At 41.4% G+C, this 72,089-nt stretch overlaps 1 protein-coding gene and 3 pseudogenes across 1 annotated transcript; 2 read left to right on the forward strand and 2 right to left on the reverse strand.

Annotated features, from left to right (window-relative positions):
• The first annotated feature begins 15,280 nt into the window (after positions 1-15,280).
• Positions 15,281-21,137, forward strand: Gm5592 (predicted gene 5592). The gene is made up of 3 exons (NM_001033782.3): positions 15,281-15,432; positions 17,037-17,798; positions 19,019-21,137. The coding sequence occupies exons 1-3, from the start codon at positions 15,426-15,428 to the stop codon at positions 20,821-20,823; spliced, it is 2,574 nt and encodes an 857-aa protein (NP_001028954.1). The 5' UTR covers positions 15,281-15,425; the 3' UTR covers positions 20,824-21,137.
• A 3,222-nt stretch (positions 21,138-24,359) lies between these two features.
• Positions 24,360-51,472, reverse strand: Topbp1-ps1 (annotated as a pseudogene).
• Gm17791 (predicted gene, 17791) lies at positions 56,345-59,384 on the reverse strand (annotated as a pseudogene).
• On the forward strand, positions 66,395-69,773 carry Gm9246 (predicted gene 9246; annotated as a pseudogene).

Raw genomic sequence — 72,089 nt, forward strand, 5'->3', positions numbered from 1 at the left:
CTATTAAAACAGGGTTATCATGAAATTTGTAGGCATACAGATGGAATTAGAAAAAAAAAACCCAGGTAACGTAACTAAACACCAGAAATTCACACATGGTATGTACTCACTTATAAGTGAGTATTAGCCACAAGATACAGTATAGCTACTATCCACTACTCAAAGAAGCTACGTAACAAGGAGGGCCCAAGGGAGGATTTTGAATCTTTCTCAGAATAGGAAATAAAATAGATATTGGATAGTATATTGAAGGTTATATCTTTCTCCTCATACTGGTCCCACACTCCTAATACCAGTCCACCAAATAGTAGGAAGTATCCAGTACAAACTCTCACCACTATTGATTATCCACACTTTGCTCACTCTTGGAGACTAAACCAAATAAGCTTTTCCTCCTTAATGATTATGTTTACTTTGTCCACAGCAGTTTGGAACTAACTAGTAGAAATTATCTTTTACCCTATAGATGTATGAGAGAATCTTTCCCTTACTCCCACCCATTCTCTTTTCCTGCTCCCCTTATTCCTCACATTTCTCAAAGAAAAAGCTGATAATTAGCCCAGACAGTTATCAGGAGAAATCAACAAGTTGAATTTGAGGACATATGACCTCATCCCCAATTCAATTTTAATACTACACTGTATTCCAAATATTCTATAAATTGCAGAAATACCACTTTGTTACTGTATGCAAGAATGTGCATCAAACTGTGAAAGTTTGTATATGCTCAACCCAAGAAGTGGCACTATTAGAATGTGTGGCTCTGTTGTAGTGTGTTACTGTGGGTGTGGGCTTTAAGAACCTCACCCTAGCTGCCTGGCAGCCAGTATTCTGCTAGTCATCTTCATATGAAGATGTAGAACTCTCAGCTCCTCCTGCACCATGCATGCCTGGATGTTGCTATGCTCATGCCTTGATCTTACTGGACTGAATCTCTAAACCTATAAGCAAGCCCCAATTTTATGTTGTCCTTATAAGAGTTGCCTTGGTCATGGTATCTGTTCACATCCATAATACCCTAACTAAAACAGAAATTAGTACCAGTGACTAGCGAATTGCTGTGACAGGTCAGACCACTTTTTATTTGGAAGAATATGGATTTGAGAACTTTAGATTTAGAAAGCCATGGAATATTTTAGGTGGGGATTAATGAACTATCCTACTAGGAATATGGAAGACTTTGTTGCTGTGAGTGATTGGAACTATGCAGACCTGGCCTAAGAGGTTTCAGTGGAAAAGAACTTCAGTATGTGGCCTAGAGACAGTTTTTGTGGTATTTTGGTGAAGATTGTGGCTTCATTTTGCCCTTGTTTGAAGAGTCTGAGGCTAAAGTGAAGAGACTCAGATTAACTGCATTGACAAAGGAAGTTTCAGAACCACCCATCATAAACTTTGTTCTCTGGTTAAATTTCATGAAGAACATTTTAAACAAGTATAGCAAACTGAGAAAAGAAAAATGTAAAATATATGGTTTGAGTATTAAAGGGGCATCTGGAAGTGAATCGGAAAGTAACTGTGAGAGTCAATGTGAAGCCATGGTGAAGGTGCAGCCTCAGTTGCAGTTGATGGCCCAGGACTGAAGGGGTCATACAAAGGAGTTGAAGCTTGGCCCCATAAAGTGAGCATATGAGAGACTACTGGTGAATCCTAGTTGCAGTAGAAGAATCCAGTATATTGGAGGTGCCAGTACCATTGGGTAGATTACTAAGAACAGCAGTGGCAGTGGAGTAGATCAACCTGGGCTTAGACAGCTACAGAGGGAAGAGCTGGAGAAATGACCCCAACCCTTTGGCAGAGCCCAGAACATCATGTATGGATCACAGACATTGAAACAGCAAGCTGTAACATTGAAGTTGCCTTGGAGACCCCAAGATGTTCAAGATTCCAGAGCCATCGAGCCATTGACTTTCTGCTGAGGAAATCTGCTAATAGGGAGTGGAACTAGCCCAGGAGGAAGAAGTTTGTTGCAGTCAACAAAGATGAAAAAGGAGTTGGAGATCTGAAGACTGCTTTGACATCAGCCATGGAGATGTAGAGTCTGGAGTGTGCCCAGATGGCTTCCTGTCTTGCTTTGGGGATTACAGATATGTGACTGTATGAATCTCAGAAAAGACTTTGAGCTTTTAACATTGTTCAGACTATTATAGACTCTGGGGACTTTAGAAGTTGAAGTAAATGTATTTTGCATTGTGCTATGTTTAGGTATGGCCCTTATAGACTTATATGTTTGGATAAGTCTATGGGGGTTCAGGAAGTGGAATTTGATGGTTTCTATATGCTCAGTCAATGGATTGGCATTATTAGAAGGTGTAGCCCTGTTGTAGGAAGTCACTGTTAGTATGGGCTTTAAGACCCTCACCCTAGCTGCCTTGAAGCCAGTGTTCTCCTATCAGCCTTCAGATGAAGATGTAGAACTTTCAGCTCCTCCTGCACCATGCCTGCCTGGATGTTGCTATGCTACCACCTTGATGATAATGGATTGAATCTCTGAACCTACAAGCCAGTCCCACTGAAACATTGTCCTTATAAGACTTGCCTTGGTCATGGTATCTTTTCACAGCAGTAAAACCGTAACTAAGACACAAACATTTCATTATTTTGGGATATATTGATAGAAGCAATGATCAACAGAAATCAACTCCAAAAATAACTATCTCTCTACAAGTAATATGTTCAGTAGTTTATTTTGACCACCTAGAACCCTTCTTATAAAGATTCTAAAACCTTCCAAAAGAGTGTCCTTATCTAGAAAAAGCATAGGTAAAGCATAAGCATGGAGAGATAATTTCATATAAAAAAATAGGACCTGAGGTCCCACACATTGGGCACACACTCAATGACATAAATATCTCAGACTAACTTCTTCACCTCTTATTCTAAGACCCATTAGTAGCACCATGTTCTCATGATCAATTTTCAAGTACAAGAACTTCTGGCAGATACTTAGTTAATTCATACCATTTTTTATGTAACCAGCAATGTAGCATGTTTATCTCATGATATAAAATGTTTTTATTCTAATCCCAAACACCTCCAAAATCATGATTATTTTACATGACCCCAAGATTCAATTATGAAATCTCCAATACTGAATGCCCTGGACATGTTTGCCATGAACATATTAAAATGAATCTATACTTGATGTTGGTAATGGAGAGTGTCACAGACCCTTTCCTCTTCTGGCCTCATAGAGTGGCTTAGCCATTTCATCAAATCTGCGGATCCAGAGCATTCAGAAACTATCTGATGCCAAGAATTCTCACACTAGGCATTGAGTCTTTGTCAGGATGCCTAGGATGGTAACCTTACAGACTTGGGACAGGGTTCTTTGCCCCCAACCCTTGAATTGAACCCTAAGTAGATTACTTCAGTTATACAAATCTGTGTCCTTTCAATTGAGACTCTATACCCCAATCATTGTGTAATTTTTAACAGGAGTTTAGCTGCCTTCATGTGAGAGTCTGAATCAGTGGCAGCCAGAAATAAATCATTTACATATTGAAGTAAATATGTGGCATGGCCTGTCAATACTCACATAAGTCCTGAAAGAGAGCCTTGTCAAATATGGTGGGCAAGTTCTTAAATCATTGCAGAAGTCTTGTTCAGCTTAACTGTACACTGAACCTGTTTTCCAGATCTTCTACTTGAAGGTGAAAAGTGGCTGGCTGTTTTATCTAGGGGAATATTAAAGAAGGTGCCATTTAAGCCCAAGTCTTTGTAAATTTGCCTATTGGGTGGTAAGGAACTCAGAAGTGTATATGGATTCAGGACTGTTGGGTGAATGTCTCCTACCATCTTATTCACCTACCTCAGGTCTTGCTTGATCAACAGTCTTTCCCTCCATGCTTTTAAACTAGTAACAAGGGTATATTCTAGCAAGACTGACATGGAATGAGGATTCTATACTCTTGAAGTCAATTAATATGGAGCTAGAAACCCTGAAGGGCTTCTCCTGACCAAAGGTACTGGCTTATTTTTACAGAGTTATCAGTAACATTCGGATATACCACAACTGGGGATAGGTGAGAAGCTAGGTTAGAGGGTTATTTTCAGCCCATACTGGGGTATCAGGGCAATACATTCTTGTAGGGTGGGGTGGTAAAGGGCTCCATTTCTTTTTCTTTGGCCGCTGGAGGTATTCATTCTTCAAAGAAAAGACACAGAACAGAGGTGGGTTTTCCTGGACCACATTCTTGCCTCCAGGATAAAAGTGAATTTGAGCTCCCATTTTAGTCAGGAGGTTTCTCACTAATAGGGGATAAGTGCATTCCAGAATCACCAGGAAAAGTGAATAATAGTCTTTTTTCCCAAGTCTACACACTGTTTGGTAGTGTAGGCACCCATAGAGCCTTGATTGAGGATAGTTTGGTCATATTGGGTCACAGGTCTCTAGAAGACTGGATATTGAGCCTCAGTACCCAACAGAAAGTTCACTGGACAATGTCATCTTTCTAAGTTTACCCTGGGCTCTGGAGGGTATTTCAACTCCCAATTCTTTCAATCAGAGGGTACCAGAATAGGCTTTAACTCCTAGAATTTCATAGGATTCTGGTGGCATTGATCCTTCCGGTGCCCTATTTCCTTGCAGTATACACATTGGTCTCTAAGGAGCCTTGAATGGGGTGAATAACCAGGCTTACTTGAGCTGACCTTGGGTCAGTGGAAGCCTTTCCCCATCCTCCCTGTTGTTCCTTGACTGCCACCAACATCCATGACAATTTCTTAGCTTATTTGTCCACTGGACATCCTGAATTGTTAACGTCTTTTGAACAATTTCCATGATTTCAGACAAATTCTTACCTTCAAAGCTTTAAATCTTCTGAATTTTCTTGTGGATATCTGGAACCAAGTGACCTACAAAGTCCACATTGATGGCCTATTGATTATATGTCACATCTGGGTCAATCAGTGTGTAAGTTCTGTAGGCATCCAGGAGTCACTCCAGGAAAGTGACTGAGGGCTCTGTACTATTTCACCCACCGTCGATAAATTTGTAGGGTGCCTGGCTGTCACCTGGAGAACTCTCATAAGAATCTGGTGAAAACTTTTAAGTGCTTCCTTGCCTTCAGCTGAATTGGTGTCCCAGTCAGGAATGGTCTTAGAGAAGGCAGCATCAACATCCTACTGGATTCTTGGAACATCTGCTGTACTTTTCTGGGCTCAACTTGTGGTTCCCACCCAATATGATCTTGTTCCTCTGTAGTAAACAGCATCTGAAGGAATTGTTAGATGCCCTCCCAACATGGATGGTGAGTGAGAAATATAGTCTCAAGAAGAGAAATGGAACCTGAGGTTTCTCAGAAAAAGTGGGATTATCAGCCTTCCAGTTATAAATATCACAGGTGGAGAAGGACTGGTAGACCATAAAATGTGTCTCATGTGAAGCACAGGGAAGTGCTATGATGTGCAGGGAATGTGCTTCTGCTGAGGAATGGAAGGAAGTGCCTGACCTAGTATGGAAGGAGACAGTCAAGTGAGGAAGGGAAGGGAGAGCTGAGGGAAGAGGAGTGGCCTGGCAGAGGTGTGAAGCTTCTTAGAGTACTCAGTAAGGAGGAGGCAGGGGATCTTTGTCACCCAATAGGGTTAGGATTGGAGAACCTCATTTGATGCAGTCCTGGACAGACGCCTTAATGGCTTAGATCATCGCCATTGTCTGTTCAATCTGGTCCTGAAAATTCCCAGAAAGTGCAGATGTCTTCTCCTCTGTGGGTCACAGAGAAGAAAATGCCAGGCCATGACATAGTCGACCTGATCAGGGTCTCACGGGGTGGTGGAGAAGTAGAGCTTGTATGGGAAGAAGAAGAGCAGAGTCAAATCAGCCCTCTGGGGTACAACCAGTACAAGAAATGGCCATTTAAACTCATAGAGAGTATGGAGCCTCCCAGGAAAAACTTGGGCATCTAAAACAGCAGTGGCCTTTTGGAAATTTTTGAAATGGCCCAGAAATGTTTAACCAGAGGTGTCAGGAGCTGAGGAAGACTGGCTCATAATGAGGAGTGAAGAAGAAGAGCAGGATGAAGAATGGGATGAAAAACGAAGTAGAGAAAAACAGAACCAAGAAATAATGGGAAAGCAAGGCAGAAGCTGTGGCAGAAATGGGAGTTAAGAAAAGGTATCTGGTTGGGTTTCCCTCCCAAGTGCAAAGATGGAGATCTGTGACCTTCTGCCTAATGGCGAATTAAGGCATTCCAAGTCTGATGACTTGAAGAGCAATATTGCTTCCATTTTCTATTCTTTGATCCACCAAAGGGTCTAAATCACTAGAACAAAACTAATTCCCTCCTGCCAAAAAAAAAAAATCACTTACCTACATTCAGAAGGGACAACTGGCTTGTCAGTGCTCATTGATACTGAGTGCAGGGTAATAGATGGTCTGACACTTTTCTGGACAACACACCACCAAATGCTGAATGAGTTTCAGCATTAGTTCCACAAATCACTCAGGCAATGATCTCAGTCAGATATGTTTCATTTATTGAACACATATTCAAGACAGATTAATCAATGACACAGCCAGGAATAGGGAGCCAAGATGCAACCATTGGCAGTTAGTTTTCAGGGCCAGTTTTTACATAGGAAAATTATAAACAGGTACATTTGAAACATTTAAGCTATCTAAACAAAATAGTGTTATCCGCTATTAGAGGTGATTGGGTGAGTAAAGGCGGTGAGGATAAGCAATTTTCAAAGTCCACCAGGCTCTGTGATAAAGCACAACAATAAAACTTTATGGTCAGGGCAAGAAACATTAGGACAGGTTAATATCATAAGCTTCAAAATGAAGGTTGAGGCAACATGTCAGAATTATTGTCAGTTATTAAGATTTTACACTAACATACATTTACAGAACATTTCTTCCAAACACATAATTATATGCCCTCATCTCTGTAACACGGTTTTTTCTCTAAACTTGACCATACTCTTGACTCAAAGCAAGAACCAACAGACACAAGAACATTGAAATAACCACATGCATCCCACTGGATCACCATAGATTAAATCTAGATTTAAAAAACAGAAACAGCAGAGAGCTTAAAAACTCATGGAAACTCAACACATCTTTATTGAATGAAAAATAAATATGTCCAGACAGGAAGAAAGAAATGAAAGAATTACTAGAATTCAAGAAGAAATTATAAATATACTCACAAACTTGTGGGACACAAAGCAGTGCTAAGAGGGAAGTTCATAGTAATGAGTGACTACATTAAGAAAATGGTGGGGGGGGGACTATCACTTCTATGCTAAGAACAAACATGAAAGCTGTAGGCTTAGAGTTTGCAAAGTCTACTTTAAAGCATGTTTCTTTAACACTTCAATCTGCCTTCTAGCTCACCACCTAAAAGAGGTAGCTAAAAAGAATGAACGGTTAATAGGAAACTGGTTATGAGGCTGCTTAGAAATATTTTGGGGAGTCAATTCCAGTCTTCACTGTCAGCACTCCAGTCCATTTGGCAAGCACCAAAAAAAAAAAAAAAACAAAAAAACAAAAAAACAAAAAAAAAAAACAAAAAAACAAAAAAAAAAACAAAACAAAACAAAAAACAAACAAACAAACAAAAAAACCCCAAATAAATGGCAAGATCTTGATCCAGAAAAAACTCCAAGGCTCAGACAATCAGCAAGAGTCCACACACACAGCAAGCAGCAGCAAAAATACCACCAGAAGTTCCTTTGGTGCATTTCTCTCTACCAAGTCACAGTAAGTGAAGATCAGCAAAGAAAGCAAGGAGAACCAATGCAAGAGTGTCAGGGGAAAACAGCATTATAAAAGAGGAATGATAACCAGCAACAAGATCAAGATGAACCAATGAAAGATCTTAACACAGTGTCTGTTGGGTTATACTTACACTCTTTCCAAGCATCATGCACCCCTCAGGTGTCCACTCCAGCAAAACAAACATTCCCTTTCACCAGACAACATCCAGAAAAATACCATGTGTCTGTTCGTATCAAAACAAGGTTGTTGCTAAGAAAAAGGGGTGCTCTCTATAACCAGAGATGGCCCCATAGCTGAAGAGAAAAATTACACACTCACTGATTTTTGAGATGTTGGGTGGATGGCAACAAGAAGCCTTCACCAATACATTGTACAGCCTTTGCAATATAAAGAAACTCCTGATGCATAGGACACTGAAAGAGAAACCTAGAGACAAAACAACAACAAAACCCTTAACTTAAAACTTGTCGTCCATACAAAATGTTCTAGGGCAATGGGAGCAATGAACTTGTGTGAGTGGGCAATAAACTTCTGATCTGTACAGGAAAATGAATAGAACTAGAAAAAAATAATTCTTAATGAGGTAATGAAAACGCATAAAGACACCTGTGGAAGGTATGTACTACAATCACTAGATCCTGAGAAGCTGGGTAAAGAAGAGGGGTCTAGATGAAGGAACACATGTGTCTCTTGGGTATAGAGGAAAAGAGTGGAATGTAAAGATAGAAAGGGGAGGATGGAAATGAAAATGATGGATGAGACTGCAAGAGATAAGGGGTGGATGAAGAGAATGTAGGAAGTGAAAACACGTATAGGGAAGCGATTACGGGTGTGATATGTGAACACACTGAGGGGAAACATCCTCAAATCTATGAAGGGTATCCAAATAAGGCATTCTATTAATGGGGGTATTAAGTCTTATCCCATTTCTTGTTCTGGTAAGACTTCCAGTGGAAAAATTACTAAAATTCTGTTGAGGTTTTGGCCATATGTCCCATGTAGATTAACAAAACCAGGCTGTTGCTAAGACAAAGGGGTGCTCTCTATCACCAGACAAAGCCCCATTGCTGAAGATAACATCAACACACTCACTGAACATCGAGAAGTTGGGTGGGTGGCAACATGGAGCCTTCACCAATACATTCTAGTGCCCTTGCAATGCTAAGTGACTCCTGATGCATAGGACACTGAAAGAGAAACCTAGAAACCAGCACAACAAGAAAAACTTTGACCTAAAACCTGTCATCCGTACATAATATTCTAGGGCAATGGGAACAATGAACTTGTGGAAGTAGGCAATGAATTTCTGATTTTACTTAAAACTCACTCCACAACAAGAAATCTAAACTCAGCATTGCTTAGTTAACCTAGAAACTGAAAGGAAATAGCCTATACACATAAGGTAAAACAAAAAACCTGGTCATTTCAATTAAATATCTCTTGATGATATTCTGTTATACTTATTAGTTGAGTGCCTTAACCTGCCACCATCAGAGGCTTTCCCTGAAAGCAGTTGAACTATGGCCAGACACTATGGGAGAGGAGGTCTAAAGGATAAGTCTCCATCAAATGCCTTTCCTTAGAGCTCAGTGAAGCACATGGTTGTGGAGGTGAGATGAATGCAAGAGCCAGACATTGTTGTAGACAAGTAAACAAGGTCCTCTGAATCAAATAAAGATGTTCCAACAATATGAACTAACCATTACCCCCAAAGCTTACTTCTCTAGCTGCATTTATAGCAGAAGATGGCATAATCAACCATCATTGTGAAGAGAGGCCCCTTGGTCTTGCAAACTTTATATGTCCCAGTACAGGGGAAACAACAGATCCAAGAAATAGGAGGGGTGAGTAGGGAAGCAAGAGGAGGAGGGTATAGGGGATGTTCTATTTTTTTATTAGGTATTTTCCTCATTTACATTTCCAATGCTATCCCAAAAGTCCCCCATACCCTCTCCCCCACTCCCCTACCCACCCACTGCCACTTTTTGGCTCTGACGTTCCCTTGTACTGGGGCATATAAAGTTTGCAAGTCCAATGGGCCTCTCTTTCCAGTGATGGCCGACTAGGCCATCTTTTGATACTTAAGCAGCTAGAGTCAAGAGCTCCAGGGTACTGGTTAGTTCATAATGTTGTTCCACCTATAGGGTTGGAGATCGCTTTAGCTCCTTCGGTACTTTCTCTAGCTTCTTCATTGGGGGCCCTGGGATCCATCCAATAGCTGACTGTGAGCATCCACTTCTGTGTTTGCTAGGCCCCGGCATTGTCTCACAAGAGACAGCTATATCAGGGTCCTTTCAGCAAAATTTTGCTAGTGTATGCAATGATGTCAGCATTTGGAGGCTGATTATGGGATGGATTCCTGGATATGGCACTCTCTAGATGGTCCATCCTTTTGTCTCAGCTCCAAACTTTGTCTCTGTATCTCCTTCCATGGGTGTTTTGTTCCCAGTTCTAAGAAGGGGCAAAGTGTCCACACTTTGGTCTTCGTTCTTCTTCAGTTTCATGTGTTTTGCAAATTATAATTTATATCTTTGGTATTCTAAGTTTCTAGGCTAATATCCACTTATCAGTGAGTGCATATCATTTGAGTTCTTTTGTGATTGGGTTACCTTACTCAGGATAATGCCCTTCAGGTCCAACCATTTGCCTATGAATTTCATAAATTCATTCTTTTTAATAGCTGAGTAGTACTCCATTGTGTAAATGTACCACATTTTTTGTATCCATTCCTCTGTTGAAGGGCATCTGGGTCCCTTCCAGCTTCTGGCTATTATAAATAAGGCTGCTATGAACATAGTGGAGCATGTGTCTTTCTTACTAGTTGGAACATCTTCTGGATATATGCCCATATAGGGGATATCCTTGATAGCATTTGAAATATAAATGAAGTAAATACCCAGTAAAAATTGGAGAAAAAAAAGTAAAGGGAGGAAATGAAAAGTAGACTATATTCATATCTTCTATATACCTATATATGAAATATATTTACATATGTATATATACATATGAACATTGATGAACATATAGATATATGGATATATATAATATATTATTTATATGTATATATATTCCAATAATCCAACATTGATGTTTTCAGCAAAAGCTTCCTTGTATTTTTATTATTGTCTATTTGAACAAATATCTTTAAAAAAATGAAACTCCACTCCTGAAGAAAGAAAGAAAGAAAGAAAGAAAGAAAGAAAGGAAGGAAGGAAGGAAGGAAGGAAGAAAGAAAGAAAAGAAAGAAAGAAAGAAAGAAAGAAAGAAAGAAAGAAAGAAAGAAAGAAAGAGAGAGAGAGAGAGAGAGAGAGAAAAAAAAAAAGAAGTTCCACAGAAAAGGTTCTGAAATGAAGGGGACCTGTCAACTGGACAAAGCTAAACCCGACCGAATGAAAAAAGTGTTTTTCTCTCTCCATATATATGGATTTCAAATGATCAAAATATCCAATTTCAAAATTGCATACATATCTGAACAAAATGCTCAGTAGAGGAAATTCAAAGGGTGAGAAACACTTGTAGAAATGTTGCATATCCTTAGTCATCAGGGAAATGCAAATCGAATCCACTTTAGATATCGTCTTCAGCATGTTAGAATGCCTAAGGTCAGTAACACAGCAAATCATGCTGGCGAGGATGTGGAGCAGAGGGAACACTCCCTTTTTAGTGAGTATGAAAACTTGTACAGCCACTATTGAAATTAAAAAGGCAGTTCCACAGTAAGTTGAAGTTGATCTACCTGCAGATCTAGGCATACCACTCTTGGGCATATACCCAATGGATGATCCTTACAACAACATGGACAGTCATGCTAACACAATGGAGTCATACTCTGCTATTACAAAAATAAATATTATGCAATATGCAGGAAAATGAATGGAACTAGAAAAAAATCATCCTGAGTGAGATAACAAAAACCTATAAATTCACCTGTGGATTGCATGTACTAAAATCAGTAGATCCTGAGAACCTGGGTAAAGAAGAGGGATCCAGATGGAGGAACACATGTGTCTCTTGGTTATACAATAACAGAGTACATTCTAAAGGTATAAAAGGGTGGATGGGAATGAAAATGATGATTGAGATGGTATGGGATATGGGGTGGATGAAGAGAGTGTAGGCAGTGAACACAGGTACAGAAAGGCTATTATGGGTGTGATATGGGAACTCACTCAAGGGAAACTTCCTCAAATCTATGAAGGGCATCCCAATAAGGCCTTCTAGTAATGGGGGTATAAAGTCTTATTGCATTTCTTCTCCTGGTAAGACTTCCAGTGGCAAAATTCATAAAATTCTGCTGAGGTTTTGGCCGTATGTCCCATGTAGATCAACAAAACCAGGCTGTTGCTTAGAAAAAAGAGTGCTGTATATCAGCAGAGAAGGCCCTATGGCTGAAGATAACATCCACATACTCACTGAATATCGAGTAGTTGGGTCGATGGCAACATGGAGCCTTCACAAATACATTCTAGTGCCCTTGCAATGCTATGGGACTCCTGATGCATAGGAAACTAAAAGAGAAACATGGAAACCAGCAACCAAAAAACCCTTGGCCTACAACCTGTTGTCCCTACATAATGTGCTAGCGCAATGGAAACAATGAACATGTGGGAGTATGCAATGAACTTCTGATTTGACTTAAGACTTACTCCACAAGAAAGGATCTATATTCAACAATGCTTGGGTAACCAAGAACCAGAAACTAGATAAACTATAGACATAGAGTAAAACAAAATACCTGGTCAGTTAACAAAAACATATACCAATGAAATGACTCCTGATAATGTTCTCCTATACTTCTTATTTGAAAGATTTAACCTGCCACCATCAGATACTTTCTCTGAAGGCAATTGAGCTAACAGCCAGACATTATGGGAGAGGAAGTCTAAAGGATAGGTCTCCATCAATTGCCTTCCCTCTTATCTCAGTGAAGCACACAGTTGCAGAGGTGAAATGAATATATGAGCCAGGTGGTGTGGAAGACAAGTAAACAAGGTCCTCTGAATTAAGAAAGAAAGAAAGAAAGAAAGAAAGAAAGAAAGAAAGAAAGAAAGAAAGAAAGAAAGAAAGAAAGAAAGAAAGAAAGAAAGAGAGAGAGAGAATAAGCTCTTCCCAGCTCAGAGACCCTAAAGTGGTAAGCACAGTCCCTACATATGTCTGGAACAGGTCCTTTGCATATAAATCATCTCAATATTAGCTTACTATTTTTATGGGAATAGTAGCTATGAGGACAAGTAGGTCTCTTATTTTGATGACTGCACTTGGGCTTCTTTTACTCCAATCATTTGGCCACATTAAACTTTGAAATGATAGACTTCCTCCTTCCCAGTATATTATTTATTTGGTTCTGTTTGTATGTTGTCCTCGTTAAGCCTGTTCTTTCCTAATGAAAGATGCAAACTGAATGGAAACTCAGGAGTGAGGGGTTTGGAATAAGCAAGAATGTAGAGGTAAATGAATCTAAAATCAGGATACATTCTAAAAGAGAAAGTTAAATAAATCAATGTACAAAATTTTAAATGATAAAACAGAAACTATGAGATTTAAAAAGTACAAGTTACATTCTCTCTCTTTGTATCTACCCCTCTTTTCTCTCTGTGTGCATGTGTTTCTTGTGTTTCTCTTTCTGTTTCCTTCTTCCTCTCCATCCTTTTCTCCATCTATCTCTTCTCTCAATCTGCTTAATTTCAGAGTCCTGGCAATACTCATCTTGGGTCTACACTGCTACAGAAGGACAATGTTTTTTCCCTGTGCCATCTACAACCAGGAGCATACTTTCAAGCATGATCTTGGCAAATGTGTCAAATTATTTAACAGCTGACAGAAGAGGAGTAAATCTCATTTCTGATGTCATGTGGAAAATGACATTTTTACTGCAGAAATTTGTCCCGAACTAAACAACTTTCCACTGTCTGCATGGAGGGACATTTGTACAGAACTAGACATGCAGCTACATGAAACAGCACTAGCTCAGAGTAAAAGCCCCTGAATAAACATTCTAGAACCTCATGTGACTGCTGGAGGACAGTTAAAATGGCTCTAATATCATTTTTAATAAAAACCAATCAACACTGTTGTATTAGTTAATGCTTTGTGAGGTAGATAGAATAAAAATGTGTATAAATTCATATCAGACATATGTCAAATAACAGTCTATGAACTTACCAGGGAGTGACAAAAATGGGAGGTGCAACATAGGTTAAAATGAAGAAAGGTAGAGAATTCTCTGTGTATCAACAAAATACCAGGTGCATTCCTGTGCATGAAGGTACCTGAGATGGTGAGAAGGTTGGTTCTTTATTGAAAAATAAACCAAAATACCTACATTACTTTCTTTTTCCATTTAGTCCAACACCCTGTACAAGCTAAGCCTTCTTTTGTTCTCTACCTGTTCCACTGTCTCTGCCTTAGGCGGATCTCAGATCCAAGAAGGGCAGACAATGCTAGAAGCCCAAGATTCTACAGAGTTTGTTGCAAGGAGGAAGAAGCTAAAGTAACTGCCACTCTCCTTTTAAGACTCCCAGACTTGGTAGCTCACAATCATGATTCTACAGAGAGAAAGCCATGGACATAAGGAATGTCCATGAGTCTGAGGCTGGAGGGAGATACACAGTCAGATCCAAAACAACATGAGTTAATGAGAAAAACCTGCTCTGGAAAATGAAAGAAGAGTAGAGAAAATATCCAGAGGAAGCAGAATGTGGGCAGGAGAACAGCAACAAATGCTGAAAGAGGGAACACATGCAGTGAGCCTCATCATCAGTCCTTCTGTTGTTTGCTGATAAGTGCAGAACCCATGTTACATGCATCTGCCAGACATAATCAAGACAACTGTGTCGGGAAATTTACTGTGCTATCACCCTCTAGTGTAAGGATGCAGGAGCAAGCTGGTCCAAGCATCAAAGGCTACAAAGCAGGGATGAAAAGGAGAGAAACGGGATCTGAGTCCAACCTAGGCCAGAATAGCCAAATAAAAAATTTTAAAATAGATTCCTGGACAAGAAACCAGAAAAGAGCCACAGTCTTTCAAGGTGCTACAAGGTGCTTTCAATGCACTCAGCCCTGCCCTTCAACATAGTCACAAAGGAGCCCTTTGATCTCTTCATTTGTTCATGGACAGATGCAGACAGCTCACAACTCAAAAACAGTTGCTCAACCTAGTTGCTTCAACCTAGGTGACCCTCTCCTTCCTGCCCAAGGCTACTGTCCCTGTGTTTAATGTGTGTTGATGGATACAGTTTGTTGGAATGTGACAGATCATATGCACATTATTAATACCAGTCCATGAATCTGGTAAGAAACACTGATATGATTTCCTAAGCTAAAAGGCAAGGCAAAAGGAACAGCCACATGAAGATTACCTCTTTCACTAGCACCTATCTCAGCATTCAGGGCTACTATTTCTCTATTATCTTGCCCACTCAATCCTGTCTTGCAGCTCAGAATCTGTCCTTCCCATTGGCTGCTGACTGATTTATGACATCATTCTCCCTCTTAGCCTACCAGCACCTAGTAGAATCCTGGGGTTTCCATGGTACTGCCTGTAAACAAATTTGGATCATTACAGGTACCCTGTGACCAGTGAGCTCTCTTTGATACTGGACACACTCGCTGATTTGGTCAGCATATCAGACAAAGACTACCATTTATCCGGCTCAATTGTAGGGTGGAGTACTGTTACTCCCCATACAGAGCCCCCCCCCCAAACATGTCAGGTAAAGAAAGCAACTTTCAAATATTTTTGATCACACGTCTCCTAATTTTTAGAATATGTTTAAATCTTTAGAATACTAGGGATGACATGGATATAGATATCTCACATTGAAAGTTTTATTAACTTTCGTTCTTACTAAGAATTGACTTTAGACACATAGTTTACTCTCAACAGATTCTTTATCCACCTCAGAGAGATTACAGTGTTACTATGGTCTGTGCTCGGTGCTGTTGAATCTTAAAAGAGAAGGAATGTGGGAGAGACTAAGAGGGGGCTAGACTCTGCGAAGGTAGTTCTTCTAGTGAAAGAAATGTTGAAGCTGTTACATAAAAGACAGATTCACAAGAACTGGGGGACAAAAAAAAATCCAAAGTTTAAAGATGAAGGGCTAGAAAACAGAGAAATAGAAGGAGTCAAACCTGCAGAGATGATCTTAAAAGAACACAAAGATAGTTTGGGACAGAATGTTGCAGAGAATCACACATTTCAAATCAAAAGGCTCAAGGCACTTTCATTTCCCAAGCCTTGTTTATGCAACCATATTGTTAAGATTCGTCTCGGCACAAATTCACTGTCATATATAGAGAATATTATCCCACTCTGGTTCCTGGCTTTTACAATCTACCTTATCTTGTGCAGAGTTTTCTGATTCTTGTTTGCACTGGTTGTGTTGGATACTATCAGTTGAGGCTGAGAACTCTATAGTCAGTTGTTCTCTGTACAACACTAACTGACATAGGTGGGAAATCCTCACAAGGCTTCCCCTCTCCAAAAGTTACAGGCAATTAACAGGAACAGAGGAAGAGTAAATCTTGTTCAGGGATCAACCTTCTAATAGGTTACCAAATCCCAAAGGGTCAGCCCTAAACACATGTACACAATATGAAATGTGACCAGTAGGTTGTATACATAAAGTCATAAACAGACAGGTGTTTAAGAGTTATACTTATATAAGATGTCATCAGTTACAGGAGTGGGAGGGACAAAGGAGGAGGTAGCAAAGTAAATTAAGTAAATAGAATATTCATATATAAACTCCCTGACATGTGATTTTTAAAAAACAAAAATACCCACAGAGTATAGATAAGATTGGTGTTCCTGGCACTCAACTATAATAGCAGCATGTCAAATCCAGAGGCAGGTTGGTTTTTGTGATTTCAAGTCCAGCCTACTCTTAAGTAAAGAGTCCATGTCTCTCTACATAGATGTGCACAGGACAGGGAAAAGGCAGTAGCTTGAGAAGCTATCTAAGGCTCGCCTACCTCTAAACACTGCTACTGTAGGACAGAGATTGAAGGCAATGTCACAGCAGGTATGAGAGCAAGAGAAAGCAGGGCAAAGAAGGAATATGTCTACGTTGGAGCAAAGGTTGAACCAGATCAACCAGGAATCCCATGCCCACAGAGGAAGATCGGGTAGCTCATCAAAGGAGTGTCATTCTGGCGAGTGCCAAGAATCAATCTGAGCACTTGCAATTGGGATGCTGGAGGAAACTTCAGTCTTAGTCAATCACAGCCAGTACACACTGGATATAGCACTGCTCCCCACAGTAACCTAGAAAACATCAACCTCACCATTTTCCCACTGTCTTCTTCCTCTCTACAGAAAATTCCCAAAGTTCACCTTTCTTTGGGACAGAAAGCACTCTGCACCCTTCTCTCCCTCTGCTGAGCAACTCCATACAGCCTGCAGGAACGGTATGCAACTTTTCCAGGGTCTCCACCCCAGATGTGAGTTCAGCATGGCTTCTACCATCAGCATCCAGCACTTCTCTCCAGCCACTCATGGGTAATGCCTATCTTAACCCACATGCTGGCACAACCATGCTGACAGTGCTAACGGAGCAGGGCCAGATTTCCACCTCGACACCCTCCTATCCAGGTGCTCTCAAGTGGGATTGCACTGGAAGCACTCATGGAAGGGAAGATGCACTCCAGGAATTCAATATGAAACTCATTGACCAGGACACTACACTCTCCTCCCTGGCTGTGACAAACCAGAGTGATAAAATTTTAGATCCCAATGTCATAGTTCCTTTTCATCCAACACTGTCTTCCAGCTTTGTCCAAATCACACCATCGCAGATGCCAAATCAAGGATACAGCCTGGCACCTTCCTACCAGGAAGGCAGCCAGGTCTATTACTATGAGCACAACAACCTGGGCCCTCTGATAGCTGGAGAATTTGGGCAGTGTTTGAAGGCCCATGGCTCTGTGTCCTACCCTGGGAGTCAGACCTCTGTGCTCCAACCAGAGATGGTGATGGTGCTAAAGGAGATTCAGCCAAGGAATATCCAAATGCCACTTTTTACCTCTGCCTTCTCCTATTCCACATCTGCTCAGTCCATGCCAGACAACGGTCTTCCCGGTGAGTACAGATCCAGGAGGGAAGTAGTGGGATCAGCACTCCAAAGAAATTGACCTCTACCTTTTAGTAGTGGACAGTCCACACAGAGGGAGAATGAGTCTCCTGACAGGTTAAGTACAGCTCTGGCTTTCCACCACCACCTTCAGACTCTATCAAAAGAGAGAATGCAAGGCCACAGTGAATAGCATCCATCCTTTATTAAATGATGTCCATGGAGCACACCATAGTCACACATGTAACTAAGTACACAGAATAATCAGTCTTATCCACCAATACACTGCAATACACTCCTTCCTGACCTATTATTGATCTTGTGTCTAGAAGACACTGAGGAATTGTTTTGGTAACATGGGATTTTCCATGAGTTGAAATCCTCCAGAGCAATGTAGCTCAGAATCTGTCCTGGAGGAAGAATTCTTCCCAGATTCTCAGCACTTATTCTGGAATTTTCTGACACTTAAAATTGTAGAGAGAGTATGGCATAGTCAAGGTACCATTTCTAATTTAGCTAAGCCTGCTCAGTGTTTGTTTGTTTGTTTTGTTTTTTTTGTTTTGTTTTGTTTTTTTGCTGTAGTACTGCAGAGGTAACCCATGTCCAAGAACATAAGATCAGGTAGACATGTTCTCTACCACTGAGTCTCACACAAGGCCACCAATTTCAAATTCTGATACCATTTTCCATTCCACTTTTAAGATTGTGAAACATGGGGCTGGTAAAATCATTAGTTGTTTAAATGCTTGCCTTGCAGCCGTTCCTAAGTGTGTTTAGATACTTAAACCTACATTAAAAAACAAGATACTGGGGTCATCTGAGTAATGACATTATTCAAAGGATCAGGTAAGATTTTGGAAATTATGGACCAGACAACCTAGTTCCACGAAAATGAGAGTCGCTCTTAATAAAGACAAAGGGGAAGAAAAGTGAGGAGCACACTTCCAGGTAATTTGGTAACTGGCCTACTGAGGGTTTTCTGCCACAAACCATACAAACAGGAAGAAAAACAAAAATATCTGAGAAAGCATGACATGCAATGATCTCCAGAAACAAAGCAGTCACCATCGGTCTGCCCACAGGGGTAGCATCCAAGCTCTTCATCAAGAGCTCATAGGAATGTCCTCCCACTGCTGCAGGGGCCAAATGCTGTGGTCTATGAAATGGGTCGGGGTGGGGAGCATCTCATTTGCCCAAGGCACTGACTTCTTCCTTCACCCTTTTCCAGTGGTTCAAATGGAGACATCCCTGGGATTGCCACCTTCAGGCCAGACACACTGTCAGCTGCAGAGTCCAGAACTCTGCAACACCTGTGTCCAGGTTTCCCAAATAAGGCCACCAGCTGTCAATGGGGACAAGGCATTAACAGCCCCCATCCACAGTCCTTCAGAGTTCCTGGCCTTGCCTCCAGCTCCAAGCCTGGAACAACCAGAGAACAAAACCATGCCTGAGATAAAAGAGGGCACAAAAGAAAACCAAGACAGGCCAGTCCTGACTTTGGAGCACCCTGACTTGCAGCAGCCTCTGCACTGCACTGACACTGAGAGCCTCAGGCAGAAGCCTGATTCTGATAATGCCCATTTGGGATGCATCTGCATGGGTCCGAAAGAGCTTGTGGGGCTAGAGAATGAGAATGGATCCAGCTTCAACTTTAAAGACATCACTAGACTTGAGGCAGACATCCAACTTCCCCAACTCCTAAACACCCTCACAGACATAGACCAAGATCAGTCCTGTGAAACCTGGACAGTCACCAGTGGCCCCTCTGACCAGGTGAGGAAGAACAAACATAAATCCTTTGAGTTGCTTGAGGGGGCTCCTCAGGCCAAATTCCAGCACTGGGACCTGGTGGAGGGAGAAGGGGCTGGGGGTGTTGCTGGAGCCAGTGAGAGGGCTATTGACAACATGGCAAAGCAACCAGAGGGCAAAGCTCCCAAAGGGCCTCCCAGCAAGAACAGAAAAGCTAGAAAACAGGAGCAAGAAAGACCAAGTGGGCCACAGAACAAATCCAAGAAAACAGAGGAGCTTAAGCAGTCAAGGAACACAGCCAAAGCAGAAGAGAACCTCTCCATCCCCAAGACCAAGAGGAAGAGGAACCCACCTGAGCTCAGTCAAAACAGCTTCAAGAAGCCTCGAACCAACCTTGCAATGCACATGCTGGAGTCCGTGCAGGTCTTCCACCCACTTGGGAAGAAGACTGAGAAGAAAACTGGCATCTCCTCCTTCAGAGGTCTGCGAACCTTCACCATCAACAAAGATCCAGGCCCAGGCTCAGGCACAGTTACTACAACAGTGTTAAACATGCCATGTGAGGGCCAGTTTCCTCCCAAAAGCCCAGGGAAGGTTCAGAGAGCAGAGAGCAGTATTGACAAAGATTGTCTATCTCCATCCCAGTATGAGCTGCCCCCAGCTGGTAAGGTCAAGTTAGTTCCTCTGCCTTTTCCAACTCTGGACAAGCCTCAATCCAGACCTGCTTCTAGAAAGCCCCTTTCCCTGGCTTTACGCAGGACCACTACTGTGCAGCCTCACTCTCACTCAGCTCAACCTACCACACTCAGGCCAGCCCAACCACCTCCTGTGAGCTCATCTTTGATAGCCTCTGCCAAGCCAGCTCCTCCAATTTCCTCCAGTTCCACTGGACCTAATGTAACCAACCCCAACCAGTCTAGTGCTGTGCCCCATTTGGTCACCTCGAGGCCTGTACCCTACAGAGCATCCTCTCACACTTCATTCCAGAGAGAGCTTGTTTCTGCTGCCAGGAACAAGGTACCATCACCTCCCAAACCTCAAACCAAATATCTGCTGCATGACTTCAGCCGCCAACCCATTCCATGGAAGAAAGTCGACATTCTGGGACCAGTTGTCTCACAACCCATCACAAAAGAGCAGAGGCCAGAGAGGGAGGCCATGAAGAGGCAAGCCCAACAAGAGCGTGAGAATGCTGTCAAGAACCCCTCTACTGGGAAACTGCAGATTTTCCTTCAGAGGGAGAGGGATATGGAAATTTCTCAATATTATGGCTATGCAATGTAACAGCTTGCCAGATCATTGCAACAAAGTGCTTTCCAACATTTACTTGAAGAGATATAGTCACTGATACAGATGTATAAAAGTAAAGAAAAATATAAATATGTATATACACAAGTACATGTGCAGGAATATAGAAGACTAAGTATATAGATAGAAAAAAACATACCCACATGAATTTTAGTATTAAAATTGCCATATAATGTTAAGTTGGCTAGTTTATTCTGTTTCTCTTAACTGTGATGAATTTATTTTTGTTATATTCTATCCGAACATATCTTAAGAAAGTTATTTAACATTAAATCAATGGAGAAAATTCTACATTTGTGCTAAAATTATTTTAGAGTTTTTCATTCACTGGACATGGTATATCTTGAATTACATACTGAATATTGAGCACACACTCCTTCCATTTCCATAAACCTGTACATTTCTCACCTCTCAACACAGCTCATATTCATTTTTATGCTACAGGGATTTTTTTCAATTTTATGCATCATATACATGCAGGATTTCACTTATAGAAGTATGATCTAGGACACATACATGGAAGAAAATATAACTAATTGAGCCTGGTTAAGACATGGTAGTCTCCACTAAATTGTTTTCCTGTTCACAACATAATTTCATTTTTATGAATAAATTTCCCATTGTGTTTACACATCACATTTCCTTTATACTCTTCTCTGTTGTTGACACTAAGGCTATTTCCCTAATAGCTGCTGAGGACCGTGGTAATAGCTGTTTTTGGTGTTAACCTGACTACATCTCTAATTAATTAAAACTCAATTTATTGGGTACACCTGTGAGGGGTTTTCTTAATTAAAAGTTATTAACTCATTTGAAGTACAAATACTGAATATTAATCTGGATCTTCTATGGTGGGAAGATATACCTTTAATTTGGGCCAAACTTCCTTGTGTCAGTCTATATAAAGAATGTGGATTAGGAAGCATTTTGTTCTTTGCTTGCTTGTCCTTGCACTTGCTTTCCAGTTCATTCCTCTACTGGCATTACAGCCTCATTCTTCAGGATTCCAGACAATGTATACTGAAGACCAGCTCAAATACCCACATGGATTGAATAACTACAGGACTGGTCTTAGACAGCCATTATTGTACTATTACTGTCCTAGCAAGACCCCAGCCTGCAAGTCATTCATATATAGATGGATAGATAGATAGATAGATAGATAGATAGATAGATAGATAGATAGATAGATAGATGATAGATCGATGGATGGGTAGATAGATAGATAGATAGATAGATAGATAGATAGATAGATTCTCCATAGATATTCATTGTATCAATTTTGTTCCTCTAGGGAACTCTAACTAGATATTCTGGCTATGCAAAGTGAGAGCCAAGTACAAGTGTGCTACAATCAACACTGAAGGCAAATATGTCTCTAATATAGTGAATTGAATTCCTTTTTGTAAATACCCAGGGGTGGTATTACCTGGGCCGTATGTTAGATTCATTTTTAATTTTTTGAAGAGCCACCCCTCCACTATGTTTCTGCTGTGTAGTAATTCTAGCAAACACTCATGCACATTTTTTTTTTTTTTTTTTTGCTTTTTGAGACAGGGTTTCTCTGTATAGCCCTGGCTGTCCTGGAACTCACTTTGTAGAGCAGGATGGCCTCGAACTCAGAAATCTGCCTGCCTCTGCCTCCTGAGTGCTGGGATTAAAGGTGTGTGCCACCACGCCTGGCTTTCATGGACACTTTTAACGGTCAATAGAGAGTCTGTACTTCTAGTCAGCAGCTCCATCAAGAACTTATGGAAATCATGTAGCCCTGAGTCACACTACCTTTGGACAATTCCTTAAAGATTTGTTTATTTTATGTATGTGAGTATGCTATCTGCACGTACATCTACATGCCAGAGGAAGGTATCAAATCCCATTATAGATGGTTTTGAGCCTCCATGATTTTGCTGGGAATTGAACTCAGGACCTTTGGAAGATCACCCAGTGCTCTTAACCACAGAGCCATCTTTCTAGCCTGACTTTGGAGTTTTAAGCACAAAAACTATATCTTGAGCTGACACATTTCAGTTATCAGTAAGAGTTATCAAGACACAGAACTATAGAAGCAAAAAGGCAAGGATAGTACATTTAGGGGCTTTTCCTGGATCCAGGAACTATGTCCTAGGTGTTTGATGGTTAAGCCTTTCTTGTCATTTTGGGCAGGTGTAAGGGTCTACATGCTGGATTCTAAGGTCAGCATGGTATTTCCAGCATGGTCTCAGTTGTGCTAAGATCTGGAGCCTGTTACAACTCATATACACGATGTAAAATCTTATATCCTTACCAGTGATACAGAAGATTTTTCTCCAAACTTGAAAGTGTTTGTCATTTCTTGACTCAATTAATGTCATTGATCACTTGTTCTTTAGTTGGTGGTAGTAATTGGGACGGCTAAATAACCTTCAGGCAACACAGCCTTCCTAGCAGAAGTGGATAATTAGAAGTGTCCTTTAAAGTTATAGTCTAGAAATGATTCTGGCCTTTCTGTTTCCAGGTCAGCCATGACATGAAAAGACACTGCTATACACCACACTGCTATTAACTGAGCCATTCTACCATGCCTGCCCTGCTGTGATACACTACAAATCTCTGAACATGAGCACAAACAAACCTCCTCTCCTTGTTTCTGCCAGGTATTCTGTCACAGCAGCAAGAAAGAAACTAAAAGGCTGCAGAGAGTGTTCAGTGGATGCTGTCTAGTTTTGTGTCAACTTTAGCTTTGAAACAAGCTAAAGACATCTGAGCCCATGGAATCTCAATTGAGAAAATGCCTCCAGAAAATCAAGCTGAAAGCAAAACTTCAGGGCATTTTCTTAATAAGTCATTGAGATGGGAGGACCCATTCCATTCTACATGGTGCCATTCCTAGGCCGGTGGACCTAGAGCCCCAAAGTAAATTGGTTGAGTGTGGCTGGAGAGATGGCTCATTGGTTAGGAGCACTGGCTATTCTTCTAAAAGTCCTGAGTTCAGTTCCCAGAAACCAAATGGTGTCTTACAACCATCAATAATGGGATCTGATTTCATTTTCTGAATGCATTTAAAAAAAGCATTCGCCAGGGCCAGGAAGCAGGAGTGGGTGGGCTGGGGAGCAGGGCAGGGGTAGGGTATAGGGGGCTTTGGGGATAGCATTTGAAGTGTAAATGAAGAAAATATGTAATAAAAAAGGCATTCACATAAATATATATTACATGCATAAATCGTTTTAAAAAATAAGCTGAGGAACCAGTGTACATCACTCATCCATGGACTCTGCATCAGGTCCTGCCTCCAGATAGCTTCCCATTTTGAGTCCTTGTCTTTGTTTCCCTCAATGGACTGTGAATCAATAAAGCTTTTTCTTCCCAGGTTGCTTTTGGTCATGGTGTTTAATTAGTGACATAAACACTCTAAGTAAAAAAATGGTGAATGTGCTTGCAGTCAGACCTGATGACAATGATTGTGGCAGAGGCCAACAAACACACAAAACTGTAAAAGGCATAAGAGAAAGTACCTAATTCAAATCAGGTCCTGGTTTTCAGATACTCATTGTTTAATAACTGAAGCTTATTCTTGAATTTCTGTATGAAAATATTCTTCAGTCTTCCATAAGACAGCTTGAAGACTTCAAGGCAGCAAACAAAAGAAACCTTCTCAAATGTAGCAAGATGTTAGTTCTAAAAGCACACTGGCATTGACTGAAGTAGGCAGCTATGTGTGTGAGTGTTGGCACACCAAACCCACAGCATGAGTGGGAAGTTCAGAGGTCAACTCTCTGAAGTTAGTCCTTCTGTGTCACAGTTAAATTTGGTGATGGAATACAGGAGGTCAGATTTCGGTGTCAAACAGCTTTACCTGCTGAGCCATCTTGCCAGTCCTTCAAGTTTTCCATAACATGTTGCCAAAGGTAGGTGGAGTAACCACTGTGTCACTGAACTTTAAATTCTGAAACAACTCTCATAGATTCACTCATGGAAAAATGCATTTCCAAGTTGCGAAGTTTACAGTACATTGCTATTAACAAGGAAAAAAATAAGATGTCATTCTTGTCAAATAATTTTTGAAATAACCAAAAAGATGTTTCCCCATCCATTTGTAAAAACTTTCAATATATTTGCATGTTTTCTGTATATATTTGGGTTTTTTTACTAATATCTCTATAACCATCTTAAAAACTAAGACTATCTAACCTATAAGTGGACCCCACTTAGATAAGAACACCTCACCTGAGAACATCTCTTAAGAATACAGGTTCTGACAACATTTTCTGCAGGAGTTTTCCTCTTCTGTGGTAATCCAGGCCCACCTTCCTTATTATGAAATAAAGAAGCTTCAGATACACGGTAATTATCTGCACAAAGAGGGGATTCCAGCAAGAGATAATCAGCGATATATTCTGTTTTCAAGCAGACCATGTTCTTGGCAGTAGCCTCAACAACAAATTGACTTTAGTGCACTTAACTAAAATGCATAGAGTTCAAGCCCCAGCAGTGCACTGGAAAATTTTCAGCTACAACCTGAACATTGCTGTGATGGGTTTGTGTAGCAGTTTAAAGGCATACAGCTGAAGGACTTTGCTTCAGATTCTAATGATCCTGTAAACTGGATGCCTTTAACCTGAATTTGAATCGCTGGCTTTTGACTGTTCATAATAAAAACTTAACTTGTTTGTCAAGCCACAGAGTACATAAGGACTTTTCTTGTAAGAATATTAGGAAAGGATCTTTACCTATCCTAAATCAGATAGGGGACTAATATCCAATATATATAAAGAACTCAAGAAGGTGGACTCCAGAAAATCAAATAACCCCATTAAAAAATGGGGCTCAGAGCTAAACAAAGAATTTTCACCTGAGGAATAACAAATGGCTGAGAAGCACCTGAAAAAATGCTCAGCATCCTTAATCATCAGAGAAATGCAAATCAAAAGAAACCTGAGATTCCTTCTCACACAAGTCAGAATGACTAAGATCAAAAATTCAGGTGACAGCAGATGCTGGCAAGGATGTGGAGAAAGAGGAACACTCCTCCATTGGTGGTGGGATTGCAAGCTTGTATAACCACTCTGGAAATAAGTCTGGCCGTTCCTCAGAAAATTGGACATAGTACTATCGGAGGATCCAGCAATATCTCTCCTGGGCATATATCCAGAAGATGTCCCAACCGGTAAGAGGGACACATGCTCCACTATGTTCATAGCAGCCTTATTTATAATAGCCAGAAGCTGGAAAGAACCCAGATGCCCCTCAACAGAGAAATGGATACAAAAAATGTGGTACATTTACACAATGGAGTACTACTCAGCTATTAAAAAGAATGAATTTTTGAAATTCCTAGGCAAATGGATGGACCTGGAGGGCATCATCCTGAGTGAGATAACGAAATCACAAAAGAACTCAAATGATATGTACTCAATGCTAAGTGGATATTAGCCCAGAAACTTAGTATACCCGAGATATAAGATACAATTTGCAAAACACATGAAACTAAAGAACGAAGAACAAAGTGTGGACACTTTGCCCCTTCTTAGAATTGGAAACAATAACCCATGGAAGGAGTTACAGAGACAAAGTTTGGAGCTGAGACAAAATGATGGACCATCTAGAGACTGCCATATCCAGGAATCCATCCCATAATTAGCCTCCAAATGATGGCACCATTGCATACACCAGCAAGCGTTGGCTGAAAGGACCCTGATATAGCTGTCTCTTGTGAGACTAGGCCGGGGCCTAGCAAACACATAAATGGATGCTCACAGTCAGCTATTGGATGGAGCACAGGGCCCCCAATAGAGGAGCTAGAGAAAGTATCCAAGGAGCTAAAGAGATCTGCAACCTTGTAGGTGCAACAACATTATGAACTAACCAGTACCCCGGAGCTCTTGACTCTAGCTGCATATGTATCAAAAGATGGCCTAGTTGGCCATCACTGGAAAGAGAGGCCCATTGGACACGCAAACTTTATATGCCCCAGTACAGGGGAATGCCAGGGCCAAAAAATGGAAATGGGTGGGTACGGAAGAGCGGGGGGTATGGGGGACTTTTGGGATAGCATTCTAAATGTAATTGAGGAAAATATGTAATAATAAAAAATATAAAAAAAAAGAAATTGAGGCTGTAGTAGCTTAACAAGGAGATTTGCTTCAAAAAGGTTGTAGTTCATAAAAGCAAAAGTTATACATTAGGGTTATTTCATTTTTTCCTGAATTTTATATATGTATACTTGCCATTTAACCTCTTTTTAACAGAGAGTTTAACAATGAAGCTCGGGCTCTAATCTTAAAAGATGTAGATATGTAAATGTGTGTATGTATAAACTTCTATCATTTGCCAAACTTGGGCATTAAAACTTTAAAAGAGATAAAGAATAAAAAATAGAAACTCAAAAAAAAAAAAATACAGGTTCTGGGATTTAGGGAGATGTTTCAGGGATCAAGAGCACTGGTTGCTTTTCCAGAGGTTCCAGCTCCCACACTGGGTGGCTCCAAACCTGTAATTTCAGATCCAATGGAGTGCTCTTCCACCCTCTATGGATACTTACACACACACACACATACACACCCACACAAACACATACACTTACACACTTTTAAAATCTTTTTTTAAAAACATGTAGATTCCTGGAGCTGGAGATATGGTTCAATGAATAAAGACCTCTGGCTCCTCTTTCAGGGAACCAAAGTAAATTTCCCAGCACCCACATGACAATTCACATCTATCTGTAAATCAAGGGCTAGGGCTTGTGACATCTTACACATGCATCACACATGAAGCCAGAATATCAATGCACATAAAAATAAATTATTATGTAGATTCTGGGGAACCTTCTCCAAGATAACTCTCTTAACAGATGCCAAAAATCAAAAAATTTGAACCTTTTCTTGGTCAGCTTTTCCAGATAGGGTCTTGATGTGTATGCTAAGAGGGCCTCAGGCTTTCTATCCTCCTGAGTGCTGAGGTTATATTATGCATTCTATTGTCCATGTGATAAACAATTTACCAAATGCAACAACATATACTTCATTTGCTAAGTCCCTCTGTGTCAAATATTGTTCTCAGTACTTTTCTAGCAAACAAGAATCACAATTCATACACTGCTTTCTGAAGCTGACAATGTGAGTGTATCCTCCGTAAAAAGCAAAATTTCAGTTATCAGGCAACTGTCGTATCACTGTTGCTCTGAGGAACCCACCATCATACTGTAATCTGAGAATCACAGGAAACACTGGCAGATAACCAAGGTCATGCTACATATTTGAAGAGAGACAATTAAGAGACTCCTAATAAGTGAAATAGACTTAGCTTCTGGCTGGGCTGGGGCTTTGTGTCCCAGATCTTCAGGCACAGGAATCATTTTTGTCTTTTATCACAGTGATAGAACCCAATGTTGCAAATGCCTAGAGTGCTTTCTGGATTGGATGCAATAGGAGAGACTATAAATGCCAATGCTCCAGAAGCTCAGACAGGAATGTTACACTTTCAAGCTCACACTAGACTTCACAGCAAGTATCTGGGAGACATAGGGAGACTGTCTTCAGAGTGAAAAAAATAAATCAAATCAAAAAACAAAAAACAAAACAAAATAAAACAAACAAACAAACAAAACCAAAGGCTCCAAGACCACCAGAGAAAGCAGTAATGAACATAGTTTAAAAACAATGTAAAAAACAAAACATAGAACAGCTTGGCCAAGGAACTCCACAACACCCAAGACTACATCTGATAACCAGAACTCAGAAACATCACTGGAGATAACCAGATACATCCTAGACCTCCAGGATGCCCACTGGACAGTTTATAAGTAAAGACCAAAATATGCTCTTCCCTGCAAAGCTGGAAAGATATGCCACCTTGATCTGCACTGCATCTGGAGTGTCTTCCCCCAAGATTAAAATCCTTCTATTAGAGACTGGACCTGACCTTCAGCTAAGCTAAATCACATGGGTTAGTATCCTTCAGGAGGTACAACTAATACTGCAGTTAGGAATTTAGGGTAGGAACCTTGTGTAATGACCTTCAGCATAATAAAATACAATTTTTAAAAGTTACTATACTAATTACCCATACCTAGATTCTTGCTTCAATGCCAGCTAAACCTATATATATGTTTTACTTATAAGAAAAAAAGCCTTAAATTAGGTCATAAAAGTACTTAGTAGCAGAAATAGAAGTAAATCCTGGTCCATCATAAAGGATTTGACTAATAAACTGGGGAATGAATTCCAGGCCACACAAGGCCACCCAGTGAGCCCCTTATGCAAAAACAAAAACAACACAAAATAAATAAACAAACCCAGAATGCAAAAGGAATCCTACAGCCATTACTGCCAATATCACCGGCCCACTTGTACCCTCCCTAGTCCCCAATCTCCCTGTTGTCCTCTCTATTCCATGTTGCCTCCTCCCTATACTTCATTAATCCTGACCTGCAAAGTAACGGGGCCTCACAAAAAAGTTGCCACTCGACAGAGTGCAGGCCTGCATAGCCTGCCCTCCTTCAGGTCTGAAGCTAACCCTAAGGTGCATGTGCTGTCAGAAACACACACAATGACGGTGTCTGGATAGCATGACTCCCAGGTACCATATTTGAAATTTGGTTGTGTTCCATTGAGGCTGGCTAGAGTAAATCTATGTACTATGTTTATGTTGTTTCTTGAGCATAAGAGATTTTCCCCGAGTGGAAATTTAAATAAGAAAAAGTTCTTGTGGGTGAAAGCTGCCAAACAAGGCTAAGAAAGGGAAAAGAATGAGTGAGTCCTGGAGGAGACATCGTCAGAGTTCTCCAGAAGCTGGCCGACAATGAAGGGTAACTGGGATGAGAGACGCCAGAATTTAGCCAAAATGAAAGTACAGAGGAAACGGGCCTGGAAGCTGGTTTGTGAAATGAATCAGGGATCCCAAGACAACTTTCAGGGAACTGACTCAGTACACAAAAGAAATCAAGGCCCAGAGTCTGAATTGGCCGACTCAGTGTCTTAGCCAGTCAAAATGGCTAAGATAAAAACCTCAGGTGACAGCAGATGCTGGAGAGGATGTGGAGAAAGAAGAACACTCCTCTATTGCTGGTGGGATTCCAAGCTGGTAAAACCAGTCTGGAAATTAGTCTGGTGGTTTCTCAGAAAATTGGACATAGTACTACCTGAGGACCCAACTATACCACTCCTAGGCATACACCCAGAAGATGCTGCAATGTGTAATAAGGAAACATGCTCCACTATGTTCATAGAAGCCTTATTTATAATAGCCAGAAGCTGGAAAGAACCCAGATGTCTCTCAACAGAGGAATGGATACAGAAAATGTGGTACATTTACACAATGGAGTTATACTCAGCTATTAAAAACAACCAATTGATGAAGTTCTCAGGCAAGTGAATGGACTAGAAAACATCATCCTGAGTGAGATAACCCAATCACAAAAGAACACAAATAGTGTGCACTTACTGATAAATGGTATTAGCCCAGAAGCTCAGAACACCCAAGATATAATTCAGAGACCACATGAAGCTCAAGAAGAAAAAAGACCAAATCTGGATACTTCAGTCCTTCTTAGAAGAGGTGAACGAAATACCCATGGGAAGAGATAAAGAGACAAAGTGTAGAGCAGAAACTGAAGGAAAGACCATCCATGGACTGCCCCACCTGGGGATCCATCCCATATACAGTCACCAAACTCAGACACTGTTGTGGATGCCAACAAGTGCTTGCAGAAAGGAGCTTAAAATCACACCAGCACACATTAATAGTGAGGGACTTCAACACCCCACTCTTAACAATTAACAGGTTAACATGAAAACAAAGTCAACAAAGAATAATGAAGGTAACAGGTTATGATCATGTGAACCTAACAGATATTTATAGAACATTTTACCCGAGTACAAAACAATGTACCTTATATTCAGCACCTCATGGATCCTTCTCCAAGACTGACAACATAGTTAGTCATAAAGCAAGCCTTTGTCAACAGATAAAGAAGATTGAAATAATCCCTTATATCATATTACATCACCATGGATTAAAGTTGGACTTCAACAAGAAAAGAAACAGCAGAAAGCCTACAAACTCATGGAAACTGAACAACTTTCTCCTCGGTGACCACTGGGACAGGAAGAAGTAAAGAAAACATTAAAGAGTTCCTAAAATTCAATGAATATGAAGGCACAATATAACCAAGAGGAAAGCTATAGCACCAAGTGCTCTCAAAGTGAAAGAGACTTGTAGCAGGGAGGACTACCTGTGAAAGGACAATCATACCAACCCACTGACAAAACATCTGACCCAAAATTTTTCCTGCATACAAAAAGTATAGGGACAAAGATGGAGCAGAGAGTGTAGTAATGGCCAGTCTAGGATGGGCCCAACTTGCAATCCATGTTATGAGGAACAACCAGTCCCCAATGCAGAGAGAGAGAGAGAAGGGACTGAAGGAGTTGAAGACTTTTGAAACCCCACAGAAAGAACAACAACATCAACCAACCAGACCCCCCAAAATCCCAGGGACTAAGCCATCAACAAAGGAGTACACATGGGTCCAGCTGCATATGTAGCAGAGGATGGCCTTGTCATGCATAAATGGAAGAAGAGGTCCTTTGTCCTATGAAGGCTTGATAGATGCCCCAGTGCAAAGGAATCGAGGGTGAGAAGGTGGGTGGATGGAGGAACACCCTCATAGAAGCAGGGGAAGGGACGATGTGATAGGGTGTTTCCAGGAGGAAAAGAAACCAGGAAAAGGGATAACATTTGAAATGTAAATAAAGAAAATATCCAATAAAAAATAACTTTAGTATTTAAAAAAATAAAATAAAGAAATAAAAATGCAAAAAAAAATACTGTGCTATGCTTGTAGAGAATAACCTAGAATAACTGCTTTCTAAAAGACTCCATTCATCAGTTGATGGAACAGACACAAAACCCAACAGCCAAACGTTAGAGGGGGCATGGGAAATCTTGTGAAAGAGTTGGTTGTGGAAGGGATGGAGGAATCCAAAGGGCATATGGACTCGGTAAGAAGACCAACAAAGTCAATTACTTGGACCCTTTGGGGCTCCCAGGGACTGACCTAGTGGTTCAAAAGGCATACAAGAGCTGGAGCTGGAAAAAAATAAACTGGAGAGATCTCATAATAGCAAATCTGAATGCCATAGAAGAAAAGGAATCAAGCACAGGCAAGAGGAGTAGATAGCACAAAATAATCAAACTCAGGGCTTAAATCAATATATTAGAAACAAAAACAACAATTCAAAGAAGCAACAAAACAAACAGCTGGATCCTTGAGAAAAACAGCAAATGAACAAACCATTAGCCAAACTAGCTAAAAGGCAGAGAGACAATAACCAAATTAACAAAATCCAAAAGGCAAAACATATCAACAGAGACTTAGGAAATTCAAAGTATCACTATGTCTTTCTCAAAACCTGTACTCCACAAAACTGGAAAATCTAAATGAAATGGACAATTTTCTGGGATGATTCTACTTACCAAAGTTAAATTAAGACCAGGTAAACAATCTGAACAGTCTTATAATCCCTATAATAATAGAAGCAGTCAATAAAAGTCTCCTAATCAAAAAAAGTCGAGACCCTGATGGTTTTGGTGCAGAATTACCCCAGACTTTCAAGAAAGACCTAACATTAATACTCATCACCTATTCCAGAAAATAGAAACAAAAGAAACATTGCAAACCCTTTCTATGGGGCCACAGTCAGCCTGATACTAAATCACACAAGGATTCAACAAAGAAAAATAATTTCAGGTCAATTTCTCTTATGAGCATTAATGCAAATATACTTAATAAAATACAAGCAAACCAAATCCGAGCACACACAAAAACATCATCCAACATGTTCAAGTTGGCTTCATCTCAGGAATACAGGAATTGTTCAATATACATAAGACCATCAATATAACCTACAACCTAAAAAAAGAAAGAAATACAAGTGTTTGAGCATCTTAGTGATGCTGACACAACCTTTGATTTATGACTCCTTTCCTGTCATCAGTTAAGCATGTTCAACTTGGAAATATCATATTTGCTTCATCTCAGTATATTTTTTTTGAAGCCTGAGGAGCATTTACAGTAAATTCCAGAACAACTTGAGCTACAGAGGCAAACGTATCTCAGGTAAATGAAAGAGGAGAGTAAAATTCCAGAGGTAATAGAATATTGACAGGAGAACAGCAACAAATGCTGAAAGAGGGGATGCATGCAGACCTTCTGTTGTTTACTTGTAAGGGCAGAACCCACTTTACACACATGTGCTTAATGAAATGAAGACTACAGTTTGTGGATGTTCACAGTGATATCACCCACTAGGGTAAGGGTGCAGGGTCAAGTTGGTTCAAGGATCAAAGACTAGAAAAGGTGGATAAAAATAAGAGATATGATCCAGAACAGTGGAAAAAAGGACCTCTGGAGAAGAAACCAGAAAAGAAGAGATGGCATTCATAATTTCTCACAAGGTGCATTTAATGCCCTCAGTCCTACATTTCAACACAGTCACAATGTTGGTCCTTTATTCCTTCCTATGGGCGTCGTTTGTATTCACAGCAGTAAAACTGTAAGACAGTGAGCACTGATGTGGTGCAATCTGTTGGAATGTGATACATGATACACACATCATAAATAGCCTCATCGATGACCCTTATAAAAGTCACTGTCATGATCTCCTGGGCTAAAGTTCCTGGAAAGGGGGTCAGATATGCCAAGATTACTTTTCTTCATTAGCACATGCACGGGCTTTCATGGCTGCTGTTGGTTTTCTGGTATCTTGTACATCCACTATTATCAGATTCTTATGTAGCTCATAATGTGACCTTAAAATTGGCTATTGCTTGATTGATTACATTACTCTTCCAATCACCCTATCACCACCTGAGAATCCTGGGGTTTCCACAGTACTGCCAAAAAGAAAATTTGTATCATCATTGGTTACCAGTGACCAGTGAGCATTGTCTGATATTGAACACACTGCATGGTTTGGTCAGCAGATCAGACAAAGGTGACCATCTACCTGCTCCATTCTCCTGTGGATTATTGTTACTCCCACAACCACCAACTGTGCCAGGTAGGAACCAAACTTTAAAACATTTGTTTTGATCACATCTTTCCTTAGTTTTAGTATATGTTTAAATCTTGGCTATCTGTGGAACACAGCTTCTTTGTGCTCTCAAAAAACACTTCCTAGAAGATTTTACCTCAGTGACGCTGGTCTCCTCTTAATCACTGCTAATTTCATAGCTCCAGCTAACCAGCATCAATTGTCCCAGTACTCTCCTTTCTCCCAAAAGCTGCCAGAAATGACCAAAGCTGCTGAATTCTGCTGCTTCCTGGGGCTGTAGCTTGCCCCCTCTTGGGATATTACATTATCACCAGCTTTCTATTTTCAGACTCTTTCTGTCCTGGAACTTTCTCTGTAGACTTTCTTTGAACTCAGAGATCTGCATGCCTGTCTCATGGGATTAAAGGTGTATACCACCACACCTGGATCTAACCATAGCTGAGCATACTGCAAAGTCCCACTCTCTTAATCTGCTATCTCCTAGAACACAGGATAAGGCTCCATCTCACTTCCTTGTGCCCCTTTAATACTTGAACCATAAATTTTGTATTTTTCCTTCCTCAGTTTGCTACACTTGTTTAAAATGCACTCCACGGGACTTAATCCAAGAACAAAGTCTATGATGGGCATTTCTGAGACTTGCTTTGTCAATGAAATTAATCTGAGTCTTTTCTCCTTAGCCTCAGGTACACTTTTCAGACAAGTTACAAAAAGTAGCCACATTCTTTACCAAAATATTATAGAACAGTCTCTAGGCTGAAACCTCTTGGGCCAGGTCTGCAAAATTCAAGTCATTCTCTGTAACAAAGTATTCCATATTCCTACTAGGATAGCCCACTAAACCCCATTTAAAACATTCTACTGCTTCCCAAATCCAAGTCTCAAAATCCACAGTCTTCCAAACAAAAGCATGGTCAAGCCTATAAAAGCAATATCCCACTCCTGATACCAACTTCTGGCTTAGTTAGGGTTCTACTGCTGTGAATAGACACCATGACTAATGCAACTCTTCTAAAGACAACATTTAATTGGGGCTGGTTTATAGGTTCAGAGGTTCAGTCTATTATTATCAATGTGGGAGCAGGACAGCATCTAGGCAGGCATGATGCAGGTAGAGCCGAGAGTTCTACATCGTCACCTGAAGTCTCCTAGTGGAATACAGCCTTCCAAGCAGCTAGGGTGAGGGTCTTAAGCCCAAACCCACAGTGACACACCTACTCCAACAAGGTCATACCTCCTAATAATGCCACTCCCTGGGCCAATCATATACAAACCATCATGAGTGGCTAGAAAACTGAAAAATAGTCTTAGACAATCCCAGACAGTACAAACTGGAGATAGCACTACTCCCCACAGGAAGCTAGAAAACATCAATCTCACCATTTCCTACTGCCCTCTTCCTGCCTATAGAGAATTTCCAAAGCACAGCTTTCTTTGGAATAGAAAGTGCCATGCAATCCCCCATGCCTGTGCTGAGCAACTCCATGCACACAGCAGGAAAGTGTGAATCTTCACCAGGGTCTCCATCCCAGTTTTGAGTTCAGCATGGCTCCTGCCATCAGCCACAAGCACATTTCTCCCACTGCTCACTGACAGTGCCTACCTCATTCTACATGTTGGCACAGCCATTAAACAATGCTGACTGACTATGGACAGAACTCCATCTTAGCACTGTCCTATCTAGGCACTCCCAAGTGGGATCTTACAAGAAACACAGATATGAAAATATACACTTCTGGAATTCAATGTGACGATCATTGACCAGGACATTGTACTCTCCTCCCTGTCTGTGACATCCCAGTGTGATAAAATGTTAGATCACTATATCATATCCCCTTTCTATCAAATGCTGTCAGCCAGCTTCATCAAGGCCACACCATGACAGGTGCAAAGGACACTGACTGGCACCTTCCTACCAGGAGGGAATCCAGGTTTATTACTATGAGCACAATGTTCTGGGCCCTCTGAGAGCTGCAGAACTCAGACAGTGCCAGTGCCTGCTGATCTGTGGCTCTGTCCCCTACCCTGTGAGTCAGACCTCTGCTCCCCAACCAGAGATGGTGATGGTGCTAAAGGTGATTAACTCAAGGAATATCCAAATGCCACTCCCCACATCTGTCTTCTCCAATTCTGCATCTGCTTAAGCTATGTCAGACACCAGTCTTCCCAGTAAGTACAGAGCCAGGAAGAAAGGAGTGGGATAAGCATTTTAAGGAGACTGAAGTCTTTCAATAGTAGACACAAGGGTAGAATGAGAGTCTTGACTGGTTAGGTCCAGCTCTGGCTTTCCATCACTACCTTCAGACTCTGTCATGAGAAAGTTTAATGTAAGTGGTATCCATCCTGAATTAAATGATATCCATGGAGGACACAACAGACATGCATGTAATTAATTACCCAAGATAATCAGTTCTATGCACCAACACACTGGATTTATTGCTCTTGGGTATAGAAGACAATAATGACTTTTTGTTTTAGTTAACACTGGATTTTCCAAGAGGTAAAATCTTTCTCCAGAGCAATGCAACTCTTAATCTGTCCTGGAAGAAGTACTTTTCCCAGATCCCCAGTGCCTGTTCTAGAATTTTTTTAATCTTAAATTTTTAAAAGGGGAGTCTGGTGCAGTCCAGGTACCATTGTTATGTTGGCTAAAGCTGCTCATCTTTTTTTATTCTTTCATTTGTTTTGGTACTTCAGAGATAACCAAGGACATAAGATCATATAGACATGGTTTTTACTACTGATTCACACCTGAGTCAAAATATTTTGATTTCTTAAATCAGTTTTCATATCACTTATAAGGAATCTGTGAAACATGGGCTAGAGAAAAGCCTCAGTTGTTGAAGAGCCTGCCTTGCAGGAGTATCAAATTCCTAAACCCACATAAAAAGTCATGCATCCAGACCTTGTGGGTAATGCCTAAAACTGAAAGAAGTTGGCAGTGGCAGGTAAGCTCCTGGAAATTATGGACCAGACAACCTGCCTAAGAGAAAACTTTCTAGGAAATGAGAGGTACTGTATCAAAGACAAACAGTAAGGCAATGAAGAGAAGACATAGAGAAAATTCTGTAACTTAACCATGGAGGCTATGCCCCCACACACCACACAAACCCAAAGAACACAAAAGTATCTGAGAAAACATCACATAGCATGGCCAGCAGAAATAGAGCAGTCACCATCTGTCTGCCAACAGAGGTGCTTCCGTGTTGCTCAAGCAGGGTTCATACGAATGCCCTCCCACTGATGCAGGTGCTGACTGCTGTGGTGCTATAAGAATTGTGGTAGGGGAGCATCTCACAGTGCAGGCGCTGACTGCCTTGACTGTCCTTGACTCTGAGATGTGGTAATGGAGAAGTCCCTGGGATTGCCACCTTCAAGCCAGACACTGTTGTCTGCTGCAGAGTTTAGAAAGTCCAACATCCTTTTCCAGGTTTACCAGATGAAGACTTAACCTGTCAATGGGGACTGGTTATTAACAGCCCCTACCCACTGTCCTTCAGAAATCTTGGCCTTGCCTTAAGATCCAGGACTGGAACAAAGAGAGAATGAAACCATGCTTGAGAGGAAAGCTGAGCTGTCAATGCCATTGGATGCCTATGAGGGCACTAAAAAAAAAAAACCAAGACCCATCACTTCTCCCTTTAGCACACTGTGCCATGCTGAAGGTTCTTCACCTCACTGATACTGGGAGCCGAAGGTAGAAGTCAGCTTCTCGAAATGCCAGTTTGGGAACCATCAGGCTGCATCAGGAAGAGGTAGGGAAGATAGAGAACAAGATGGGATTCAGCATCATTTTGAGGACATCACTACAGTGGAGGCAGATATTCACATTTCCCAACTTGTCAATACCCTCACAGTCATAGAACAGAATCAGTGCCATGATAACTGGAGACTCATTAGTGGTCACTCTGGCAAAGTGAGGAAGAATGACCTTAAAGCCTCTAAGCTGCTTGATGGAGCCCCTCAGCTCAAAATCCATCACAAGGATTGGGGAATGGAAGGAGCTGTGGGATTTAGGGCAGGTGATATGGCTATCAACAACATCACAATGCACCTGAAAGGTAAAGTTCCCAAAGAAACACCCGGAAGGCACAGCAGACTTAGAGGAAAGGGGCAAGAAAGACCAAGTGGACCAGAGAACAACTCCAAGAAAACAAAGAAATGTAAGCAGTCAAAGAACAGAGTCAAAACAGAAGAGAAGCCCACCATCCCCAAGACCAACATCGACCTGAGCTCAGCCACAACAACTGTAAAAAGCCTCAAATCCCCCTTGGCAAGCATATGCTGGATTCCATGCAGGGCTTTCACCCACTGGGGAAGAAGAGTGAGAAGAAAACGGGCATCTCCTCTTTCAGGGGTCTCTGAACTTTCATTAGTCACAAAGATCCTAGGCCAGACCCAGCCACCCCAGCCTTAATGGCTGCACTGTACAGAACATCATCTCATACTTCATTCCAGAGGGAGCTTGTTTCTGCTACCAAAAACAAGATGTCATCACCTTCCAATCCACAAAACTAATAATCTGCAGTAAGACTTTATATGTCAACCCATCCTATGGAGGAAAGTTGACATTCTAGGACCAGTCATCACATAGCTCATCACAAGAGAGCAGAAGCCAAAGAGAGAGGTCATGAAGAGGCAGGCTCAATAGGAGCGAGAGAATGCCACCATGTGTACCTCTCCTAGGAAACTGCAGCTTTTCCTTCAGGAGGAGAAGGATATGGAAATCTCTCAATATTATGGCTATGCAATGTAAGAGCTGGCTACATCTTTGCAAGAAAGTGCTGTCAGTGTGGACACAGAAAGAGATAATCACTGATGTATGCAAATCCATATATAAATATGCATATACATAAGTACAAGTGTAGGAATATAGAAGATTAAAGTATTTATAGAATGATAGACAAAATATATCCACATATAGTTGAATAGTTAGTAAACTACTAAAAACTGTTAAGTTGGTTATTTTATTTGTGGCTAATATAATTGTATTCTGATATTTCTGTTAACATTGATAATCTAATTTTATCCTATTATATATGAAATAGAACTTGAGAAATATACTTAATAGTAAATCAATTGAAAATATGCTACACTTGTATTGAAATAATTGTTAAGTTTTTCATTCACTGAACAGGATATATCTTGAAGTACATACTGAATATTGGGCACACTTTCCCTCCATTTTCATAGATCTGCATATTTCTTATCACTCATCACAGCCCTTATCAATCATTTTTCTGCTTCAAAGATTTCTGTTCAAGTTCACAAAACACATACAACCAGGATTCCATTTTTCAAGTATAATCTAGGACCCACTTAATAAGGAAAATGTACTTAACTTGAGCCAACTTAATTCATATGCTAATCTCCACTGTTTTGTTTTCCTGCAAACAGCATAGTTTTATTTTTATGAATAAATAATTTCCCATTATGTTTACACACCCCATTTTCTTTCTCCCCTTCTATGTTGTTGACACACATGCTATTTCCCTAATGTAGCTGCAGTGAACTGTTGCAATGGCTATTTTTGGTGTCAACCAGGCTACACCTGGAATTAACTAAAATCTAATTTATTGGGTACACCAGTGAGGGATTTTTTAAAATTAAAATATATTAAATTATTTGAAGTAGAAATAGCCAACATTAATCTGGATCTTTTCAGGTAGGAAGGTCTGCTTTTAATTTGGGCTAACCCATCTGGTGGTAGCCTATATAAAGAATGTGGAAGAAGAGAGCACTATGCTCTTTGGTTGCTCTCCCTTGCTCTTGCTGGCAAGTCCATGCCTTCACTGATATTAGAGACCATTTCTTTTGGAATCTAGACAGAGTACATCAGAGACCAGCTGAGACAGCCTGATGGATTAAACAACTACTGGACTCTTGGAATGTCTGGTGCTAGACAGCCATTTTTGGATAAGCTAAGCCATAGCTTGGTAGTCCAATCTAATCATCCTCCTTTCTATAGACAGAAAGACACACAGTCAGATTCATTCTATCAGTTCTATTCCTCTAGAAAACCCTGAATAGATTCTGGTTATGCAATATGAGAGTCAAGTACAGGTGTGCTACAATCAACACTGACAGGCAAATAAGTCTCTAATATAGTGAATTAAAATCCTTTTTGTAAATAAATACCCAGGAGTGGTATTACCTAGGTCAAATGGTAGATTCAATTTTTGTTGTTTGAAGAACCATGATTATGATTCTACCGTGTGATAATTCTAGCAATGAAAATACATGGTCTCTCTTAAAGGTGAATAAAAACTATACTACTAACCAGCTGCTGCATGAGGAACTTGTGCAAATGGTGCAGCCCTGAATCTCACTGTCTTTAGACTTTTAAGTACAACAGCTATATCCTGAGTGACACTTCAGTTAGCTAGAACAGTTATCAAGAAGCAGACCTATAGAAGCCAAAAGGCAAGGCTGGCACATTCAGGTACTTTCCTGGATCCTGGAACTGTGGACTGGGTGTTTAACAGGTTAGGTCTTTGCTGCCATTATGCAGGTGTTGGGGTGGAGGCTACCTGCTGGGTTCTAAGGTTCACATGGGGTCCAGCATGGAATCAGATATGTAAATGTCTGAGGACTTATTTGAACATCTATACATGATGGAAAAGCTTATATCCTCAGCAGTGATGCAGGAGGTTTTTCTTCAGTTTATTTTCTTGACAGAGTTTGTCATGTCTTAATTTAAGTAATCCCATTCTGACTTGGGAAAAATGAATCTCCATTTAGCCTTTATTTGTACTTCTTTGATGAAAGATGAGGTTGAACATGCTTTTCATTTTATATTGGTCAGGTGATTTTCATCTTTCTTGAACAAGCTTTTAATTGATGATGCCAGTTACTAATTAGGTTCTTGTTTGTTATTTTTTAGTTCCCTCCACTCTAGATATTAATCCTCTCCATCAGATGTAACAGTATATAGACTTTCTTCCATTCTGTGGCCAGCCACTTCACTGATATTTCTCTTGCTTGGCAGAAGCTTTTTGAGTTCATGAGATTGCATTTGTTAATGGCTGGCATCATCTCCTGAATGCAGGAGGTCCTTTCAGTCTTTGCTTTGCTCTGTATTTGAAGGGCTTCCTTTGATTTTTTTTCTTCAACAGTTTCAAGTATTATATTAAAATCGTAGGTGCATTTGTATTTGAGTATTATACTCGGTGAGGGACAGAAATCTACTTTATAATATTTAGAAATTCATTTTCTAGCTTAATATTCTGAAGGTTCTATTTCCAGGTGACATGGCCCTGCACTTTGGGTTTATGATAGGTGTGCTGAGTGGCAGAGACAGAAGGCACTGCTTACCTCATAGGCCATTCCCCCAGCAGTGCCCTCCCAACAAGCCTTTAACATGGGGCTTAGAGGACCATTTAAGACCAGGTCATTGCACCTGAACATTCAGCATTCCCACCCACTTCCCAACCAGCTGTCAAAACATTGCTCGTATCCCTTCAACCTATAAGTATTTCTCATGAAAGTGACAATTCCTCAAGCATCTCTTAGATGAGAGAGAGAGAGAGAGAGGGAGAGAGAGAGAGAGAGAGAGAGAGAGAGAGAGAGAGAGAGAGAGAGAAAGAAAGAGAGAGAGAGAGAACCACAATTTGTCAGCACTCAGACTAAAACCCTGTTGCTACCTTTAATGTTGAAATTTTTCTGACTTTGCATACTTGATACTTCAATTCAATTGTCACCTCTCAACATTTTTTTCCTCACAATGAGGACAAAATGTAGGGCTTGAGAAAGAAAAGGCACACTGGGTGTTGGGAGGGGTGGCTTCCTTCTGAAACAGAAGGGGCAGTGGCTGCTGTCAGCTTTGCTGTCATTTTCTTGTCACTACAGCCCAAAGAACATAAATGGGCATTCATGTGTCATCGGGGAATGTCAGGTATGGCACGGTTGCAAATGCGACTGCTTGGCACAGTGTTAGCTGCTGGAGCACCGTCAACCTGAATAATGCATCTCTGTCTTTCTGGTGAAAGACGGTGTTGCTCTGTCTTGTATGCTTGCTTCTTTTGCCTTTTTCTTTACCATATTTCTCCTCAAATACAACTCTGGCAAAAATGTCTGGGAAAGGGATTGAGGGTGTTCCGAGAAAGGAAATGGCTCTGACATCTATAAAGAACAGACTTATTTGGTGCTGGCCATTCAAGCAGTCAACCCAGGCATATCGGGACAAGCAGCCCTGGATGCTGAGGCTGACTGTGTTAACTGTTCTCTGTGAATCTTCAGCCAACTCATGATGATTGCATAGTTTCCAGGAAATATCTGAAGCAGGAAATGTTTTTTTAAGAAATCTGAAGCTTTAGTAGTTTAGAAAACTGAACATCCAAAATGAAAGAAAATGAACATTGGGCCTTGTCACTAAGGACAGGGATGTCCATAGAAATTGCAAGGCATAAGATAAAAGAAGGAATATCTGGGTCTCCTGAATTAGTGAGCAATGGTGAGAACCCTGAAAAGGAGTGATCTCTAATAACAGAAAGTTTGATGCAGAAATATTGGGGAAACTAGGAAGATATATGTATGATAGATGGATACAAGGGTTTAGACCCTGCACGGGAGCTGTTGGATTAGGGAACTGACCTTCCTGGAAAGACCAGAACACACTGATTTGAATCCCTGGCATCCCCTGCCTAAGGAAATTAGGGCACAAGTTCTAAGAGATTGAATTCAGTTTTGTGAGGAACCCTGGGGGAAGCTGCCAGAGGAATTAACATCCATCCCATAATCAGCTTCCAAATGCTGACACCATTGCATACACTAGCAAGATTATGCTGAAAGGACCCTGATATAGCTGTCTCTTGTCAGAGTATGCCTGGGCCTAGCAAACATAGAAGTGGATGCTCACAGTCGGCTATTGGATGGATCACATGGCCCCCAATGAAGGAGCTAGAGAAAGTACCAAAGAAGCTAAAGGGATCTGCAACCCTATAGGTGGAACAACATTATGAACTAACCAGTACCCCGGAGCTCTTGACTCTAGCTGCATATGCATCAAAAGATGGCCTAGTCGGCCATCACTGGAAAGAGAGGCCCATTGGACACGCAAACTTTATATGCCCCAGTACAGGGGAACGCCAGGGCCATAAAAGGGGAGTGGGTGGGTAGGGGAGAGGGGGTGGGTGGCTATGGGGGACTTTTGGTATAGCATTGCAAATGTAAATGAGCGAAATACCTAATAAAAATGGAAAAATAAATAAATAAATAAATAAATAAAAAAGAATTCAGCAGGCCTGCCTCAGCCTGGCAAGTAAAAGAGGCCATTTCAGGGAGGTGGTAAGCAGGGGTGAGCTCCCCGCACTGTGTCTCCTCACACACTGGCTTCCTACAGCCCTTTAAGAACACCCTTGGTGGGCAGAGTCCAGTCCATTTGCACCATTGCCAAAATGAAAGGAAACAAACAAGTTGACCCTAGTTAGATCCAGCTGAGATAATTCAAGCCCCCATGCACTGACCTAGTCAGAGGGGATTGTAGCTTATGTATAGTTAGGAGGAGGAAAGTAGAACCAGTGTATGGAGTTAGTGTGAATAATTCCACAAATTTTTGATCTATACAGACTCCCTTGTTCGCCTTGACATCCCAACTCTTCAGTGACACAGGCTACAGATTTGTGTAGTGACATGACAGGGTTAAATTACCTCTCCAGATACATTTGCTTTTCAGAATATGACCCTGAAGAAAGCCTGGCAACACTGACTGATGGAAAGACTCTCCTCTACCATGTCTGGATGTTGTGTCCTGCAGTTCCTTGGAACAATAGCTTATATTTTCACAACACTGAGAACTACAGGGAATCTGGTATTGTATGGTGTTCCCTGGAAGTACACCACTTAGGAAGCCACCAGAGCATGGGTCAGCTGCTCAGTCATTGCTGTATGAACACAGCCCCCTGCATTAGCACTGTGGGGCTCAGACATTGCTCCTGCTTTAATCTCCTGTCACAAGAACTTGTCTCCCATGGTGATGAGGCAAAATTGTAATCCCAGCCTAAATTGCACCAAAAAATGTCATCATACAGACATTAAGTGCCAAAAGAGATAAATCATTTCAGTTTGGTATCAATGTCTCTAAATGACTTCAGCTCCCTCTGTCTGATCTGTCTGCCTATGACAGGAAAACGACACTTGCACCTTAAATTCATTAGCTCATGGTCATACACAGTGCTCAATGGTAACACACATGGTGTTCAAGGCAGACAGGCTGCAGATATGAGTGTCTCTCCTTGGTAATAGTAAAGTACTGCATAGAAAAATGTTTCATAGAAAAGGGACAAAGGTTACATTCAAAAAGAAAAAAGAAAAAAAAGAAAGCCAGAATGACAAGTCAACCCCCTTGCATTCATCAGTGCAATCCTGTGTTGGATTCACTACAATCTACCTGTGCATCTTAGTCTCTGGAATGGATGGTCTCCTGTCTTTCCATGCCTAGAGCATCCACCAATTCATTAATGCCATCTGAAACTGTGCCTCTTCTCCTTCTGTCTCCTTGAAGCCACCTGTCTCTATTGAGATGTTAAATCACAATGTTAACAGAAAAATAACTCTGATCCTGAATGTTCCCAGATCCGACTCACAAGAACCAGCTGTGATCCTCAGAAGTACTGGGTAAACCTGATTTTTAACAGGCAGGAAGGGAAATCGCTCCCTGACTCTGGAAGGCACTAGCCCTGTTTCATTCATGACACTCCACTGTCAACCTAGTGGGCAACTAAAGTGTCACTCTGAAGACCCCCTGCTGCTGTGGTTGTATTTTTCCAAGTTGGCAACATCCATGTCCAAGATATCCAGGGAGAGACCTCAGAGCAGGCACAAGATAATTGTTGCTATGCCTGGTGGTGCAAACCTGTTATCTCATATCCTTGAGAAGCTGAGGTAGGCAGGTGACAACTGCAAGGGTAGCCTGGGCAATGTACCCTGGACTCAAAATAAAATACAAAAAGAAGGTACGTATTTAGCTCACTTGCAGAACACTTTCTTAGCACGTGTAGGCTGCTAGTGTGTCAGTGATCTTGGGGTGGATTTATTCTTGCTAATTATTTCTGTGTTACCTTTACACACTCAGCCACCATTGAGAATGAGAAGCAGTCCTTAGCATTTTTGTGTATCAATTGTTCATTTATTCAGTCCAAATTTTTTCCTCTAATCTATGTTATACATTTGTCATAATATCTTATGGCTCTTTCTTCCAGTTCAGGCATCTGGAACATCCACAGCTCTGCCCTCTCCTGGTCTCACATGCAGTTTCCTGTGTCTGATGAGTCTGTTCTCTCCCGGTCTCACCTGCAGTTTCTTGCTTCTGCATATTTTCCTTATACATTTCTTTTGCACATATTCCTCTATACTGTGTTTAAATAATAAGCTGCACGTTGCACATTAAAGGACAGATGAGGCAGGAGAAGTTAAAAGTATTTCCACCTCTCAGAAAGCACACGCCTTTTACACTGTTGGAAGCAGCTATGCTGGAGGGGGCTCTCTGCTTCACAGAACTAGGCTTAAGTAGCCCCAGGTCCATGGATGCTTGAATGGAAGGTTGGTCTCTTTCTTCCAACCAGGTCTTAAGACACTGCGAACACAGCCAAACTCTATAATTTGCTTTCATTTCTCTCTTACTTCCCAACATTATAAACCAGCATGGAAGCTGCACAGGGAAATCTGAAGCCTGCAGCCAGCATCTACTTCTCTGAGACTGGATTTCTCAGAAAGGGGAGTGCAAGTGTGAACTGAGTGAGTGCCCATGCAGCCGAAAGAGAGGGCCCTGGAAACCCCTCCAGGGTCTAGAATCCCTCCCAATCCAAACAGGCTCAAATTCGTGTGACCCCCTACACACACACACACACACACACACACACACACACACACACACACACAACCAAGCTTTACTCAAGGGAGTCAGCTTACAGCAAGACAGTTCAGCTAACTTAAAGAACCTACTGACAACCTGGTATAGTGGTTCACGCCTTTAATCACAGCACTTAAGAGAAGGCACGTGGATCTCTTTGAGTATAAGAGAAGTCTGGTCTACATGACTTTCAGGACAGTCAGACCTAGAGTGAGACCCGGTCCTCGAAAAGAAAATGTATTGAAGCTCTACTGTATACAACATGGAGTCAAAATATCCTTCAAGAGTGACTTTCACAAGTTGAAAGACTAGGGAATCGCACTTAAAAAAACTAATGATGGGCTACACGTGACATGTGTCATAGCTTCTACTGATACTCAAAATATTATAGTACAGTGCCACCTCCTGAGTAGGAGGATGAATTTGATCAGACGTGAAATTTCTATTGCCTATGTGTTTATTTATTCAATATGGGAAAGGGTTTGCCCGGCTGAAATACCCAACATTGAACTTTGGGAGAGCTCAGTAGTAGAGCTGTTGCCTAGAAAGTAGTAAATCTGGGTTCTAACCTCAGCATTGTGTGGCATAACCAAATATATATAGAGAGAAGTAAGGTCCAGTGTTAGTCTTTTGATTCTCTTGTGCCTTCAGGAGACACTATTAAGTGGAAGAATGTGGCCATCAAACTGGATCAGTGAGTAAAGGAGCTTGCTCTCAAGTCTGACAAGGTGAGTTCAATATTCTAAACTCACATAATGGAAATAACAATGTAACTACTGTACATTGTCTTCTGACCTCCACATACACGGCATGGTGAACATACATATGCATACGCGCAAACACCATAAATAACCAACCAACCTGAGGAATGCTGGCACCACTGTGTCCATGTTCTCCTCTATCCGAGACCTCCAGCTCTACTAGCCAGGCCTTTCTACTCAGGCCAGGACTGCATCAAGTGCAAAGCAGCCTCAGGAAGTTCATACTCTTAAGCCTTGTACTTTTGCTGGCATTAGGAAAGCAGGGTATCTTCTGTCAAGCAGTGCTGTCTTACAGAATATTTCAAGTCAGCCTATGAAGCAAGCACAGGAGAATTCCCAATCTAAGATCCAAAATATCACAGAATCTCAAGTGTCTTGAAAAACCTTCAGATTTCATTATTTTCCAGCTTTAAGTTTAAGATTATCCTATCATCAAATTCATGCCTAAGTATCCTCAAAGTACAGGAAATGCCAAAGTATGAAACACTTCTGGTCCAAACTATTTTGGATAAGCAATACTCACCTGTTGTTATTCTCAAGCTGTTACACACAAGGCTTTCTTGAGTGAAAGCACAATAATGCCTGTCTCTCTCACATACATTTCTCTCACATACATACAACCATTTAAAAGAAACAGAATGCAGAATGGGGAATGATGGTGAGGATCTGTCGCCTGTCACTGGGCAGGCTGAGTCAAATGTATGCACGTGTGTATATATATTTCATACAATAAATGAAATAATAAAGTAGTGAAATGTAGAAGGTTATAATTCTGATGATTAACAATGCATTCTGGTTATTATTGCATGCTTGGAGATAATTTCAAACACACACACACATATATGTGTGTATAGTGCACTTGTTCCCTAGTTAGTGGTGCTATTTAGGAAGGCTTGTGGAAACTTTATAAAGAAAGGCTTTCTTGATAAAAGTGGATAATTAGGAGTGGCCATTAAGGGTCCAAATGTGTGTGTGTGTGTGTGTGTGTGTGTGTGTGTTTGTGTATGTGTGTGTATGTGTATTTGTACATGTTTATGTATATGTATACGTATAGCAGTGACAAGGAATCCAGTAGAAATGTTTTCCTTATGCAAAAATGAAAAAAGAGGGCTACAGAAAGTTACTCCCACCATCACCAGGAGACATTAGATGAACGGATCTCATTCACTACTGGAACACATGGTTTGAATCTACAATGTTTCCTAGAGGCTCGTGTATAGTGTGCACTTGTTCCCTAGTTAGTGGTGCTATTTAGGAAGGCTTGTGGAAACTTTATAAAGAAAGGCTTTCTTGATAAAAGTGGATAATTAGGAGTGGCCATTAAGGGTCCAAATATGATTCCAGCCATTCTGGTTTTCCTGGTCAGTCATGACATGAGCAATCACTCTCACATACAAAACTGCCATCAAGTGAGCAACTCCACCATGCCTGCTGTGCTATGCTACACTGCAGATCTCTGAACATGAGTCAAAATAAACCTTTGCTCCATTTTTTTTTCTGCCAGGTGTTGAGTCACAGGAGCAAGAAAAAAACTAAGGCGCTGGCAAGATGTTTCAGTGAGCTTTCTGGCTAGATTTGTGTCAATTTGAGACAAGCTGAAAGTCTTCTGAGATCAGGGAATCTCAACTGAGAGAAAGCCTCAATGAGACTGGGCTGAAGGCAAACTTGCAAGGTATTTTCTTAATTAGTGATTGACGGGGTGGCCCAGTCCATTGTAGGTGATGCCACTCCTGAGCTGATGGACCTAGGGTCTATAATCAAACAGGCTGAGTTTGGCTGGTGACATGGCTCCATGGTTAAGAGGACTTCCACAGGTCCTAGGTTCAGATACCAGCAACCATATAGTGGCTCATAACTATCTGTAATGGGACATGATATTTTCTTCTCATGTGCATTAAGGAAGAACACTCACACACATAAAATATATAAATAAGACTTTAAAAAAAACAGGATGAAAAAAGCAATGGGCTCTGTATCCACTACTACCTCCAGATTCTTTTCCAGTTTGAGTCCCTGCCTTGGCTTCCCTCAAAGGACTGTGACTCAGGATATGTGAGAGGGATACTTTTCTCCCCAGGTTGCATTTGGTCGTGGTGCTTCATCACAGTACAGAAACCCTAGCTAAAGCAGTGGGCAAATGTGCTTGCTGGCAGGCCTAATGACAAAAGCTCAGGTTCAAGGGCATACATACTGAAGAGAGAGCATGGACTGCTACAGCTGTCCTTAGACCTTCACACATGTGCTGTGATACACACAGGCCTACAGACTCCCATAATATCTAGAGGAGCAATAAACTAATCCAAGTTATCTGTTACTCTGCCATACTTGCACACAGGCACCTGGCATAACTGTCTCCTGAGAGGCTTCATTCAGCAGCTGACAGAAACAGATGGAGAGACCACAGCCAAACATCAGGCAGAATTCAAGGAGTCTTGTGGAAGTCAGGGGTAGGACTGAGCAAGCTGGAGATGTCAAGTATACCACAAGAACACCAGCCTGGATCCATCACGACTAACAGAGACTGAACCATCAACCAAAAAGCATATACAGGCTGGACCTAGCCCCTCCCCTACACATTTGTAGCAAATGTGAGGTTGGACTTCATGTGGGTTCCCTAACAATTGGAACAGGGCTGTCTCTGACTCTGCTGCCTGCCATTGCATCCCTTCTCTCTAGCTAGACTGCCTGATCAGACCTCGATGAGGAGGATCTACTTAGCACTGCTTGGACCTGATGTTCCAGAGCAGGCTGATATCCCAGGGAGGTTTTGCCTTATCTGAGGAGAAGAGGAGGTTATACTGGTGGGAGGTATTTGTGAGGGTGGTGCTGGGAGGAGAGGAGAAAGGGGGCCTGAGACCAAGATGCAAAACAAACAAGCAAGCAAGCAAGCAAGCAAACAAACAAACAAATAAGTGATTAAAAAATAGAGGTCTTGGGGGCTGAGGTGATGGTTCAAGTGCCAAGTGAACTTGTTTTTCAAGAGGTTCCAGCCCCTACACTGGGTGGTACCAAACCACCTGTAACTTCAGATCCAACTGAGTTCTCTTTTGACCTCTATGGATACGTGTACACACTCAAACACACACACACATGTGCGCTCAAACACACACACACACACACACTCAAAGAAAACCATGTCTGAGGCTGGAAAGACTTGGAGTTTAATAACGCTGGTTACTCTTCCACAGGACCCAGGTTCTATTTCCCAGAACTCACATGGCAGTTCACACTTGTGTAACCCCAGCTCCAGAGAGTCTGACTCCTTATAAATATATACATGCAGGCAAAACACCAAAGACAAAAAATAAATTTTAAAAATATGTAGATTCTGGGGACTCTTATGCTAGGTAACTCTCCTAAGAGATGCCTAGGAATCAAAAATTTGAAACCTTTCATTTGACTGCCTTTTCAGACAGGGTCTTGATGTGGATGCTAAGAGGGTCTCAAACTGTCATCCTGTACAAGCCTCATGAGTGCTGGATTATAGGTGTGTACACTATCACCCTCACGATAAATTTATCAAATAAAGCAGTTCATACTTAATTTGCTCAGTCTATCGCTGTCAAATATTGTTCCCAGTACTTTGCTCTCATAAACAAGAACCACAAAAATTCTAATGGGTATCTTTCTTCATACACTGATTTTTGGGAATGACAAAGTGAGCCTGTATCCTTGTTAAAAAGCAAAGATTTTAGCAAAGAGGCAACTGTGGTGTCACTATTGCTCTAAGAAACCCACCTGAGAATCACAGAGAACACTGACAGATACCCAAAGCTAAGCTAGATATTTTAAAAGGGTCCATTAAGAGACTCTAATAACTGGGCTAGAGAAAGGCTGGGCTGGGCCTTTGTGTCCCAGATCTATAGCTATTAGAATAACTTTTTGCCATTAATCATGACAGAACTAGTGTCCCGAGTCTCAAGAATGCTTTCTGGGTTGGATGCCGTAAGAAAGACTGTAAATTGTAAAGTTCAGACAGGAATATTACACTTTCAAGCTCAGCCTCGACTATATGGCAGGTTTGGGGGTGACACAAGGAGACTTTGTCTTTAGAGTGAAAAAAATAAATAAATTTAGAAGACCTGGGACCATCAAAGCCACCTGTAGTGAGCACAGTCAAACAAATGCCTTTTAGACATTTGAAAACAGTTTAGTCAAGGACTCCCACTGCACACAACTATGGCTGAAACTGTTAACCAGAACCCAGTTTCATCACTCACTCAAGATAACAAGACATATTCCTAGAATCCCATGATACCGACTGGACAGTGTATAAGCAGAGACCAAGATATGCTCTGCTTTGCATATCTGGAGAGATGCCACCTTGATCTGCCCTGAAAGTAGAGAATCTCCCTCAGGATCCTGACCCTTGAGTCAAAGAATTCTACTAGAGTCTGGACCTGACCTTCAGCTAAGATAAATGATACAGGCAAGTAGCCTTGGAGAGATGGGCTTAGGACTGTAGTTAAGAATTTAGGGTGTAAACCTTGTGTAAAGACCCTCAGCATAATAAAATAAACTTTTACTAGCTACACTAATAATCCACATCTACCTTCTGGCTAGCAACACCAACTAAACCTACTCTTTCTTTTTACCATTGTAAAGTAAACTTTAAAGGAAATCATAAAAAGTATTTAGTAGAAGAAAATGAACTAAATCCCCTGCCACCATAACAAAGTGTGAATAATAATTTCGGAGTAAATTCTAGGACACCCAGAGTCACACTCTTGCTCAGGAAAAAAAAAAAAAAAAAAAAAAAAAAAACGAATCCTAAGACCTCACTACCTCACTACAGCCGTTACTGCCGATATCGCAGGCCCACTTGTGCCCTCCCTCGTCCCCATCTCCCGTGTGTCCTCCCTATGCCAGCTCGCCGACTATACTTATTTATTTCTGACCTGCAGTCCTTGTGCTCCAGCAAGAGACAGTTGCAAACTGCCCACATAGAACAGCCGCCACTCATCAAAGCGCGGGCCTCTATCAGGTCCGGAGGTAACCTCAAGGCGCATGTGCTGCCACTGACAGACACACATTGATGGCGTCATGTCAATGGCGTCAGTAAGGGGCCATATCTGAAATCCAGTTGCAATTCATTGATGCTGGCTGTAGCAAGTCGGTGTGCTGTGCGTACCTCGTTTCTTGGGCATATTGGATTTTTCCAGAGGAAATGTAAACAAGAAAGTTGTTGAACAAAGCAAGAAAGGGGGAGGGGGACAAGAAAAATGAGCGAGCCTTGAAAAAGACGGATGCTGTCAGGGTACTCCAGAAGCTAGCCAATAATGAAGGATAAATAGGATGAGAGATGTGGAATGGGCCTAGATGAGAGTATAAAGCGATGGGAACTGGAAGCTGATCTGTGAAACGGATCAGAGATACCTGTCTCAACATAGTCCCAAGACAACTTCCACAGGACTTTTGGGATAGCATTTGAAATGTAAATGAAGAAAATACCTAATTTTTAAAAATTATATAAAAAATAAATAACTAAAAAATAAAAAATAAGTAAAAAATAAAAAGTAAAAAAAAAAAAGTACACAAAAGAAATCAAGGATCAGAGTCTGTGGGGAATGACAGCCTATGCCCACCTGAACCAGGTCTTGATGCTGCTTTTCTGTCCTTCTCACTACCATCCCATTTCATAAATGGATGTTACAAATTCTATTTGGATGTTTCAGCTATGCTTTGTTAGTTGGGAAGAGCCTTCACTTGTGGCTCGTAAAGACAACATATTCTTGAAATCTAAATTTTAAGAGGCCACTTCATCTTTAACTTTACTTCCCCATAAACGAGAGAACATGTATATATTTAAAAAAAAAACAAGACAAAAAAAAACAAATTGTCCTGATATCAATGATGGTTCGTTCAGCCATCTGTGCTTTTAAACTACCGCAAAGACTGTGTTCTGTTTTTGGATTCCCTTATATTATCACAGAGAAGGCATCCGTCCACTATTGCTACATTACCCTAAAGTTGGCAGTTAGCCTCAAACTTGTCCTTACTGTCTGGGTAGTGCAAAAAGAACCCAGCAAATGGCCCAGGGAAGAGACTTGACCTCAGGAAAGAGGGCTGCAGCAGACGAAGGCCAATTGAGGTACCTGTTGCCCAGTGAGGTACCTGCTCCAACTCAAGAGGAAGGGAAACTAGAGTGTTTTCAGGACAGGATGCAACTGTGAAGTGTTTTTGCCCAGTCTTCCCTAGAAATCCATGTAACTTGACATTGCTGTGTCTGTTGCTGAAAGTGAGTAGCTCCCAAGATAAACTTCACACTTTTTGCCTACAAATGGGGTTGGGCAGACCTCTCCAAGAGCAGTCACACAGAGTCCACAGGGCTGAAAACCAAGAAAAGAGGACTTTGAACTCACTGCCAGAATTCCTCCTCAAAGGACTTGACTTTCCTGGAAACCCCTTTCCTCTATTGCTGGAGTGGCTCATTTCCCTAAGAACTCCAGCTCCCTTCCCCTTTAAGCTGGTCATGACTGATTAAATAACCCCTATCATCCATATCTCAAGCTTCCTTCCAACAAGACTTAGAAAAATCTTGCATTACAAATGATTTTGAATCCTCAGTAGAGGATCCTCAAAGAAGCAGGACAGGATGTCAGTGTTTGACCTGGCTGCAGTGTGGGACACTGTCACAATTAGCATGTCAGTGTTTCTTTTCCATCTTGTCAGTTGGGTATAGCAAACACTTGGCAGAAGAGCCTTGTGAGCCTCAGTAGGTAGGCAGATGAATTATCAAAAATTGTGTCTCTCTGGAATGGAATATGAGAGCCCTGATCTAAGAGCAGAACTGTGAACCACACTACCACATCTCTTAGCAGGAACTGGGAATCTAGCAGGCTAGGCCGTTTGTGTGAGCATTCCTGAAGCAGCATACTGGACTGGAGCCAACAAGACTGTAAAGCCGTATGCAGCACAAGGCTGTGATCTTGGACTTTTTTTACTTGTCAGAAGCCAATGCAGAAGAAAAAATCCAAAGGCCTCTCTGCCAGAGGAGAGACATGCGGCTCTTTGACATTAAAGCAGAGCAACAGAGGTATGCCAATCTTTCCCAAAGGTCTGGCCATCCACCATTGCATAGTCTTCCTGATCAGAATGTGGACTGGGGAGTCCAGGACTCTCTGGACATCCCTGCCTACTTAGTCTCAGGAGCTCTGCCTTCTGCCACAAAGGAGCAGCCTCCCCCTACCAATAGCCTTGTGTCTGGTCTTGGCCTCTAAAGGGCAGACATTGGTGGGACTAAGGACTCTAATCTTTTAGCATCTGTCCTAGCCTTTAAAAAAATGTGAATCTGTTGCCCATAGCAACAGGCTATTTTTCTTTTAGGTTTCTAGAAAAGAGGAAATGATATCCTCCCCCCATTTTTTATCTTGAAATATATATATATACTTATTTACATTCCAAATGTTGCCCCACTTTGCAGTGCCCCTTCCAACCATTCTTCACCCCATTCCCCTTCCCTTTGCCCATGAGGGGGTACTTCCCCACTCACCTACTCACCCACCAACTCCCACCTATCTCACATCTACATCCCTCTTCCCTGGGACGTCAAGTCTCTGCAGGATTGGGTGCATCCTCTCCCACTGAGGCCAGACAAGGCAGTCCTCTACTACATATGTGACTGGAGCCATGGAACAGCCATGTATGCTCTTTCTTTGGTGGCTTATCTTCTGGGAGCTCTGAGGGTTATATGTGTTAGTTGATACTGTTGGTCTTCCTATGAGGCTGCCATTCGCTTCAGCTCCTTAAATCCTTCCCCTAACTGTTCCATAGGGGTCTCTGATTTCAGTTTAATTCTTGGTTGTAAGCATCTGTCTTGGTCAAATGCTGGTAGAAGCTCTCAGAGGGCAGCCATGCTAGGCTCCTGTCTGCAAGTACAACATGGCATCAGTAACAGTGTCAGGGTTTGGTAACAGCCAATAGGATGGATCCCAAGTTGAACCAGTCTCACTGGACGATCTTTCTTTTAATCTCTGCTCCATTTTTGTTCCTGCATTTCTTTAGACAGGAACAATTCTGGGTTCAAAATTTGAAGGTAGCGTCTCTCCACTTGAGGGCATTGTCTATGGACTGGAGGTGGTCCCTTCAGGTTCCATCTCCCCACTGTTGGGCATTTTGGCTAAGGTCATCCTCATTGAGTCCTAAAAGACTCTTACATCCCAATTATCTGGGACATTCTGGAGGTTCCCTCTGCACCCCAAGTCCTGAAGCTGCATATTTCCATTCATTCTCCTGGCCCTCTGGGATTCTCTCCTGTATCCTCCCATACCTGCTCCTGACCCCCTCTCCACTCCCCCTCCCTTCTCCCAGCCAGGTCACTCCGATCATTTTGTTTCCCCTTCTAAGTTGATGGAAGCATCCTCACTGGGGCCTTCCTTCTTGTTAAACTTTTTACAGTCTGAAAATTTTATCATAATTATTCTGTAATTTTTGGCTAATAGCCACTATCAATGAGTACATACTATGCATGTCCTCTTAGGTCTGGGTTACCTCATTCAGGATGATATTTTCTACTTCCCTCCATTTGCCTGCAAAATTCCTGATGTCCTTCCTTTGTAATAGCTGAATAGTATATCATTATGTAAATTAACCACATTTTTTGTATCCATTCTTTGATTGAGGGACATCTAAGTGTTGCTTCATACTTTTGGCTATTATGAATCAGGGTACTATGAACATAGTGGAGCATGTGTTGTTGTGGTTTGGTGGAATATCTTTTGGGTATATGCACAGAAGCTGTATAGCTGGTTCTTCAGATAGAACTATTTCCAATTTTCTGAGGAGGTACCTGATTGATTTCCAGAGTGGTTGTACCAGTTTACAATCCCACTATCAATGAAGAAGTGTTCCTCTTTCTCCACATCCTTGCCAGCATGTGCTGTCACTTGAGTTTATCTTAGCCATTCTGATTGGTTTAAGGTAGAATCTCATGGTCATTTTGATTTGCATTACCCTGATGGCTAAGGATGCTGGACATGTCTTTAAGTGCATCTTGGCTATTTCCTGAGATCCTATATATTAAATATTGATCTTAGAGCATGAGCTAATGATGTTCTGTTCAGGAAATTTCCCCCTATGCCAATGCGTTCAAGGATATTTCCCACTTTCTATTAGATTCAGTGTATCTGGTTTTATAGTTAGGTCCTTGATCTACCTGAGCTTTGGACAAGGTGATAAATATGGATCAATTTGCATTCTTCTACAAACAGACCACCAGACAGACCAGCATCATTTGTTGAAGATATTGTCTTTTTTTTTCCTCTATGTGGTTTGGCTTCTTTGTCAAAGATAAAGTGTCCATAGGAGTGTGGGTTTATTTCTAGGGCTTCAATTCTATTTCATTGATTGACTAATCTGTCTCTGCACAATTGTCATGAGGTTTTTATCACTATTGCTCTGTAGTACAGCTTGAGATCAGGAGAGTGAGTCTTCCTAGAAGTTCTTTTATTGTTGAGTTTGGTTTTTTTTGTTTTTGTTTTTGGTTTTTTTTTTGCTACCCTGGGTTTTTTAATTTTCCATATAAAGTTGAAAATTGATCTTTCTATGTCTGTGAAGAATTGTCTTGGGATTTTGATAGAGATTGCATTGAAGAGGTAAGAGGGCCATTTTTACTCTGTTAATTCTGCCAATTTATAAGCATGGGGGGTTCTTCCACCTTCTGAGGTCTCCCTCAATTTCTTAATGGGCTCGGAAGTTCTTGTCATACAGAACTTTCATTTGCTTAATTAGAGTTACACCAAGATATTTTATATTATTTGAGTCTATAGTCAAGGGTGTTGTTTCCCTAATTTCTTAGTCCTTTTGTCATTGATATAAAGGGAGGCTTCTGATTTGTTTGAGTTAATTTTACTTTTTTAAGCATCTAAAACAATCTTTATTCTCTCAGCAGTGTGGAACAGTTCTTTCCCTGTTTACAATAAGGAAATTAAAGTGATTGGGCAGATTAAATCAAATCTCCATGCTTATATAGAATATTCCATTTGTTAAGCTTATGCAAAAGGCATGAAAAATGGGCATCAAGTCAGTGTACTGCAAATATACATGTGAAAAGGTATAAAATGCTTCTTTGTCTAAGGTTTCAATCAAGTAAAAATTGGATAAATGATACAGCTGATAACCTGAAAGATCCAGAAATTGAACGTTTAGACGAAAACAGTGCCATTAACATTTGTCTCCATTTGGAAACAGCAGATGCTAATGGAATGCAAGGCAGATTACTTAAAGTTCGCTCACATCACACATTCAATTAGAGCAAGAAGAACATAACATGTGATGCCGGACTAAGACATAAAAATTTTTTGCTTGAACATAATGACTGTGTAGCACATGGGACATTTGTCAACTGCTTCAGCACATTGTTTACAGGTGACCAGATGTCCACAAGGAACAAAACTGACAGCAATATTTCTATCCATACAGATTTTGCAAAGCTTCTCCTCTTGTAGGCACCTTACCTGCTCTTCAGCACTAATGTCTTTCTGCAATGAAGTTTCACTTGACTCATCCTGCATAATATCTTTCTGAGCACTCACATGATCTGCAATCAGAGCCTCAAGTGATAGATAGCTATTCCCAGATGTTTGGATTTTTTTTTTCTTCCACTGTTTTCTTAATGTCCTTGAAGCTAAATCTCATTTGTATAGCTTCTTGCACCATAGGATTTTGAAAGATGATATCATTGATTTTTTTTTAAGTTAGTGGTGGTGTTTTTTCAGGAGTTCTTCCCAAAGATTCCTCAAGTGAATGGGTTAAATGAATATTATTTATATATTCTTGCCCCTTCTCATCCAATAGATATTTACACCCTGGATAGCACTTAGCATGCTGGTCCCAGGATTCTTCACTTGGCTTCCAAACCGTGAGCCCTCCTCCACAGTGAAAGCACTTCACTTTATCGCCTTCACCTAAAGCATAAAATCCAGCTCTTGCAAGCTGCTCCTTGTTAACTGAGTATATCCATGTTCCAAAAGTAACGACCCGTGCTTCATATTCTGCCATGGCTGGATTTCTTGGAGAATTTGTTGAATTTGGGAAATTCCTATCAGAACTCACACCAGATTCACTTCGAACATTAATGTGCTGGCCCAAAACAAAGAAGCAATTGGTAAAGAATCTCCTGTGTTCTGACCAGGCACGATCACAGGGTTCCCGATTTTTCAGTTTTCCACCACAACAAAAGCATTGCACTTGATCATCAGCCCCTGTGTAATAGAGGCCAGCACTAGCTAACTACCTGTGGGTTAAATGAGCATAGTCCGTCCAGTTCTGAAATGACTTCAGTCTAGCTTCTTCACTACACATGCCAGGGTTCCTTGGGTATATCGTGTCTGAAATATCTACAGCCTGTCCAGTTCTCAAGAGATAATCTGCTGAGTCTCAGATGGCCTGTCAAGAGCAAAATGTTTTCTGTTTCTGACAGTTTTCAGAATTGGTACTGGCCATTTTGGATACCAGGATTTGTAGACTGTGTGGCACCGTTTAAAAAAAAAAAAAAAAAAACATTGATAAATCTGCAATTTGGGGATATTCTCATTTGTCTTACAACATCTGAGTCTCCATACTGCCATCTATCTACTGCCGTGTGACAAATGAAACACTGTGTGGTGTCTCCTTCACTGGTATAAAGAAAGCCCGCTGTAGCCAATGTTGATGCTGAAACAGGACTACTACTTGGGAAGTTAGCAAATGTGTTTAATCTATTAAACTCTAATACAGATTCTTCATCCTTATTGGTGTCTGCAGGTACAAAAATTCTAGATCCTTCAAAACTGTTAAAAGTCATCTTCTCTTTTGTGATTGGGTTACTTCACTCAGGATGATACCCTCCAGGTCCATCCATTTGCCTAGGAATTTCATAAATTCATTTTTTTAAAATAGCTGAGTAGTGTTCCATTGTGTAAATGTACCACATTTTCTGTATCCATTCCTCTGTTGAGGGGCACAACTTGCCAAACGCATGAAATTCAAGAACGAAGACCAAAGTGTGGACACTTTACCCTTTCTTAGAAATGGGAACAAAACACCCATAGAAGGAGTTACAGAGACAAAATTTGGAGCTGTGACAAAAGGATGGACCATCTAGTGATTGCCATATGCAAGGATCCATCCCATAATCAGCTTCCAAATGCTGACACCATTGCATACACTAGCAAGATTTTGCTGAAAGGACTCAGATATAGCTCTCTCTTGTGAGACTATGCCGGGGCCTAGCAAACACAGAAGTGGATGATCACAGTCAGCTATTGGATGGGTCACACGGCCCCTAATGGAGGAGCTAGAGAAATTACCCAAGGAGCTAAAGGGAACTGCAACCCTATAGGTGGAACAACAATATGAACTAACCAGTACCCGGGAGCTCTTGTCTTTAGCTGCATATGTATCAAAAGATGGCCTAGTCGGCCATCACTGCAAAGAGAGGCCCATTGGACTTGCAAACTTTGTATGCCCCAGTACAGGGGAAAGCCAGGGCCAAAAAGGGGGTGTGGGTGGGTAGGGGATTGGGGGGGGTGGTTATGGGGGACCTTTGGGATAGCATTGGAAATGTAAACGAGGAAAATACCTAATTTAAAAAAAAAGTCATCTTCTCTGGTAAATAAGACTTGTCCACCTTTTCGCGCCAAGCACTCCAGTCCTAACTAACTGCCTCTGGCGACGGGTTCCTGAGGGGAGGGTCCTGGAGGGGTGGCCTGAGCCCTGATCAGGAAAACACAACTCTGCTGGATTGCGGGCCTGCCTCTCCAGCAGGCCTAGCGGCCCTCCATATGCATCGGGCCCGCTCGCCCAGGGGACCACCAAGGTCCCACCGCCTCCAGGATCCAGAAGGGGGCATCGAGAAAAACCCCAGTTCTCATAATGCAGCCCGCCCCCACCCGCCTACCCAGCTCCAAACCAGAGCCTCTTGAGTTAATTTTCTATCAAGCCACTTTGCTGAAGTTGTTTACCATCTGTAGAAGTCCTCAGGTAGAATTTTTGGGGTTGCTTATGTATACTATTGCTTCATCCACAAATAGTAATACCTTTGCTTCTTCCCTTCTGATTTTCACCCCCTTAAACTGCTTGTGCTGTCTAATTCCTCTAGCTAGAAATTCGAGTACTATATTGAATATATGGGGAGAGAGTGGGCAGCCATGTCTTCTGCCTGATTTTAGTGAGATTGCTTACAGTTTCCCTCCATTTAATTTGATGTTGGCTGTGAGTTTGCTGTATATTGTTTGTTACGCTTAGGTTATTTGCCATGAATTCCTGATCTCTACAAGACTTTTAACATGAAGGGATATTGGAATTCATCAAAGGCTATTTCAACATCTAATTAAATGATCATATGATTTTTTCTTTAGATTATTTATATATTGTATTGCATTGATGAATTTTCATATATTGAACTATCCCTGCATCCCGGGGATGAAGCCTACTTGATCATAGTGAATGATGGTTTTGGTGTCTTCTTGGATTTGGTTGGTGAAAATTTTATTGAGTATTTTTGCATCGATATGCATAAGCAAAATTTTGGTCTGAAGTTTTGTTTCTGTGTTGGTAACAGAGGACCTGTGGCTTCATAGAATGAATTAGGTAGTATTCCTTCTCTCTCTCTCTCTCTCTCTCTCTCTCTCTCTCTCTCTCTCATAGTTTGAGCAGTATTGGTATTAGCACGTTGCTGAAGGTCTGTTAAAATTCTGCACTAAAACCATCTGGCTCTGGGACTTTTTTGGTTCTGAGATTTTTAATGACGGCTTCTATTTCCTTACAGGTTAGGGGACTATTTAGATACTTTTACCTGATCTTGATTTAACTGGGGTATAGAAAACCATTCATTTTATCTAGATTTTTCAGGATTTTGAGTATAAGCTTTGGTAGTAAGATCTGGTAATTTTTAAAAATTTCCTAAGTTTCTGTTATGTTTCCCTTTTCATTTCTAATTTCGCTAATTTGGATATGGTCTCTGTGTCGTTAATTTGGCTAAGGGTTTATCTATCTTGTTGATTTTCTCAAAGAACCTCTTGGTTTTGTTCATTCTTTGCATTATTGACTTTGTTTCCATTTGGTTGATTTCAGCCTCAGTTTAGCTATTTCCTGCCATTCACTCTTCTTGTGTGTGCTGGCTTCTTTTTTCTACAACTTTTAGGTGCACTGTTAACTTCCCAGTATAAGATTTTTCCAATTTCTTTGTGAAGTCACTTCATGCTCTGAATTATCTTAACACTCCTTTCATTGCATCCCATAAGTTTGAGCTTGCTATATCTTCATTTTCTTTGAATTCTAGAAAGTCTTAAATTTCTTTATTTCTTTCCTGACCAAGTTATCATTGAGTAGAGAGTTGTTAAATTCCCATGAGTATTTACTCAGGGCTTCAGTGGGGCAATGGACCATGAGAGGTAGCCTGGTCCTTGGTGGAGCAAAAGCCTTTGAAGCCCTGGAGTCCCTGAAGGGAAGGTTGAAGCTTCACCTGCACCCCAGTACCTGATCCCAGCCACATAGCCTAAGCCCCTCCCCCCAGATGTGTTACCATTAGTCACATAAGGGCAATGCTCTAAGTCCTTCCACATATAGATGAGACATCCCTAACATCTAAGACTAAAACAATAGGAAAAGAGATGTGACTTGTGGTCATATATGCTCAAGACAAAGTTTCCCATGCTAATAAGATTCCTAGAGGCCCAGAGGGTGTTGCCAATAAGATTCCCTTCCCAGACATTCCTCTGTGCAAAAGATATTTAATCTCAGGCCCACTCTAAGAAGTGGGGTATGGCTTTACACATCTACTTTCTGCCATGACAGTAAATGCTTCAGAACTATGGACCATCTCTTTTCATCGAGATCCTCTGTGGGGAGCCATGGAGAAGGCCTTTGCCTACAGAGCCCCTGTCTAATCTCCCATAAAAGGCCTCTCTGTACTCTCAGTGACAACTGCCACTAAGCTTGCTGCCACCATCAAGCCAAAGACTCTCACTGTGGCCAGAGTTTCTTTTCCCCACCTGCCCAGGGCTAGACCCAGCCCAGAGAGCCCCCACTCTATTCTCAACCCTTCTGTGACTACCAACAGTACCTAGATGTCTAAGAGCCTGAGAACTCTATGGTCATGACCTTGTCACAGGCCCAGTGCCCCAAAGCTGGCTTTGGCTTTTCCATGTCTCAGATTGTGCTTTTCCACCCCGTGTGGTATCGCAGAGCTTCCCTAAAACTCAACACCCCCTGGGTGGCTGTGTGGGGTAAGCACAGTCAATCTCCCCTTGTCCTGCCTCCCCAAGCAGCTGTGCCCTGTGGCAGAGTAGATGCAGTACCCACAAACCTACATGCTTCCTGTTTCTGTTGTTACTGAAGTTCAGCTTTAGTCTGTGGTAATCTGATAAAATTCATGGGATTATTTCAATCATCTTGTATCTGGTGAAGCTTGTTTTGTGTTTTATGGTCAGTTTTGGAGAAGTTTCTATGAGGTTCTGAGAAGAAGGTATATTGCTTTGTTTGGGGGTGAAATGTTCTGTAGATATCTGGTAAAACTATTTGGTTCATAACTTCTCTTAGCTTCACTGTGTCCCTGTTTAGTTTCTGTTTCAATGACCTGTCTATTGGTGAGAGTGGGGTATTGAGGTTTCCCAGTATTATTGTGTGAGGTTCAACATTTGTTTTTAGCTTTAGTAAGGTTTCTTTTATGAATGTGGGGGCCCTTGCATTCAGAGTATAGATGTTTAGAACTGAGACTTCATCTTGGTGGATTTTTCCTTCTATGAGTATGAAGTGCCCTTCCTTATCACTTCTGAGTACCTTTGGTTGAAAGTATTTTATTGGATACTGGAATGGCTACTCCAGCTTGTTTCTTGGGTCCGTTGCTAGGAAGAATTTTTCCATTCCTTTACTTAAAGGTAGCATTTGTCTTTGTCAGTGAGGTGTGTTTCCTGTATACAGCAAACTGCTGGATCCTTTTTACATATCCACTCTGTTAGCCTGTATCTTTTTATTGGGGCATTGAGTGCATTGATGTGGGGAGATATTAAAAAAATGATTGTTAGTTCCTGCTATTTTTGTTGTTGAAAGAGATATTATGTGTGTGTGGTTCTCTTCTTTTGGGTTTGTTGTGATACGATTAGTTTCTTGTGTTTTCTTGCATGGAGTTTTCCTACTTGTATCCTCTGTAGGGCTGGATTAGTAGTAAGATATTGTTTAAAGTTGTTTTTCTCATGGAATATCTTGGTTTCTCCATCTATGGTGATTGAGACTTTTATTGGGTAGAGTAGCCTGGGATGGCATCTATGGTCTCTGAGAGTCTGCAAGACACCTGTCTAAGATCTTCAGGGTCTTAGCATCTCTGTTATGTCTGGTGTGATTCTGGTAGGTCTGCCTTTATATGTTACTTGGCCTTTCCCCCTTACGTCCTTTAATATTGTTTCTTGTTCTGTAAATTTAGTGTTTTTGGTATTATATGGAAGGAGGATTTTCTTTTGTGTTCCAATCTATTTGGTGTTCTGTGGGCTTCTTGGTACATTTATGGCCATCTCTTTCTTTAGGTTATGGAAGTTTTTTCCTATAATTTTGTTGAAGTTGTTTTCTGACCCATCAAACTGTGAATGTTCACTGTTTTCTATTCCTATTATTCTTAGGTTTGGTCTTTTTATTGTGTCCCAAATTTCCTGTATATTATGGATTAGGAACTTTTCACAATTTGTAATTTTGTTGAATGATATGTTGATATCTTCTGTGGTATGATACCTTCTATGCTTGAGATTCTCTCTTCCATCAATTGTACTCAGTTGGTGATGGTTGCATCTGTAGTTCCTGATTTCTTTCCTAGGTTTTCTTTCTCCAGGGTTGCCTCCATTTGTTTCTCTTTCTGTTTTTAGCTCTTGAACAATTTTGTTCAATTCTTTCACCTGTTTGATTGTATTTTCCCCTATTTCTTTAAGAGATTTATTTGTGGGCTGGCGAGATGGCTCAATGGGTAAGAGCACTGACTGCTCTTCCGAAGGTCCTGATTTAAAATCACAGCAACCACATGGTGGCTCACAACCACCCATAATGAGATCTGACACCCTCTTCTGGTGTGTCTGAAGACAGCTACAGTGTACTTACATATAATAAATAAATAAATCTTTTTTAAAAAGAGAGAGAAATTTATTTGTTTCCTCTTTAAGGAATTCTACCTGTTTGCCTATGTTTTCCTGTATTTCTTTAAGTGAGTTATTTATATCTTCCTTAAAGGCCTCTATCATCTTCATGAGATGGGATTTTAGGTCAGTATCTTACTCTTTGGTTATGTTAGAGTAGCTAGGGCTTGCTGTGGTGGGAGAACTGGGTTGTGATGGTGCCAAGTTACATTGGTGTCTGTTCTTGTGCTTGCCTTTTGACATCTGGTTATCTCTGGTGTATGTTGTGAGTTGTCCTGCTGTTATTTGTTTTATGGTGTTAATTCCACTTCCTGAAGATGGCTTGCCCCACTATGACCTGTTGATCATATACTCAGGGGATCTCATATGCATCTTCTCCCCATTTTTACTGGTCAGTAAAGGCTAGAGCCTGTAATTGGGCTGTGGAGGGAAAAGGTGGGACTAGAGTAGAGAATTGGGAGAGAGAAGAGGGTGAGAGCAGAAAGAAAGAAAATGGAAGACAAGGAGGAAGCCTTGATGGACCTGAACTACATGGCTAAGAGAAACCACAAGTCGTAAGGGGATCTTACAGCTGGGGAATAAGTTTGTGTAGTGTCAGGCCTGCGCAATGTAGGCACACAGCTTACAATTATAATAATAATTGGATTGTGTGTGTTTTTATATGGCCTTTTGGGGGTTGGAAACTATAATTGGTGCCCACTGTTGTGCTCAGAACTGAACTAACCAGGAATAAAAGTCCATCAATCCCAATATAAACAACTAGAGCTGTGCTTGAAAGCTGTAGCAGGGTGAAATTAAACACTGAGTGAGTCTAAGGGGTCTACAGAGAGCTAACTGAGAAGCTTCCTCTCTAAACCCCAGCAAACCATGGTAACCAGAGTCAACACCCCAAACCTGAGCTAACACAGGCAGCGCCAGTGCCACCACACAATTAGGGATCCCTGAGCCTACAGAAGAACTAAGGACTTTAGAGCATGACAACCTCTGAATCAGCCTCCACAGCTGAGGATCAACAACTGGAAAAACAGCAACTAAGGAAACACTAGTCAGCCCTAATGGTACCATAATTTATAGGTCAAGATAAACAACAAAGAAGAAACAAAGGTAGGAAACAGGAGCTGGGGAAGACACTATAACAAATGATGCCACACTCCACAGATCAGAGTGAACAACAGAGAGAAAATAATGAGGGTAAGAAGCAAGGCTTGGAGGAGAATCTTTTTAGATTACTCAATCAAAATAAAATAGGTACCACAATATCATAATTAGAATATAAAGAAAAATTAAAATGTGGAAGCAGAACCTTGAGCAAAGAATACAGGAACTTATGGAACAAGATGAACAACCAAGGGAGAGATATGAAACATGAGCACTGACCTTAAGACAGGAAATTAAAATGTTAATTAGGTAAAATATTCAGGTAGAGATAGGAGATAAAATTAAGAGAAAGCCAAGCCTTAAAAAAACAAAACAAAACAAAATAACCTTAGTTTATCCAGTTAGTATACAACGAAGACCAGCAAGCCTATCATGATCATCCACAGAATTATCAAAACTCAAATGGCAACCTGTGGATGTGTTAGAACTGAGACAATGTAAGGAAAGCATCAGCAGTATTGGAATGTACTCTCCATTTGTAAAAACAAATCCTCACTTCTTGGGCAATTAAAAATAGAATAATCTCCCAAGACAGGAAAATAGGAAAAAAGCAGTATTAGAACCTGGGTCACATTCACAACGGTTCTCATAGCAGAGAGAAGAGGTGAAGGAGATAGCATGACAAAAGAAAGTGAGAGGTGTCAATGTTTCTGAAGATCAGCTGCTTGGTGAGGTATGTTTTGCTGAGATAGAGGTGCAGGCTGAATATGATGAAGAAACCTTGACATTATGTTGCCTTAAATGACTGGGAGAAGGTTGCAAAATCAAGAAAAAGACTTGAATTATTTCTCAGGTCAGGCAAGGTCCAAAGGAAATATTCCCTGGCTTTTTGCAAAGAATGACTTCCACCATAGAAAGGAGGAATAAAGGAAAAGCTGTCTCTTGAGAGGCTCTGCCAGTGCCTGACAAATACAGAACTGGATGCTCACAGCCATCCATTGGACTGAGCACAGGGTCCCTAATGAAGGAGCTAGAGAAAGGAGTTGAAGGAGCTGAAGAGGTTTGCAGCCCCATAGAAGGAACAACAATATGAACTGACCAGTACTCCCAGAGTTTCCTGGGATTAAACCACGAACAAAAGAAAACACATGGTGGGACTCATGGGGCTCTAGCTGCATATGTAGCAGAGGATGGCCTAGTTGGTAATCAATGGGAGGAGAGGCCCTTGGTTCTGGGAAGGTTCTATGCCCCAGTATAGGGGAATGCCAGGGCCAGGAAGCAGAAGTGGGTAAGTTGGTGAGCAGGGTGATGGGGGAGGGGATAGGGGGTTTTCAGAGAGGAAACTAGAAAAGGGGATAACATGTGCAATGTAAATAAACAAAATATCAAACAAAAAAGAAAGAAAAAGAAAAAAAAAGAAATTGATCCATAAATTGGCCTGAAAATAGACTCATACAGAAAATAAAAGCGAATTTAATTGAAGTTAAGTACATATGAAAGAATATTAATCCACATTATATAAAGAGAAAGGGGGATATAATTCTATATCCACAAGTGCTAATCTCCATAGAAAGGAGAAATAAATGAAAATTATATTGTTTTGAGAATAGAATGGGACCCATGAAGCTATGCAGTCACAGGAGCCAGGGATGAAAGATGTCGGGAAGCTTGGCTGAAGAGGAAATAAAAACTGAGCAAGAGGTGGTGGAGGGAATGGATATCTCTACTCACTCCAAAGATCCTGTCTCTACAGAGAAAACAGCCCCAAAACGGAAGTTCCCCAGCCTTCCACATTCCTCCAATGGCTACTCACTCCAAGGCTCATCTGCAAGCCCCATTAAAAAGAAAAAGACACCCGGCTTACTGAACAGTAGCAATAAGGAACAGTCAGAGCTAAGACATGGTCCGTTTTACTGTATGAAGCAGCCACTCCCCATAGACCCTGTTGATATTATACCGCAGGCCAGATGGAATGACTTCTATAGCTGGATTTGTCACCAGGAAGGACAAGTCCTTTGCTGTGACCTCTCTCTCAGGGTTTATCACACTAAGTGCCTGAGACTGACATCAGAACCAGAGGGGGTCTGGGTTTGTCCTGAATATGAAAAGATTGCGATAGCAGAAAGCATCGAGATGCAGAGCAAAGCCATGACCATGCTGACCACTGGACAGCTGTCCTACCTGCTCAAGTTTGCCACTCAGAAAATGAAGGAGCCAGAGATGGATGCATTTCAGAAGTCCGTTCCATTGAAGCAGCATCCTGACTATGCAGAATATATTTTTCACCCCATGGCTCTTTGTATATCAGAAACGAATGCAAAAACGAAGATGTTCAGCTATTCAGAAGCCTTCCTGGCTGATGCCAAGTGGACCCATAACTGCATTATTAATAATGGGGGAAACCACAAATTGATGCAAGTAGCAAAAGTTGTCTTCAAAATCTGTGAGCAAGAGATGAATGAGATTGAAGTATGCCCAGAATGTTGTCTTGAAGCTTGCCAAAAAATGAGACAACTGGTTCTGTGAGCCCTGTAGCAATCCGCACCTTTTGGTCTTGGCGAAACTGAAAGCGTTTTCATTCGGGCCAGTGAAAGCTCTGAGAGACAAAGATGGGCAGGTTGATGCCCGTTTCTTTGCACAACATGACAGAGCCCGGGTTCCAGTCAATAATTGCTACCCCATGTCTAAAGAAATCCCTTTTTCTGTGAAAAAGACAAAGTATCTTCAACAGCGCCCTTCGAAAGATGGAAGTTTACTTGGAGAACATACAGAGGAAGTTTGGGGTTTTTAATTACTCCCTGTTCAGGTCGCCCTACATGCCCAATAACCAGGACCAAACGCTGCTTGATCCCAGCAACCCCAGCGCCGGCACTGTCAAGACAGACAAGCAGGAGAAGGGGAAGCTCAATTTTGACATGACAGCGTCCCCTAAGATCATTCTGAGCAGGTCTCTTCTGAGCAGGGGTGGGGGTGGGGGGCATAGGTCTCAAGATCTCCCTGTCCGACTTGCCTCACTACCTCTACCCGACCATTATGAACTCTTCTGTGCACACAGGCTCTGATGTGGAGCAGTGTCCCGAGAAGAAGGTCCCATCCAACCACTTCTGTGCAAGAGTCTATGGACTTCCTTGATAAGAGCACAGCTTCTCCAGCCTCCACCAAGATTGTGCAAGCAGGGAAGCCTTTCTCTCCACAAGCACTGAACCTGGATCGAAGCAAAGCTGAGATGGACCTGAAGGAGCTGAGCGAGTCTGTCCTACAGCAGTCAGCCCCTGTCCCCCTCATCTCTCCCAAGCAGCAGGTTCGAAGCCAGTTCCAGCTCAGCCTGGTAAATACCATAGAGTTGCAAAGCACAGCTACCCATAAATGAGATCTTAGAGGATGTTTACACAGCCTTGGAGCACAGTGATTCCGAGGGTTCCAAAAAGCCAAAGAGCAGTGACAGCGAGTACTCCAGCGATGAGGAACAGAAGCCCAAGAATGAGCCAGAGGCCCCCGAGGACAAAGAAGGGAGTTTGGTGGACAAAGAGGCCCCTGCCATCAAAAGGAAGCCCAAGCCCACAAACCAAGTGGAGGTCAAAGAGGATGTAAAGAGTAACTTGCCTGTCAGTGAGAATGTAGACCTTACACCCACCAAGGACGGGGCCAGTCCCGAGCCTGAGAAGGACTTTGGAGAGAAAGCAAAGCCATTACTTCATCCCACAAAGGACAAACTAATGGGAAAGGATGAAACAGTTTCTCCCACAGTGCACTTGGGCTTGATTTCAGACTCAGAGAACAAACTTGTCATAGACTTAGGAGAAGATCCTTCTGGGCGGGAGAATAGAAAAACAAAAACAAAACAAAACAAAAAGCCAAAACAAACAAACAGAAAACAAGAAAGAGCCCAAGGTGCTGTCACCTAAGCAAGATGCTATAGGTAAACTGCCACCTTACACTTAAGCAGGCAAACAGCCTCCTCCAGAGACACCAGTACTAACTGCTGGGCTACACAAGCACCTGCAACTGGGGTCACCGCCACCATAGAAAACCCAGTGAAGAAGCAGAGGCTGCTCTTACTGAACGAGGCTGTCCCAGCTGTGCAGCGTGTGGAACGTACCAACTGTTCAGCAGAAGGAGGTCACTCAGAGCCCATCCACGTCTACCATCACGCTGGTGACCAGCACACAGCCCTGGTCAGCAGTTCAGGCTTTGCAAGTACCCTGGCATCCGGGATCAATGCCGACCTGCCCATTGCCACTGCCTCAGCCGATGTGGCTGCACATTGCCAAGTACACTAGAAAAATAATGGACACCATAAAGGGGAAAATGACAGAAATCTACAATTACCCCCCCCCCAGAACACCACTGGGAGCACAAAAGCTGAGATTCGAAGGCTAAGGATCTGGATTGAGAAGGGGCAGTGGCAGCACCAGCAGGAGCTCCCCAAGATGAAGCACAACTTGGAGTTGACCATGGCTGAGATGTGGCAGAGCCTGGAACAGGAGCGGGATCCGCTCATCGCTAAGGTGAAGAAGCAGCTGGAGCTGGAGAACCAAGAAGCAGTGGTGTAGCAACTGCAAGAAGGAGGCCGTTTCCACCAGCTACTTGCGACTACCCCTGTCAGCAGGCCCACTGGCCTTAGCACATGAAGTCCTGTACCCAGTCTACTACAGTTGGTTACTCCCCTTCAGCAGGAAGCAGATGCCAAAGCAAACACAGAAACAGGAAATAAGTCATCGCAGGGCAGCTCCTCCAACACACAGTCAGCAACTTCAGAACCGGCCAGTGCCCCCAAAGAGAAAGGAGTCAGCAGAGAACAAGGACTGTAACTCCACCTTTGACCTTTCTGGCTCCTGAGAGATGCCCTCCTCCATGATCTTAGGCTCTAACCAAGACTTTGTTAGCAAGAGGTGTGACAAACAGCCTGTCTAGTCCCTAACCACTACAGACCACCAGCCTCACCCCAACTATCCAGACCAGAAGTCCTATTCCCCGGAGGAGCAAGTCAGGTTTGTGGAGCATCAGCGAGGAGGAGCGAGGGTCATCTCGCTCTGAACACAGTGCAGAGACCAGCACGAAGAACATCATGGCCAAAGAGTCCCTGGAGTCTCTGCCACCTTTCGAATTCCCAACACTCAGACTCTGCCCGTGGGCTTGGCTGTAGGACAGCAACTTGACTCATCCCAGCTCCTGCCTTGGCTGGAACGGCTCTACCCTGTGAGCCAAACACTTTAGGTGTAAGTAGGTACACTTTTTGATGTCACTGACCTAGCATACTTTTCCTTTTCATATCTATATGGACCTTAAATTATTTTTAAAAAAACAGAAAAGCAAGAATATATATGGAATGCATTGATAATCCAGGGGCTGGATAGTGAGCCCACTGGCCTCACTGTGGTGGCAGGACAGGGCCCAGGGGTTGCTATTCTCACATAGGCCCTTGTCATCGGATACCCAGGGGAGGGAGCCACTGTTGCACACTATAATTGGGACTCTCAGGCTGTGCTGTCCTGGACGGACCACACCAAGCCATCCATCCACCTCTTAGCTATCCACCCCTCACAGATCCTATGATACGATGTTCTAAAACACAAGCTAGCTGGGCTCGAAAGACACAGAAAGAAGTGTGTGTGTGTGTGTGTGTGTGTGTGTGTGTGTGTGTGGTTTGTTTCCAGCTATGGTTCCATTAACGCTGTAGTTCCGTTTTGTATGTTGTGTAAAACGAGCATCAATCTAGGCAAAAGGTGATGTGTATATATCAGAAAAAAATATTAATTGTATATCATTCCAGTACATTCCATTGTACATTTTAGTCTCCATTTACTTTCTCTTCATTGTTGATAAGAGAATGCAAGCTGCAAATTGTCCAGCTACTTTACCCCTACAAGAGAAGAAAGGAAGAAACACTAGAAGAAAACAGGAGAGAGAGGGAGAGGAAGGGGGAGAGGGGGAGAGGGGGAGAGGGGGAGAGGGGAGAGAGAGAAAGAGAGAGAATTTGTGAATGTGAATTGTGGTGTGTCAAAAACAAAACGAAACAAAACAACAGCAAAAACAATCTAGCCTAGCTGGCCTTATTTGGAAAGTATAACTGATTTTAGCATATGGGAGTATTTTTTCACGTTTTCTTTGTATAAAGTTTGTATTAAACTTAAATATCTTTTTAAAAAGAGAATAGAATGGAAAATAGTGGTAATTGTTAGACTGTTTTTAAGTATACATGGAATAATAAAGAAATCCAGGCTTTTGATCACAATTGTAGGAAACCAAGTGCAAAGATAGAGAAAAACCCTATCTCAATGAATAATATTAATTGTTTGAAAGCAATATTAATCTCCATAGAAGGGAGGAATAAAGAAAAACTACATTGTTTTAAGGATACAAGGGAGAAATAATGCTAATTGTTTAAGTGTTTTTGAATATATATGGAAGAATAAAGAAATCCAGGCCTTTGGTTTCTAATGTAGAAAACAAAGGCAAGGAGATAAAGAGAAAGAAATAATAACAATTGCTTGAAATTGTTTTAAGTGTTTTTGAGTTGTTTTAATTATCAAAATTAAGGTGGTTATAAGTTTGGTGGTATTGATAACATTACTATTACTTTGGGAGAAAGGTCAGAGTAGAGCAGGCCCTAAGAAAAATGAGACTGCTAAATTGCACCAATCCATGTCAGGTTACCAGACCAAGAATGTGCTATTTTGAGAGAGAGGTTTGTATTTGTGTTAACAGGAAAGGAGAAACGGCTTCAGACTCCTTCCACACTAATATGGATCAAATATGATAGGGGCACATCCCCTGAAGATCTTGGCAACAGACAGGAAAAACTTCAAAAAGACCGAACAGACATGAATGAAGATGTTTTACAGTTGTTGTTGATTGAACTAATTCATAAAAAAGACAGTTGTCTTTTACCTGCTCAAATAAGAAAGAAGAATTCATCCTTAACTGATCTATGCAGCTTGAATAACCCATACAAATATCTTTATAGAACTAAAAGTTTGGTTGTAAGATTAATATATTATAGAACAAAACACCAAAATAGAAATGAAACACCAATGAAACACAAGGTTCACCCTCGGGGATGGTGAGATGATCTGCTGTTCCATCTCCCTGCCTGATTCTGCCTCACCTAATGCTGTTTCCAGAGACTTGCTTCAGAGCAACTACAAGAGTGGCCACTGATTTCTAGTGACCTTGGTTACATCTAGCCTTTCAGATGGTTCCAGTCAGGACTTCAGTTAAGCTCTGAACTTTCTAAGCATACAGAGACTGGATAACAAATGTTAAAGCTAGCTTTCTTAACTCTAACCAATTTTTCTAATTTCCCTACACCTTTAAAAAATTTGTAACCCCAACTTGGCAGGAAGAAGTTTATGGAGAGTTGTCATCCTGATCCCTTGTGTCAGGGTGTCTAGTTATTATTATTTTA

Source organism: Mus musculus, chromosome 7, assembly GCF_000001635.26.
Source record: "Mus musculus strain C57BL/6J chromosome 7, GRCm38.p6 C57BL/6J".
In the NCBI taxonomy this organism is placed as follows: domain Eukaryota; kingdom Metazoa; phylum Chordata; class Mammalia; order Rodentia; family Muridae; genus Mus; species Mus musculus.

Excerpts from the sequence above, each read along its gene's own strand:
- Gm5592 (NM_001033782.3), top strand. Across the intron at positions 17,799-19,018 it reads GCCAGACAACGGTCTTCCCG|TGGTTCAAATGGAGACATCC; the intron begins GTGAGTACAGAT and ends ACCCTTTTCCAG.